The sequence below is a fragment of the Rutidosis leptorrhynchoides genome, chromosome 3, assembly GCF_046630445.1.
Source record: "Rutidosis leptorrhynchoides isolate AG116_Rl617_1_P2 chromosome 3, CSIRO_AGI_Rlap_v1, whole genome shotgun sequence".
Taxonomy (NCBI): domain Eukaryota; kingdom Viridiplantae; phylum Streptophyta; class Magnoliopsida; order Asterales; family Asteraceae; genus Rutidosis; species Rutidosis leptorrhynchoides.
This window is the reverse complement of record NC_092335.1, coordinates 403,853,732-403,925,820: the sequence shown is the minus strand read 5'-3', so window position 1 is coordinate 403,925,820 and position 72,089 is coordinate 403,853,732. Positions and strand designations below refer to the sequence as shown.

The 72,089-nt window shown below is 35.5% G+C and overlaps 1 protein-coding gene across 1 annotated transcript; it reads right to left on the bottom strand.

Annotated features, from left to right (window-relative positions):
- Positions 1 to 39,050: 39,050 nt before the first annotated feature.
- LOC139901372 (subtilisin-like protease SBT3.18) lies at positions 39,051 to 67,704 on the bottom strand. Its single transcript, XM_071884093.1, is given in 14 exon segments — positions 39,051 to 39,372; positions 39,374 to 39,602; positions 39,692 to 39,881; positions 44,627 to 44,747; positions 44,835 to 44,912; positions 44,914 to 45,075; positions 50,631 to 50,698; positions 50,950 to 51,059; positions 51,062 to 51,613; positions 51,952 to 52,080; positions 52,570 to 52,667; positions 52,815 to 52,905; positions 53,049 to 53,102; positions 67,509 to 67,704. Coding segments are annotated over 14 exon segments (2,400 nt in total).
- Between the last annotated feature and the right edge of the window lie 4,385 nt (positions 67,705 to 72,089).

Here is a 72,089-nt window from a genome sequence, read left to right as displayed (position 1 = left end):
ATCTTTTGCGCTATATATATAGATATTCTATGTAATTAGAATACCACCCGATAGCCGAAAAATCATTTCATATCGAAAAATTCTTTATTCAATCGAACGAAATGGAATTCGTCATTAGTTCAAGTCCCTCGAATTCCGATATGGAATCCCACTCAAGCTCCGAAAGCAGTGTGACCGGAATGGATCAACCAATTAGCCATCATCTATTCTGGATGAATTGGGGATAGGTTCGTAGCCTCCTCAATAATTGGAGACAAGAAGAAGGTGATCCCTTCCATCCACCACATTGCCTTCTTGGCGATGAACCTGAAGCACTTACCGGCGAACCGGTCCGAAACACCATTTTCTCTCTCATTTTCAGAGTATCTCGTCACGATTATATACAACATCAAATTCTAGATTTTATTTATCCGTTCGTCCGAACCGACAATCACCCCGGTGTAATAGAAGAAGTCAACGAGCTTCGCGCTCGAGTAGTGGCTTTAGAGAATATGGTGCAAGGATTACAAACACCAACAAATAACGAAGTATTAATTCATAATTTCAATTTTATTGAATAAATACTCCGTAAAAGTTATGTAATTTCTAAAGTCTTTAGGGATTATTCAGTTCTAGTTTCAACCGTAAATCAAATGAGTTTAATTTAATATTAACTCATTAAATCTATGTTACATCTGAAGAAAATATGCACATATATATTTTCATAAAGACTGTAATAAAATTCTGTTGTACAAAATATTAATTGTGAATTTTTTTTTAACGGGTAGGTAATACCCGAGAGATATATAAATTCACAATTAATATATTACATTTTTCGAATCTGATTAAGCAAATCATCAACTATACTCCCAAAATCTCACAACAATATACATTCTTGTATAGAAATCAAAGCAACCATTCTCACCCAAATTTGATTACGCATTCTGATTTTGACAAATCAAAATCCAAGTCATGATTTAATAGAAGACATCACTCTTAGATTCCTACATCTTTCAAAGCTATACTTTGACTTCAAAACCGTGTTAGAACATCATATGTATATTAACGATTACAAACTGTATTCAAACTCTCCGAAGTTTTCGAAGACACTTCAAACAATGAACAATCGAGATGATGATCCAACCATATATTACCCACATTTATGTACCTAAAAAGCTCTCAAAGCCAAAGTCATAGTTCGACGTGTATCCGTGTCAGACCCTTTGGCATTTATTAGCTAAAATGACTTTTCAATTCCTTTTCAAAGTAGACAGTTTTGTCACAGCTCCAGCAAGTCAACTTCGACTTTTCAGTCGGACTAGTCTTATTATAACCTCGATAGATACGTTGCCCTTTCGTCATCGTTACTGGGGACCTTTCATATCTCGCCACCTTAGCAATAAACTTACCAACAACTTCAATTATCTTTGACTTTTCGAAAAATCATTATATTTATTGAAATCACATCATTTACTCATTCGCATCTTGTAACGAGAATTGTCATACGAATCATCGAAAAACAGTAACCAGTATTTTGAAATCTCGCAGCATGTCTACGCCAACAGTTATATGTGTACGTAAAACGTCTATCTCCTGGACTTACATACTTTGAATGTGAAGTTCTGAAAAATATTTTGAACTGCAAACTAGTTCTTGAAATGCTGACGAAGCATCAAAAACTGTAAATGATCTTAACAGTAAAAAGTTTGATGACAAAGAATAGTAAGGTGGAAAAGCTGAGAAAAAGAGAAGGTTTGGAACTGGAAAACGGATTGAACAGACTATGAAGGAGGCTGTGGACAAATCACAAAGACTAAATCTGCCTTCAAAGACTCCAAATGATTCAGTGCCTGCTAAAGTCATTAACGAATACCTTACTCTTTATTCTAAACCTTTACAGACAAATCTTCATCATCATCCGTCAATATTAGAAATTCTAAGATATTATCATATCTTTCATTATAAATATCCGCGATATTTCTGAAGATATTTTCACAACTAATCTTATCTGAAGTCATTTATCTCTTTGCGCTATCAGTGTTACATCATATAAGAAACTATTAGTTTCTATATTCTATAAACTTTTGAGTTTAAATTATGAATGTTTTGAAGTAGTGTTGGGAACTGAAGCATGAGTTAGTATAATATAATGATACTTGATCAACATGATTATATTACAGAAAGTCATGCTGAGTTTCTAATGGGACATGACAATTCACAGACCATGCCGTCATCATGTTCCATGTTACACGACTCTTGTATTCTATTTAATCTCTAAAAATATCAAGAATATATTTTCTTGATGATTCGGTCTTTTCAGGGTATTCTGGTAAATTAACAAATCAAGATTGTACCATTACCATTTCCTTCTTAGAACATTAACTATGTTCATTCTGAAATTCATATCTACGAATACTGGACCATTACAAACGTTGCTTAATCGCAAGAAGAAGAAACAAAAGGACAAAACTCCAAAATAGAAATTGGAGTATAAATCGCAGCAAATAGAAGGGAGCATTAACTGTGGATGTCAATGATTATAGAAGACAAAAGCAGGGGCTTTGAAATATAAGGGAAGATATAAAACCCAACAACCACCCAAAAATTATAAACCGTATATATCTATGCATATAGAAATATAAAGACACGGAAGAACTAAAAACACTATAAAACCGAGAGTATAGTAGAAGTAAATAGATTCTTCTGGAGGCAGATGAAAAAGAAGAACGACAGATATGAAAGTGAGGAGTATATCGAGAATCAGTACTGGATGAAGCATATTGACAAATACTTTAAAATATGAGTTGAGGGAGAAAGAATAGAAGGTGTGAGTTGTAAAGAAACGAAGGAGGTGGATTTATAGTGAAATACCCGACAGAGAAATCAAGATGGATTATCGTATTAATTCGAAGAGAATCATAATCTCCTTAATCACCGAAGCATCAAATCCAACATAGATTACAAAGATTTTCTTTAAATTCAGAGATCAATTGTGATGACGTCAAAAGATATGACGAATCACTATAATCTTATTTCCTTCATTTACGATAACTTCCCTCATACGCTTTGAGTAATCGAATTATTTTATCCATACTTCTTAGACATGATAAAACTTCATAATCGTCATAATAACATTCTCATTGTTAGCCATAACGACCTCTATCAAATTTCGGGGACGAAATTTCTTTAACGGGTAGGTACTGTGACGACCCGGAAATTTCCGACTAAATTTAAACTTTATCTTTATATTATTCTGACACGATAAGCAATGTTTGTTAAGTTAAATCTCAAGGATTTTAAACTATGTTTATACATTCATTTAAACTTCGACCAAATTCTAATGATTCACGAACCATTAAATGAACATATATGAATATGTATGTATATGTGTATATGTTATAAATTGAAAATGTCAACAAAGTATTTAAAAGTATAATGCTTTATATGAACGTATTTGTTTCAATATGATTATCGACGAAATTAAAAAAAATATATATTAAATGATTGAATTATCAGAAACATTGAATTATGATTACAAGTCTCTGTTGAGAGGTCCACTATGATTTGAGAAATCTATTCCTCTTAACGATATTCGGAATAATTTGTAAAACTATTTATAAATAAAAATAAAAAGTGTCATTTATGAAAGTTAGACAAAAGCTAGTGGAGAATTGGTTTCCAAAATATTCTATTAATCTATTTTCAAACGTACAAAAACGTTTTCAGTTTAAAAAGAACTTTATTATTAAAACGTATATAACTTTTATAAATATCTAGAATCACTTTTGACAACTCATTACTTAACCAGTATAATAAATATAACGATATTTATATTTTATTTCATTAAATATATATATAACGATTTAAATTAATATTATATATATTTATACGCGTATTATACATACATAGTTTTTATACATTTACTATACTTTAACTTTACCTTTACTTTACTTTTACTTTACTTTAACTTTAATAATTCACTTTAATAATTCATACTTTAATAATTCACTTTAATAATTCATACTTTAATAATTCACTTTAATAATTCATACTTTAATAATTTACTTTAATAATTCATACTTTAATAATTCACTTTAATAATTCATAATTTAATAATTCACTTTAATAATATAAAAAATCTATTATAAATAGAATTCAATAGGTTTCATTATTTCATAGAAACTTGAAAATATATTTCTCTAAACTCTCTCAATCGATTTACATATATATATATATATATATATATATTTGCTCTGTATTATTTCAAGATATTATTAGTATACATAAAATATTACGACGGAGTGATGTCCGAGTGATTTCAAAATAGTTTTTTGAATGAGTCGAAGCTAAGGAAATTATGGGTTATAGCTATGGAGGTGATGGGTATGGTTCATGGGTATGCTCGTGAGATCAATCTAGTGTTTATCATCTCCGTTGGGTCTACGTACTTTCCTACAATATTGAATCTCAATATTGATACGTGAGCACTCATAACTTAACTTTTATATATCAATAGTGTATCCCTGACTAGTGCTCGAGTATATAGGATTATTCATGCTTGTACATTCGATATTGTCCTTAGATAGGTTTGTTGAATCCTGAATTAGATACATATGCTACTAAGATAGGGTATATGATATGCATGTCATTGGAAAGCTAGCGAAAAATTAAGAACTTTTCATTTAGATATCGAATGGTTTCGATGAACGGATTTGAAGTTATAGTCAACTGAATTTTAGTATTATTGTTAAAATGATTATTATTACTATCATCGTTATTATTTTAATAGAAATATCATTGTTATTATAAAATATCATTATTACTATTATGTTAGTATTATCATTTTATCATAATAACATTTTTAGTAAATATAAATATTGTTATTTTTTTATAGAATAATAATAATTATTATTACAAAATAATACAACTTTTACTTATTATTATTATGATCAATATTATTTTATCAAATAAATAGGGGATACAAAGATATTTTTCACCACGCGTAATATAATTACATTAATAATACTTACCACTATAATTTTAAGATATTAAGTGAACTTTATAAATTTTACTACTTAAGATATATAAAAGTATATTTTATCATATATAAACGTTAATATAAATTTTTATTAATAAATGACTTTTATTATTATAAAATCTAATAAATATATTTAAATATATAAAACGACTATAGTTAAGTTATATAATAAACACGTATAAATTTTAGAAGTCATTTTGGGTCAAGTTGACTTTTGTTGACTTTTGCATATTAGTCTCGAGCATTAGGATTGTGGTACACTATGACTTGACCAAAAATTGTTAGACAAATATTGACCAACATATAAATATATATAATTAATATAGGTTCGTGAATCCGAGGCCAACCTTGCACTTGTTAAATGACGTTATATGTATTTTTACTACGAAATACAGTATGGTGAGTTTCATTTGCTCCCTTTTATATATATTTTTGGGACTGAGAATACATGCGCTGTTTTTTATAAATGTTTTACGAAACAGGCACAAGTACTAAAACTAATTCTACGTGGGTTTAAACCAGAAATATACCCTTAGCTTGGTAACATTAAACTACTTGTCTATGTACGGTAGGCGCGAATCCTAAAGATAGATCTATTGGGCCTGACAAACCCCATCCTGACTATGGGATGCTTTAGTACTTCGAGGTTATTTTAAACACACCTGATCTGGTGTACTTCAGAGGGTAAAACATGAACGTTAAGGCTTGTTACCGGGTACCTACAATTTATAGAATACTCTTATACACTTGCGAGTGTACATATATTTATAAACAGAAATCTTGTGGTCTATTAATATATTGAAATGATTGTTATGATAAACCTATGAACTCACCAACCTTTTGGTTGACACTTTAAAGCATGTTTATTCTCAGGTATTAAAGAAATCTTCCGCTGTGCATTAGCTCATTTTAAGGATATTACTTGGAGTCATTCATGGCGTATTTTGAAAGACGTTGCATTTGAGTCATTGAGTTCATCAAGATTATTATTATGTCAATTATAGTTGGATGTATTATGAAATGGTGTGCATGCCATCAACTTTCATTGTAAAGAAAGTTTGTCTTTTAAAAACGAATGCAATGTTTGTAAAATGTATCATATAGAGGTCAAAATACCTCGTGATGTAATCAACTATTGTGAATCGTTTATAATGTATATGAACGGGTCCTTTCAGAATACATGCGCATTTTACGTTTTACATACTAGGCACGAGTACTTAAACTTTATATATGTTTGGGTTATACAACGGCATAAACTTTCCCCTTAGCTCGGTAACGTTTAGTCATTGGTCTTTGAGCCGGTGAACGTAAATCTTAGATATGGATCCATAGGGTTTGACATCCCCACTCGGGCTAGTAGCGCTAGCATTTAACGGGTGTTTAATACTTCGTAAACTTACGCACTCACCAAGTGTACTTTTAGGGGGTGTTATTTACGTTAAGTTAGTTACCAAGTGCCCACGGTTACACATACACTTTTCATAGTGTTTTGAAACACTGAAATCTCGTGGCCTACCTTACATTACTATTATACTTAAACTATAACTCACCAACATTCGTGTTGACATTTTTAAGCATGTTTTTCTCAGGTGCTTAAGGTTTGATTGCTTTCGCTGTAGTTGCCATGCTTTGTAGACTCCCGCTGCGCTTATTAGAGATGTCTTCGCATGAAACATTTAATTTGCATTCAAACTATGTTACTTTTGAACAATGAATTTGTAATGAACTATGGGTCACGTACTATTATTATTTCCTTCTATTCGTAGAAGCACGCTATCGGTTGTAAAACTTTTAATGTTGGTTAGGAAATCACTCCGTTTTATGAATGCAAACTTATTTTAAAACAGCATATAGTGTTTGACCTTGTAATGATCCTGTTGTTGATGATCTATACACGTTAATTTTGTATGGGGCGTCACATACCGTGCCCATTTGATATCCTTTTTTGATAAGATAACTAGATAAACATCCATACCAAGCATGCGGGGCTTGATGTAGTCCATAAAGGGCTCTCCGTAAACGGTAAACTTTGTCAGGATGAAGATGATCTTCAAAAGCCGGTGGTTGATTGACATATACTCTTTCATTTAGCTTTCCATAAAGAAATGCGCTCTTGACATCCATCTGATAAACTTTAAATTTCATGAATGAAACGAATGCCAAGAAAATACGAATTGCTTCCAATCTAGCAACAGGAGCAAAAACTTCATCATAGTCGAATTCTGGATCTGGCTGATAACCCTTTGCTACTAACCTAGCTTTGTTACGAATAACATTGCCATCTTCATCATACTTATTCTTCCAAACCCATTTAAGATCAACGACTTTAACACCATTCGGCTTCGTTACCAACTTCCAAATGTCTCTCCGATGAAATTGTCGGATCTCTTCTTGCATGGCCAATACCCAATCAACATGCTTCAAAGCTTCTTTCATTGTCTTAGGCTCAATCTTGGAAATATGACATCCATACTTGAAGAATGCAGCAGCGGCTGTCATATGAGTATCAACTTGGCCATCGAACTGAACTTGTCTTCTTGTTCGAACACATGCATTAGGATCGCCAATAATATTTTCTCTAGGATGAGCAGCTGTAGTTCTGGAAACTGGGTGTGTAGGAATAGGTATATTATGATGTAGATTTGTAGTGTCACCCATATCTTCAGGATTTTCTGAACTTTCACTTGAAATATCAGATCCGCAGGTATCGTAAATGGGATCTTGATCAGATTCTTGAAGTGGTTCAACAACAGATGGAGTAGGATCAGGAGATTGAATAGGTGCAAACACTTCTGGCGCAATCTGTAAATCAAACAGCATTTGTAATTCCACTTCATTCTCCACATGATCCGGAGCAAGATTGAATGAGTCAATCAGCTCATCATAGTTGTAAATCCAAGGATGGCTCTTTGGAGTAGCTTTCTGTTGATTTCTCTGAACATCAACTTCAGACCATTCTTTCACACATCTGGTTTCGTTGTTAAAGACTCGCTTGTTAAGAGAACTATACCCTTAAAATACGCCGGTAACTACTTTAGCATCAAACTTACTTCCTGGTTTTCTCTTCAAGATGGTACAAGGTGCACCAAATGGTTCTAGATGCTTCAGTGTAGGTTTTCTCCCATGTAGCAGTTCATAACAAGTCTTACCTAAACGCTTAACTGTAAGAACCCTATTCATTGTGTAACATGCATTTACAACAGCTTCTCCTCAAAAATGAACAGGTAGTGATGAGTCAGCTAGCATGGTTCTAGCAGTCTCAATCAAAACCCTATTCTTTCTTTCTACAACACCATTCATTTGAGGAGCATATGCAGAACTGAACTGCATATTGATACCCTTTTCGATACAGAAACCTGCAAGATAATGATTTTTAAATTCTGTGCCATTGTCACAACGAATCTTTCTCACTTTTAGATTAAAACCTGTTTCTAATCTATTGATTAGCACCTTCAAGTTCTCAAAAGTCTCAGACTTTTCTTTCAAGAACATAACCCATGAAAATCTTGAATAATCATCAGTTACAACCAGACAGTACTTACTTCCATCAATGCTTTCAAAACGGATTGGACCGAAAAGATCCATATGCAACAGTTCAAGTGGAGCAGATATTGGATTGTACTTAACCAGCGTATGTGCTTTTTTGCTCTGTTTATCCTTCTTACACGGAACACATGTTCCTGGAATTTGAAAAGATCGAAGATCTACACCTTCCACAAGATTATTGTGAATAAGATGATTCATTTTTTGAAAACTTAAATGACCCATGCGTTTGTGCCATATGATAGACTCTTGTTCAGTTGCCTTAGAAACAAAGGCATGATGATATTCAGTAGTTGAAGTAGCAACATTCATATCCAGCATGTATAAATCAGCTTGTCTTGGAGCCTTCATTAAAATCATATCAGGTGGAATCACAAATTCTGGTTTCAGAATGTAGCTGTATTCATCATCAAAGGCTACTTTGAAGGATTTTTCACAGATCTGAAAAACCGATAACAAATTATTTGCAAGCTCTTGACAATAATTCACTTTATCGAAGCTGACTTTCTCATTCCTTAACAAACCCTGAGCGGTAATGTGACCACCTTTATCTCCAGTAAAAGCAACATAACCTCCCTTAATAGGATGAACATTTGAAAGAAGAGATAGATGTCCAGTCATATGTCTCGAAGTGCCGCTATCTACTATCTAGGTGTTATTTTCAGGTACCCTGGTTCCCTGCATATCACATTAAAATAATTAATTGATAATGGAAACCCACGCCCGAACGGCAGTAGGTTGTCCATTAACACCCATAGCTTGAAATTTCATCCATTTTCCATTTGAGTTAGGAGGAATCTCATCATTTGAAACCATAAACTTAGTAAATTTGGAAGAAGATGTGTCACGCTTTTGGTGCCTGACATTCCTCTCTGAATCTGAGTGATTCATCCGTGGTCTGATTCATGAAAAATATTTTCTACGACTTGCTTTTTGTGAGGGTGACCTCATCTTTGGTTCAAAAGGTTTTTCTTGATCACAAGACCCGGTTATATTTGCCTCAAAACTTCTTTTTGGAATTTTACCTTTCACAGGTGAAACAGATCTATTGAAATTCTTTCTTTTAGAATTCCCATGAACAACATTTGTCTTAAACCTCTTATCACGACTTTCATTACTTACAGGTGAATTTGTTCTATGAACATAAGATGATCTAAAATTATCATGTTTTAAGTCAATCTTATGTCTAGGGGAACGAACTCTTCTAGGAGAATAAGCAGCAATGTGTCCAAAAACAGCACAATTAAAACATTGACGAAACTCCCTATGTCCTCTAAATTGATACACGTTATTAGAGTTTGAAGATGAAGGGTCTTGTGTTCTTACGAACACAGGAGAATCATTTGATTTTTCTCTTGGAACGGGCTTAGGGGTAACTGGAGGAACATGTCTGTTAGCAAATCTAGTATTTTTTAAAATTTTAACAGTACCTTTTGGTGTTATCACCCTTCTTCTCTTAGAATTATCTCCTAGACCAGTTTTCTTATCTTCTTCGTGATCTAAAGCACCTTCAGCAGTATCATCAGAAGTTGTATTCTTAGTTGAGCTACACTTCTTATTCTTTTCAACATAATCTTCATAACTAGGAGGAATACAGTCTTCTGGTCGACCGCAACTACATTTGCGTTAACAAATTTGTTTTGAAAAGGTGAAGATGCAGACTTATATCTAATACCCTTACCCTTGGTGTCATTAATTTCCACCATTAATGCATTCCATTGTGACGCACTTGCCCAACATTTCATTTTAATTGAAATAGCTTCTAAATCAGCTTTAACGCATTCATTTTCTTTCTTAATTCATTGATTGTGTCAACACGTTTAATTAAAGCTTGATTTATGTCAAAGTTATAACATTTAAGATTGTGAAGTTGCTTTTTATAAACTTTGATCTGCTCTTTCAGCTCGTTTTCAACCTTAGTGGTCACAAGGTTTGCTTGATATTTATCTCGCATCTCCGCATAAGACTTGGCTAAATTATCTATTGTTACTTTAGATTCAGCACATTTAACACATTCATTTGGTATATCAGTAGATGGATCAGAAGATACCTGTTGAGCACTATTTGATGAAGAAGTCTCAGCCATAAATGCAAAGTAATTTGTCTTCTTCCCATCATTGAACTCATATTCTGATTCTGATGAATCTGTAAGAAACTCTGATGTATCTACATTGTTGGTTAAGATTCAACTCATAATATTCAAAAGTTAATCACCTTGTTTTGATGATGACACACAAGAACCTAGTAGTTAATCATATGTAGGACGACATGAGTTCATAAGCCTAAACTATCTCTAGCAAAAGACCAATACATAAGTAATTATCTTGGTAAAAATGCTACACGGCTGTACTACGGTCGACCGTGAAACCAACCGTGTGTGTCCTGTATCAACGAGTTCAAGTTTTTATAAAACTGTAAATCTACGGTTGACTTCACGGACGACCGCAGACCGACCGCAGTTTTCTCTGTTACCAAATTCATCCACTTTAAGATAAACCACTTTGAGGCATCTATAATTTATGAAACCTTTTTAAACACACTTATAATAGTTGCCCTTTTTGATCTCAAAAGAGTTTTGAACCAAAAGATGTTAATTTTTACTAATCACATCTAATGACATCTTAATGACACTTTAAGCTTGATTTAGGCTAAAAAACTCAAGTGACATATCCTTTTGTCCAATTGCATAGTGTCATTTAAACATACTAATAATGGTCATTAAAAGTCCCAATTAAAGAGTTGCTCTCCCATTAGTTCTATGTATCATTATTTGTATGAGAATGTAATTAGTTCAAGTCTAGTCAAGTTGTAACAAGAATCATTATGTTCAAACTAGACTCAAACTAGTTCATTTAAGTTGTAACAATGTTCTAAAAGGCCAGAAACTCCCATAAGCTAAATGACAAGTGATCAAGAAAGGTTGATGAAGATTTTAGAAGATAATGGTTTGTCAAGAGACAAAAATTTGCAATTACCTCTTTTAGTAATCAATGACAAATGGTCAAAGATTAAAGGCTTTCTTCTTTAATGGACATGTCAACTTCTAAGCTTATGTCCAAAACATAAATGGTAGTGAGGATAATTTCAGAAGTAATTGGCCTTTAGTTGCAGCTATTCAACAAGGGAAAATGACAATTTTCAAAGGACAAAAACGGCCATAAGAATCAGATGTCAGAGGAACACGGTCGAACCATGGTCGACTATACAGTGAGCCGTATGTCTTCCAGGCAGATTTCTCTTTCCTATAAAAGCCAAGCCTTGAAGCATTTGAAGACTCACCTCTTGCACTCATATTTTCTCATACTTGCTGATATCATTCTTATAACTAATTTGTAATCTTTTGGAGTGATTCTAGCAAGAGTACTTGTAAGCTTAAAGTTGTAAGTTTACTTGTAAACTATCTTCTTAAAGGGATCTAGAGGATAGTTATGTTTTTCACTAGGATAGTTCATTAGGATCTTGTGGTAAGAGCTATAGGTGTTTGTGAAGTCTTCAAAGGGACGTAAGAGTTCACAAGGTGTGGCTTATCGAAGTACTAGTGTTGTATCCGGACACTTCACCGAGTTTGGAGTATCATAGTGAAGAAATATCTCAATTCGTAGAATTGAGGAGTGGATTAAGGAAGATTAGTTAACATCTTCCCGAACCACTATAAATCGTTGTGTTTGTTCTCTCTTCCCTTATCTTTTATTTACAATTTAACATATATTTGTATTGCTAGCATTATTAGAGAACAAACATTTCAAATCACACTATATCAGGTTCAAGTTTAACAAAATGCTAAAGAAAATTTTCAAAAATCGACTAAGTAACTATTCACCCCCCTCTAGTTACTTACAATTGGTATCAGAGCGGTTTCTCTAAACGTTTTGTCAAAAATTACTAAATCGAAATAACGACTAATTTTTGCAAATCTTAGAATTTAAGATCATGGAACAATAATTTGAGAACTTGAACTATATTGAAGGATGTTCCATGCAAAGGCCTCCACTTCTTGAAAGTGAAGGATTTTGCTATTGGAAGCATCGATTTGAAATGTATGTCCATTCCAAAGATATAGACTATTGGAACATTATTACTAAAGGTGATCATGCTCCATTTAAGCTTAGTGATGATAAGAAAACTAAAATATATATACCCGAAGAAGAATGGACTAAGGAACATAAGATAGTAGTAGGCAAAAACTATCAGGCTAAAATGACCATTTTTAATGCATTGCCTAGGAAAAAATATGAGAGAGTTTTTATGATGGGTAGTGCTAAGGAAATTTGGGATAGTATCATGGTTACTCATCATGGAAACCCACAAGTCATAGAAAATAAAGTAGAATTGCTTATAACTAAATATGAACAATTTGCTATTGAAGATTATGAAAAAATAGATAGTGCCTACACTAGATTTAACAATATTTGTTCAAGTTTGAAAGCTCTAGGTACAATCTACACGAATAAGCAATATGTTCGTAAGTTCGTAAGGGCTCTACCATCAAGATGGAGACCAAAGGTGACGACAATTGACTAATCAAGAAATGCGGAAAAGCTAACTCTAGATGAACTCATTGGAAATCTCAAAGTACATGAGGTCATCCTAGATAAAGTTGATGAGTTAGAAAAGGCCAAGAGAGAAAAGAACAAGTCAATCGCTCTAAAGGCTAAGATTCATGATGAATATGACATTGATGATGACGATGATGATATTCTCAATGATGATGAGCAACTCGCATTTATTGTTCGCTCATTTAAGAAATTCTATCGAAGGCCGGGAAACCAAGTTCGCTCTCCGATGGAACAAATGAAGACGCCATTCGATCCCAAGAAAAAGTTTAAATGTTTTGGGTGTGGTGATCCAAATCACTTAATAAGTGAATGTCCTAAAAGAAAGAATGAAAAGGCCTTTCTTGGAGGTGCATGGGATGATGAAGAAAACGACACTCAAGAAGAAGGAAAGGAAATGTGTCTCATGGCAATTGACATACCAAGTGATGAAGACAAAGGATCACAAGTCGGACAAACCGACAATGAGGTACTTCGAAATTCCTTTGAGTTTAGTATTGACAACTTTGCTAAATTGTGTATCTTGAGTAGTAAAGTAAGTGACAAAAACACAAGTCTAAAGGAAGAAAATAACTTGCTTAGGTTAGAAATCTTACAACTTAAAGAAAGAATATCTAACTCACAAGAATGTCTTACATGTGATGACTTAAAACATGAAAACTATTCCTTGAACAAAACTAACAAACTACTTGAAAATAAAATTAAGTTTTCAAAATATGACGGAAGTAGTAAAGTGTTAGAACATTTTAAGTGTTCAAAAATCAACAAATGACAAACAAGGGCTATGATACAAGGAAAATACTTTTGAAACAAAATCATCCACGCATAAGCCAATAGTGTTTGTTAGACCTCAAGTAGTAGAAAAACCAAAACCAAAGGCCTTCATAACTAATCAAGTTAAGACAAGAGGAAAAGAAATCAAATCATTTGTAAAAAATTCTTTAAGAAAAATTATTAATCAAAACTCTAAAAGAAATAGAGTCGAAACTAAAAAGAACAACAAAATTAAAATTATTAAGAAATGGGTTAGAGTAGGAGTCTTTAATGCTAATCATCCCGGACCCAACAAACATTGGGTACCAAAGTTATTGATTAATCAAATATAGGTTTGTCTCAATGGTGTTGTACAAAATGGAGAATGGATAATTGATAGCGGATGTACAACACACATGACGGGCAACAAAGAATTCTTCACAAAGTATTCGGAGCATAATGGAGGTGATGTATGTAACACCCCAGCTTAACATGACCACAATATTATCCACTTTGCCCGCAGGCGCACGGCTTTTTCTTGGCGACCACACACGAGAAGCACTTTCCCAGGAGGTCACCCATCCCGGTAGTGCTCTCGCCCGAGCACGCTTAACCACAACGTACTCGCACTTCTACTCAGTATGTGATCCCAAAATGCATTGTGTCATTTAAGCGTGAGTATTACCTTATAATCCCATGGTCACTCATGTTCGTGGGCGATGTGGGATTTGCCTAGGGTGTTACATTCACCTGAAATGTCCCGTTCTTATTGATTAAAAACGTTCCATATTAATTGATTTCGTTGCGAGGTTTTGACCTCTATATGAGACGTTTTTCAAAGACTGCATTCATTTTAAAACAAACCATAACCTTTATTTCATCAATAAAGGTTTAAAAAGTTTTACGTAGATTATCAAATAATGATAATCTAAAATATCCTGTTTACACACGACCATTACATAATGGTTTACAATACAAATATGTTACAACAAAATAAGTTTCTTGAATGCAGTTTTTACACAATATCATACAAGCATGGACTCCAAATCTCGTCCTTATTTAAGTATGCGACAGCGGAAGCTCTTAATAATCACCTGAGAATAAACATGCTTAAAACGTCAACAAAAATGTTGGTGAGTTATAGGTTTAACCTATATATATCAAATCATAATAATAGAACACAAGATTTCATATTTCAATACACATCCCATACATAGAGATAAAAATCATTCATATGGTGAACACCTGGTAACCGACATTAACAAGATGCATATATAAGAATATCCCCATCATTCCGGGACACCCTTCGGATATGATATAAATTTCGAAGTACTAAAGCATCCGGTACTTTGGATGGGGTTTGTTAGGCCCAATAGATCTATCTTTAGGATTCGCGTCAATTAGGGTGTCTGTTCCCTAATTCTTAGATTACCAGACTTAATAAAAAGGGGCATATTCGATTTCGATAATTCAACCATAGAATGTAGTTTCACGTACTTGTGTCTATTTTGTAAATCATTTATAAAACCTGCATGTATTCTCATCCCAAAAATATTAGATTTTAAAAGTGGGACTATAACTCACTTTCACAGATTTTTACTTCGTCGGGAAGTAAGACTTGACCACTGGTTGATTCACGAACCTATAACAATATATACATATATATCAAAGTATGTTCAAAATATATTTACAACACTTTTAATATATTTTGATGTTTTAAGTTTATTAAGTCAGCTGTCCTCGTTAGTAACCTACAACTAGTTGTCCACAGTTAGATGTACAGAAATAAATCGATAAATATTATCTTGAATCAATCCACGACCCAGTGTATACGTATCTCAGTATTGATCACAACTCAAACTATATATATTTTGGAATCAACCTCAACCCTGTATAGCTAACTCCAACATTCACATATAGAGTGTCTATGGTTGTTCCGAAATATATATAGATGTGTCGACATGATAGGTCGAAACATTGTATACGTGTCTATGGTATCTCAAGATTACATAATATACAATACAAGTTGATTAAGTTATGGTTGGAATAGATTTGTTACCAATTTTCACGTAGCTAAAATGAGAAAAATTATCCAATCTTGTTTTACCCATAACTTCTTCATTTTAAATCCGTTTTGAGTGAATCAAATTGCTATGGTTTCATATTAAACTCTATTTTATGAATCTAAATAGAAAAAGTATAGTTTTATAGTCAGAAAAATAAGTTACAAGTCATTTTTGTAAAGGTAGTCATTTCAGTCGAAAGAACGACGTCTAGATGACCATTTTAGAAAACATACTTCCACTTTGAGTTTAACCATAATTTTTGGATATAGTTTCATGTTCATAATAAAAATAATTTTCTCAGAATAACAACTTTTAAATCAAAGTTTATCATAGTTTTTAATTAACTAACCCAAAACAGCCCGCGGTGTTACTACGACGGCGTAAATCCGGTTTTACGGTGTTTTTCGTGTTTCCAGGTTTTAAATCATTAAGTTAGCATATCATATAGATATAGAACATGTGTTTAGTTGATTTTAAAAGTCAAGTTAGAAGGATTAACTTTTGTTTACGAACAAGTTTAGAATTAACTAAACTATGTTCTAGTGATTACAAGTTTAAACCTTCGAATAAGATAGCTTTATATGTATGAATCGAATGATGTTATGAACATCATTACTACCTTAAGTTCCTTGGATAAACCTACTGGAAAAGAGAAAAATGGATCTAGCTTCAACGGATCCTTGGATGGCTCGAAGTTCTTGAAGCAGAATCATGACACGAAAACAAGTTCAAGTAAGATCATCACTTGAAATAAGATTGTTATAGTTATAGAAATTGAACCAAAGTTTGAATATGATTATTACCTTGTATTAAAATGATAACCTACTGTAAGAAACAAAGATTTCTTGAGGTTGGATGATCACCTTACAAGATTGGAAGTGAGCTAGCAAACTTGAAAGTATTCTTGATTTGGTGAGACGATCAACTATTACCCAAATAGTATCAAAACCACTTGCAGTCCTTGGCAATTTAGTGATGAAATCCATGGTAATGTTTTTCCATTTCCATTCCGGGATTTCGGGTTGTTGAAGTAGACCTGATGGTTTCTGATGCTCAGCTTTGACCTTAGAACACGTCAAACATTCTCCTACGTATTTAGCAACATCGGCTTTCATACCCGGCCACCAAAAATGTTTCTTGAGATCCTTGTACATCTTCCCCGTTCCAGGATGTATTGAGTATCTGGTTTTATGAGCTTCTCTAAGTACCATTTCTCTCATATCTCCAAATTTTGGTACCCAAATCCTTTCAGCCCTATACCGGGTTCCGTCTTCCCGAATATTAAGATGCTTCTCCGATCCTTTGGGTATTTCATCCTTTAAATTTCCCTCTTTTAAAACTCCTTGTTGCGCCTCCTTTATTTGAGTAGTAAGGTTATTATGAATCATTATATTCATAGATTTTACTCGAATGGGTTCTCTGTCCTTCCTGCTCAAGGCATCGGCTACCACATTTGCCTTCCCCGGGTGGTAACGAATCTCAAAGTCGTAATCATTCAATAATTCAATCCACCTACGCTGCCTCATATTCAGTTGTTTCTGATTAAATATGTGTTGAAGACTTTTGTGGTCGGTATATATAATACTTTTGACCCCATATAAGTAGTGCCTCCAAGTCTTTAATGCAAAAACAACCGCGCCTAATTCCAAATCATGCGTCGTATAATTTTGTTCGTGAATCTTCAATTGTCTAGACGCATAAGCAATCACCTTCGTTCGTTGCATTAATACACAACCGAGACCTTGCTTTGATGCGTCACAATAAATCACAAAATCATCATTCCCTTCAGGCAATGACAATATAGGTGCCGTAGTTAGCTTTTTCTTCAATAACTGAAACGCTTTCTCTTGTTCATCATTCCATTCAAATTTCTTCCCTTTATGCGTTAATGCAGTCAAGGGTTTTGCTATTCTGGAAAAGTCTTGGATGAACCTTCTGTAGTAACCAGCTAGTGCTAAAAACTGGCGTATGTGTTTCGGAGTTTTCGGGGTTTCCCACTTTTCAACAGTTTCTATCTTTGCCGGATCCACCTTAATACCTTCTTTGTTCACTATGTGACCGAGGAATTGAACTTCTTCCAACCAAAATGCACACTTTGAAAACTTAGCGTACAATTCTTCCTTCCTCATTACTTCTAACACCTTTCTCAAATGTTCACCGTGTTCTTGGTCATTCTTTGAGTAAATAAGTATGTCATCAATGAAAACAATGACAAACTTGTCAAGGTATGGTCCACACACTCGGTTCATAAGGTCCATGAACACAGCTGGTGCATTAGTTAAACCAAACGGCATGACCATAAACTCGTAATGACCGTAACGTGTTCTGAAAGCAGTCTTTGGAATATCATCTTCTTTCACCCGCATTTGATGATACCCGGAACGTAAGTCAATCTTTGAATAAACAGACGAGCCTTGTAGTTGATCAAATAAGTCGTTGATTCTCGGTATTGGGTAGCGGTTCTTGATGGTAAGTTTGTTCAACTCTCGGTAGTCGATACACAACCTGAATGTACCATCTTTCTTCTTGACAAACAAAACAGGAGCTCCCCACGGTGATGTGCTTGGTCGAATGAAACCACGCTCTAAAAGTTCTTGTAATTGGCTTTGCAGTTCTTTCATCTCGCTGGATGCGAGTCTGTAAGGAGCACGAGCTATTGGTGCAGCTCCTGGTACAAGATCTATTTGAAATTCAACGGATCGATGTGGGGGTAATCCCGGTAATTCTTTCGGAAATACATCGGGAAATTCTTTTGCAATGGGAACATCATTGATGCTCTTTTCTTCAGTTTGTACTTTCTCGACGTGTGCTACAACAGCATAGCAACCTTTTCTTATTAGTTTTTGTGCCTTCAAATTACTAATAATATGTAGCTTCGTGTTGCCCTTTTCTCCGTACACCATTAAGGGTTTTCCTTTTTCTCGTATAATGCGAATTGCATTTTTGTAACAAACGATCTCTGCTTTCACTTCTTTCAACCAGTCCATACCGATTATCACATCAAAACTCCCTAACTCTACTGGTATCAAATCAATCTTAAATGTTTCGCTAACCAGTTTAATTTCTCGATTCCGACATATATTATCTGCTGAAATTAATTTACCATTTGCTAATTCGAGTAAAAATTTACTATCCAAAGGCGTCAATGGACAACTTAATTTAGCACAAAAATCTCTACTCATATAGCTTCTATCCGCACCCGAATCAAATAAAACGTAAGCAGATTTATTGTCAATAAGAAACGTACCCGTAACAAGCTCCGGGTCTTCCTGTGCCTCTGCCGCATTAATATTGAAAACTCTTCCGCGGCCTTGTCCATTCGCGTTCTCCTGGTTAGGGCAATTTCTAATAATGTGGCCCGGTTTTCCACATTTATAACAAACTACATTGGCATAACTTGCACCGACACTACTTGCTCCGCCATTACTCGTTCCGACACCATTTGTTCCTTTCGTTCTATTAACCCCTGGTCCGTAGACCTCACACTTCGCCGCGCTATGACCATTTCTTTTACACTTGTTGCAAAATTTGGTGCAGAACCCCGAGTGATACTTTTCATACCTTTGGCATAGCTGCTTCTGATTGTTGTTGTTGTTGCGGTTATTATTGTTGTTGGGATGATTATTGTAGTTGCTGTTGCTGCTGTTGTTGTTGTTGTTGTTGTTGTTGGGCCGTTTGTTGTAGTTGCGATTGATGTTACGATTGTTGGGATAATTGTTGCGATTATTGTTGTAATTTCTGTTGTTGTTGTGTTGGTGATTCTTATCACCGTTTTCCTCCCACTTTCTTTTAACTTGCTTCACATTGGCCTCTTCAGCAGTCTGTTCTTTAATTCTTTCTTCAATCTGGTTTACTAGTTTATGAGCCATTCTACATGCCTGTTGTATGGAGGCGGGCTCGTGTGAACTTATATCTTCTTGGATTCTTTCCGGTAATCCTTTCACAAACGCGTCGATCTTCTCTTCCTCATCTTCGAATGCTCCCGGACACAATAGGCACAATTCTGTGAATCGTCTTTCGTACGTGGTAATATCAAATCCTTGGGTTCGTAACCCTCTAAGTTCTGTCTTGAGCTTATTGACCTCGGTTCTGGGACGGTACTTCTCGTTCATCAAGTGCTTGAATGCTGACCACGGTAGTGCGTACGCATCATCTTGTCCCACTTGCTCTAGATAGGTATTCCACCATGTTAACGCAGAACCTGTGAAGGTATGCGTAGCGTACTTCACTTTGTCCTCTTCAGTACACTTACTTATAGCAAACACCGATTCGACCTTCTCGGTCCACCGTTTCAATCCAATCGGTCCTTCGGTTCCATCAAATTCCAAAGGTTTGCAGGCAGTGAATTCTTTGTAGGTGCATCCTACATGATTTCCTGTACTGCCAGATCCAAGGTTATTGTTGGTATGTAGCGCAGCCTGTACTGCGGCTATGTTTGAAGCTAGAAAAGTACGGAATTCCTCTTCATTCATATTCACGGTGTGTCGAGTAGTCGGTGCCATTTCCTTCAAAATAGTCAAATGGAACAAGTTAATTATACAGAATATTAAGAGTAGTTAATAGTATTTCGTAGCATAATATGAACTCATTTATAAAAGCTTTTTCTTCATATTAGCGTTTTATAAGTTTAAATTCGGGTAGTACCTACCCGTTAAGTTCATACTTAGTAGCTAATATACAATTCAACTACTACAATTCTATATGAAAAACTGATTGTAATAATATTTCGCGTTCAAACTTTTATACAATATTTTACAAACTTACAATACCGCTTATTTTACATAAAGCATGAAATATAGCACACAATAACTTTGATACAAGATAGTTGTGAAGATAATTCTAGCTAGTACACAAGTCGTTCAGCAAAGGCAATAAAGACACGTAATTCATACGTCCAGAAACAAGTCATGCATTCTGGTTTTACTAGGACTACTTCCCATCCTTGGTCTTGAAGAACATAACCGTTATGGCCGTTGATAAGACAGCGTGTTGTAACGTCATCAAAGGGACGAGGGTTACGTAATGACCAACAGTCTCGTAATAACCTAAAAACCTCATTTCTTACCCCAATTACCGACTCCGTCACTTGTGGGAACGTTTTGTTTAATAGTTGTAGCCCGATGTTCTTGTTCTCACTTTGGTGAGAAGCGAACATTACTAACCCGTAAGCATAACATGCTTCTTTATGTTGCATGTTAGCCGCTTTTTCTAAATCACGAAGTCCTATATTCGGATATACTGAGTCAAAATAATTTCTTAACCCGTTGCGTAAAATAGCATTTGGGTTCCCCGCAATATATGCGTCAAAGTAAACACATCGTAACTTATGGATTTCCCAATGTGATATTCCCCATCTTCTGAACAAAAGCCTTTTATAAACCAAGGCATTCTTGGAACGTTCTTCGAATGTCTTACAAACTGATCTCGCCTTAAATAGTTGTGCCGAGGAATTCTGACCGACTCTAGACAAGATTTCATCAATCATGTCTCCGGGTAGGTCTCTTAAAATACTGGGTTGTCTATCCATTTTGTGTTTTTATACTGTAAAATAGACAAGAGTTAGATTCATAAAAAAAATACTTATTAATACAAGCAATTTTTACATATATCATAAAGCATAAGCACACTATATTACATATATTACACCACACGAATATAACTATCTTATTCCGACTCGCTCGTTTCTTCTTGTTCGGTTTTGGTTCGTTTTGCCAAGTTTCTAGGGATATATGATGTTCCCCTAATACGAGCCGTCGTTATCCACAATGGTTTAGAAAAACCTGGTGGTTTAGAGGTTCCCGGGTCATTGTTACAACTTAAGGACTTCGGGGGTTGACGATACATATAAAGTTCATCGGGGTTGGAATTAGATTTCTCTATTTTTATGGCCTTTCCCTTATTATTTTCTTTTGCCTTTTTAAATTCAGTTGGGGTAATTTCTATAACATCATCGGAATTCTCGTCGGAATCCGATTCATCGGAGAATTGGTAATCCTCCCAATATTTTGCTTCCTTGGCGGAAACACCATTGACCATAATTAACCTTAGTCGGTTGGTTGAGGATTCTCTTTTACTTAACCGTTTTATTATTTCCCCCACCGGTTCTATTTCTTCTTCCGGTTCCGATTCTTCTTCCGGTTCCGATTCTTCTTCCGGTTCCGACTCTTCTTCCGGTTCCTCTTCGGGAACTTGTAAATCAGTCCACGAATCATTCCAATTTACATTTGACTCTTCATTATTATTAGGTGAGTCAATGGGACTTGTTCTAGAGGTAGACATCTATCACATAATATCAAACACGATAAGAGATTAATATATCACATAATATTCATATGTTAAAAATATATAGTTTCCAACAAAAATGTTAAGCAATCATTTTTAAAGAAAACACGGTCGAAGTCCAGACTCACTAATGCATCCTAACAAACTCGATAAGACACACTAATGCAAATTTTCTGGTTCTCTAAGACCAACGCTCGGATACCAACTGAAATGTCCCGTTCTTATTGATTAAAAACGTTCCATATTAATTGATTTCGTTGCGAGGTTTTGACCTCTATATGAGACGTTTTTCAAAGACTGCATTCATTTTAAAACAAACCATAACCTTTATTTCATCAATAAAGGTTTAAAAAGTTTTACGTAGATTATCAAATAATGATAATCTAAAATATCCTGTTTACACACGACCATTACATAATGGTTTACAATACAAATATGTTACAACAAAATAAGTTTCTTGAATGCAGTTTTTACACAATATCATACAAGCATGGACTCCAAATCTCGTCCTTATTTAAGTATGCGACAGCGGAAGCTCTTAATAATCACCTGAGAATAAACATGCTTAAAACGTCAACAAAAATGTTGGTGAGTTATAGGTTTAACCTATATATATCAAATCATAATAATAGAACACAAGATTTCATATTTCAATACACATCCCATACATAGAGATAAAAATCATTCATATGGTGAACACCTGGTAACCGACATTAACAAGATGCATATATAAGAATATCCCCATCATTCCGGGACACCCTTCGGATATGATATAAATTTCGAAGTACTAAAGCATCCGGTACTTTGGATGGGGTTTGTTAGGCCCAATAGATCTATCTTTAGGATTCGCGTCAATTAGGGTGTCTGTTCCCTAATTCTTAGATTACCAGACTTAATAAAAAGGGGCATATTCGATTTCGATAATTCAACCATAGAATGTAGTTTCACGTACTTGTGTCTATTTTGTAAATCATTTATAAAACCTGCATGTATTCTCATCCCAAAAATATTAGATTTTAAAAGTGGGACTATAACTCACTTTCACAGATTTTTACTTCGTCGGGAAGTAAGACTTGGCCACTGGTTGATTCACGAACCTATAACAATATATACATATATATCAAAGTATGTTCAAAATATATTTACAACACTTTTAATATATTTTGATGTTTTAAGTTTATTAAGTCAGCTGTCCTCGTTAGTAACCTACAACTAGTTGTCCACAGTTAGATGTACAGAAATAAATCGATAAATATTATCTTGAATCAATCCACGACCCAGTGTATACGTATCTCAGTATTGATCACAACTCAAACTATATATATTTTGGAATCAACCTCAACCCTGTATAGCTAACTCCAACATTCACATATAGAGTGTCTATGGTTGTTCCGAAATATATATAGATGTGTCGACATGATAGGTCGAAACATTGTATACGTGTCTATGGTATCTCAAGATTACATAATATACAATACAAGTTGATTAAGTTATGGTTGGAATAGATTTGTTACCAATTTTCACGTAGCTAAAATGAGAAAAATTATCCAATCTTGTTTTACCCATAACTTCTTCATTTTAAATCCGTTTTGAGTGAATCAAATTGCTATGGTTTCATATTGAACTCTATTTTATGAATCTAAACAGAAAAAGTATAGGTTTATAGTCGGAAAAATAAGTTACAAGTCATTTTTGTAAAGGTAGTCATTGCAGTCGAAAGAACGACGTCTAGATGACCATTTTAGAAAACATACTTCCACTTTGAGTTTAACCATAATTTTTGGATATAGTTTCATGTTCATAATAAAAATCATTTTCTCAGAATAACAACTTTTAAATCAAAGTTTATCATAGTTTTTAATTAACTAACCCAAAACAGCCCGCGGTGTTACTACGACGGCGTAAATCCGGTTTTACGGTGTTTTTCGTGTTTCCAGGTTTTAAATCATTAAGTTAGCATATCATATAGATATAGAACATGTGTTTAGTTGATTTTAAAAGTCAAGTTAGAAGGATTAACTTTTGTTTGCGAACAAGTTTAGAATTAACTAAACTATGTTCTAGTGATTACAAGTTTAAACCTTCGAATAAGATAGCTTTATATGTATGAATCGAATGATATTATGAACATCATTACTACCTTAAGTTCCTTGGATAAACCTACTGGAAAAGAGAAAAATGGATCTAGCTTCAACGGATCCTTGGATGGCTCGAAGTTCTTGAAGCAGAATCATGACACGAAAACAAGTTCAAGTAAGATCATCACTTGAAATAAGATTGTTATAGTTATAGAAATTGAACCAAAGTTTGAATATGATTATTACCTTGTATTAGAATGATAACCTACTGTAAGAAACAAAGATTTCTTGAGGTTGGATGATCAACTTACAAGATTGGAAGTGAGCTAGCAAACTTGAAAGTATTCTTGATTTTATGTAATTAGAACTTGTAGAATATATGAAGAACACTTAGAACTTGAAGATAGAACTTTAGAGAGATCAATTAGATGAAGAAAATTGAAGAATGAAAGTGTTTGTAGGTGTTTTTGGTCGTTGGTGTATGGATTAGATATAAAGGATATGTAATTTTGTTTTCATGTAAATAAGTCATGAATGATTACTCATATTTTTGTAATTTTATGAGATATTTCATGCTAGTTGCCAAATGATGGTTCCCACATGTGTTAGGTGACTCACATGGGCTGCTAAGATCTGATCATTGGAGTGTATATACCAATAGTACATACATCTAAAAGCTGTGTATTGTACGAGTACGAATACGGGTGCATACGAGTAGAATTGTTGATGAAACTGAACGAGGATGTAATTGTAAGCATTTTTGTTAAGTAGAAGTATTTTGATAAGTGTATTGAAGTCTTTCAAAAGTTTATAAATACATATTAAAACACTACATGTATATACATTTTAACTGAGTCGTTAAGTCATCGTTAGTCGTTACATGTAAGTGTTGTTTTGAAACCTTTAGGTTAACGATCTTGTTAAATGTTGTTAACCCAATGTTTATAATATCAAATGAGATTTTAAATTATTATATTATCATGATATTATCATGTATGAATATCTCTTAATATGATATATATACATTAAATGTCTTTACAACGATAATCGTTACATATATGTCTCGTTTAAAAATCATTAAGTTAGTAGTCTTGTTTTTACATATGTAGTTCATTGTTAATATAATTAATGATATGTTTACTTATCATAGTATCATGTTAACTATATATATATCCATATATATGTCATCATATAGTTTTTACAAGTTTTAACGTTCGTGAATCACCGGTCAACTTGGGTGGTCAATTGTCTATATGAAACATATTTCAATTAATCAAGTCTTAACAAGTTTGATTGCTTAACATGTTGGAAACATTTAATCATGTAAATATCAATCTCAATTAATATATATAAACATGGAAAAGTTCGGGTCACTACATCACCCCCCCTTAGGGACTCATCGTCCTCGATGAGGTTTGCCCCACCACCCCCAACGGCACATGAGTGGCTCTGATACCATTCTGTAACACCCCAGCTTAACATGACAACAATATTGTCCGCTTTTCCCGCAGGCGCACAGCTTTTTCTTGGCGACCACACACGAGAAGCACTTTCCCAGGAGGTCACCCATCCCGGTAGTGCTCTCGCCCGAGCACGCTTAACCACAACGTACTCGCACTTCTACTCAGCCTGTGATCCCAAAACGCGTTGTGTCATTTAAGCGTGAGTATTACCTTATAATCCCATGATCACTCATGTTCGTGGGCGATGTTGGATTTGCCTAGGGTGTTACAATGTAATCTTTGGTGGTGATGTGAAAGGAAAAATCGTTGGTAAAGGTAACATTACTAATCAAAAGATTACACTTGATAATGTGTTACACATTAAAAACTTAAGTTTTAACTTGCTAAGTGTAGGAAGAATATGTGACAAAGGATATAACATGACATTTACTAAAAATTCATCACACATAATAAAAGATGGTAAAAGTGTCATAAATGGAATTAGGAAGAAAGGTCTTTATACATGCAAATTTGATGACTTTAAGCATGTAGATATTTGTCTCACATCTATACATGATACTACTACTTTGTGGCATAGGAGACTAGGGCATGCTAACATGAAACTAATTCATAACATATCCTCAAAGGACATAGTTAGAGACTTGCCTAAATTAAAATATGAAAGCCATTTTTGTGATGCATGCAAAGTAGGAAAACAAGTTCATGCAAGTCATAAACCTAAGAATTTCATTTCTTCTAAAAGATGTCTAGAACTTTTGCACATAGACTTATTTGGGCCATCGGCCGTTCAAAGTTATGGAGGAAATTTTTATACTTTAGTAATAGTAGATGACTTTTCAAGATATACATGGACACTATTTCTAAAGCATAAAAATGAAGCATGTGAAAGATTTATAATTTTTGCTACTAAGAAACAAAATTTGCTTGGTTGTACTATAGTAACAATAAGAACGGATCATGGTAGAGAATTTGATAATGATGCTCAATTTGGAGTCTTTTGTGATTTAAATGGTATTACTCATAACTTCTCAGCTCCTCGCACACCTCAATCCAATGGGGTTGTTGAAAGGAAAAACCAAACTCTTCAAGAAATGAGTCGAACTATGTTAAATGAACAATCAATACCTCAAAAGTTTTGGAGTGAAGCCGTTGCCACCTCCACCTACATTCAAAATAGAGTCTTAATTAGGCCATCAATGGATAAAACACCTTATGAAATTTTAAATGATAGAAAACCAACCGTAAGTCATCTTAGAGTATTCGGGTGTAAATGTTTTATCCTAAACAAAAAGGAATATCTTACAAAGTTTGAGCCTAAAGCTTACGAAGGAGTATTCTTAGGATATTCATTAGAAAGTAAGGCATATAGGGTTCTAAATAAATATACAAATGTCATAGAAGAATCCCTAGATGTCACATTTGATGAAACTCCTCCACCACCTAAGACTAAACCTTTAAAGGATGATGATGTGATCGAACAAGATGCTATAGAAATAATGCCAACTCAAATCGAGTTCAATGACACCAATGAGGACGGATCTCAGTTGAAACCAAGTAAGGATAACTTAGCATCCTCAATAGATATTAAACATATAAAGGATCATCCCATAGACCAAGTCATAGGAGACATCAACACTAGAACCACTAGCTCACAAACATTTAACCTAATTTCCAACTATGCTTTTATCTCACAAATAGAACCCAAAAATATTAAGGAAGCCCTATTAGATGAAAGTTGGATAGAAGCTATGCAAGAGGAATTAAATCAATTCCAAAGGAGTGATGTATGGGATTTGGTTCCTTTACCGAGTGAGAGCAACATCATAGGTACAAAATGGGTCTATAAAAATAAACTAAATGAGGATGGCAAAGTAGTTAGAAACAAAGCTAGACTAGTTGCACAAGTATATAGCCAACAAGAGGGAATTGATTATGATGAAACATTTGCTCCCGTCGCTAGGCTATAGTCAATAAGAATAATTCTTGCATATGCATGTGCTAATAATTTCAAACTTTATCAAATGGACGTCAAAATTTCCTTTTTAAATGGTGTCATAAATGAAGAAGTTCATGTATCACAACCTCTGGGGTTTGAAGATTTCGAAAAACCTTATCATGTTTATAAACTTAAAAAGGCTCTCTATGGACTTAAACAAGCCCCTAGAGCATGGTATGAAAGACTTAGAACATTCTTAATAAATAATGGGTTTGAAATGGGAAAAATTGATAATACACTCTTTATCAAAAGGCATGAAAAGGATTTAGTCATAATTCAAATATATGTTGATGATTTTTTTTTTTTTAAAGGCAAGCTTGCATCAGCGTATCATTTATTTCAACGACACTCATCATTTGCACACACACACGCGCTTTCGGGCAGGAAACCCGAACCACACTCTGAGGATCCGACCCTTAAACCATCCCGAGGGGCGGGCGGGCCGAACCTTAGTCCCGGAGCGGGTCGGTAAAACCTTCCATTTGGGCCACCTTCAAGGAATATATTTCAATTCCTAGAGCGGGTGACGAGGTTCGAACCCGAGACCTCTAGCCCTGCGAGTACACAAGTGTAACCGCGGTACCGCTGGACCGAAGATCCGTTGGTAATATATGTTGATGATATTGTATTTGGATCTACTAACGAATCTCTTAGCAATGAGTTTTCTAAGTTAATGCATGATGAGTTTGAAATGAGCATGATGGGTGAACTCAAGTTCTTTCTTGAACTACAAATCAAGCAACTAGAAGATGGAACATTCATCAATTAACAAAAATACGTTCATGAAATGATCAAGAAATTCAGAATGGAGAACTCAAAAGCAATGGCGACTCTGATGGCAACAAATGTGAAACTTACTTTAGAAGGAGAAGGAGAACCATTCGATAGTACTAAATATAGGGGAATGATTGGATCCCTTCTTTATTTAACGGCAAGTCAACCCGACATCATGTTTAGTGTGTGCTTATGTGCAAGATTTCAAGAAAATCCAAAGACGTCGCACGTAGAGGCCGTTAAAAGAATCTTTAGATACTTAAAGGGAAAAATGCATGTTGGGTTATGGTATCCGAAGTTTACCGGGATTGATATTATGTGCTTTGCGGATTCCGATCATGGTGGATCAATGATTGATAGAAAAAGCACAAGTGGAGTATACGCGTTCGTGGGGCTTTGCTTAACGTCATGGTTCTCAAAGAAGCAAACGTCGGTTGCATTGTCTACCACCGAATCCGAATATGTAGCCATGGGAAGAGCATGCACACAAGTGTTATGGATGAAGCAAACTTTCCTCGATTACGGTATCATCTCAACTGAAATTCCCATATGTTGTGATAACAAAAGTGCTATAGACCTATCGAAAAATCAAATATTACACTCTAGGACTAAACACATAGACATTAGGCACCATTTCCTTCATGACCACGTCCAAAATGGTAATATTGTGATAGATAAGGTAGAATATGCGGAAAATATAGCTGACATATTCACTAAGCCCCTTAAAAATGAAACCTTTAACTTACTTAGAAATGGGTTGGGAATGATGGAACACACTCCTTAAAATTCTATCCTGATCACGCACGGTCGATCGTGTGAAGAGCCTCCTGATGTCTGACGAAATTCTTTGTCCTCTATGCTTTTCTTTTAATATCCAAACAACCTTTCCACCAACCATATCTCCTCTTTAAACCCCAACCACTAAATTTTCAGATTTACTTTTGTCCTACTTTCAAGTACTTTTCAAAAAGTGGTCCATACTCTTTCAATTCTCTTTAAGGTAAGCATCCAAAATCTTACTTTCAATTTTACTAAATTGATTATATTTTTGATCTTTCCAAACTAATAGGAACACTTGTTGATTGCATGATTTTCTTAAAATATATGAGTAAAATTGTTCTAAAAAGTTTTTTTTAATGAGTCACAATAGTGATTTCTTGCATAAAAAAAACTCATATATGCTTTAAATTTTTGAACTCACTCATACACACACATATGTTTGAACAAACCATTATGATACTTGTCAATCTCATGACTAGTATCTACTCTTGACAAACATATAGCAAAATGATGAAACTTGTCTAAATTTTCAAAAGAAAAATAATACAATTTAATTTCAAATTCTTAGTTTTCAAAATGAGTCTAGACAAGGACTAATCTACACATGTTTAGCATATAGATTTTCAAACTTAACAATTTGATTATTTTGCTAAATTTGTGGTTTTTCTAGGAAATGACCAACACGAGAAATCAACGTATCACGAACAATAGGCAACACATGGAGACTAGAACACTTCATGAGGAACGTGTTGTTCATCATACCGAATTTCCCGAATTAACTCAACTTTTCACCCATAATAATTGCTTCTCGTTTCTTGAGCTTGATGAAACCATTTATCCAACATTAATTAGGGAATTCTATGCTAATCTTGATGTTTCAAATCCCAACCAAGTTGCGTTTTGACTTTTCGATACACCTTACACTTGGTCTTTTGAACAATTCGCAACCGTCATGGCCATTCCTTCAAATGGGCGTTCCTTCTATACTCCTTCAACCAATCTAAGATCACTCAACCCTACATTTCCGCTGCAACCCATCTTAGATCTTATCACTACTCCGGGAGTACAACGAAACTTCAACCGACGGCTTCGCATTCAAGATAATGAAATCCGCCATGATCTTCAACTTATTCTTAATGTCATTCGGAACAATGTTTATTGTCGGGAACCCACCGCTACTCACATCTCCGGAACCGAAGTCGTTATCATGTGGTCACTTCTCACTCATGAACCCATAAATCTCGCCTATCTCACTACTCAAATAATGGGTTATCTTCGAGAACTAGGAACTCATCCACTTCCGTACTTAAACCATCTTAATCGACTTTTCCGATTTGTTGGTGCCATTAACTCCTCTCAAATTCCTCAACCCGTGTCCACTATTCCGCTAACATATTTGGTAGCTCATTCGGTGATTATTCTCTCTTCCAACAATGAAAGCTCAACAATCTCCGATGCGTTTAGCACCAACGGCATTTATCCTTAAAAATAATTAATGTTGGTTAAGAATTATTTATAAGGGTGGGTAGATACAAAATTTCTCCTAGGATTAAAACTTGTTATGTATTGATTATTGTAATGCACTTTCTATGCTTATCATGTTTGTTACTTTTTATGTCTACTATTGGTTTGAGGGGGAGCCATTTTATTAATAGGAACAATTGATAAGTGTGTACGATTTAAGGAAGATCATTACTCTAGGGCGCGCTTAGTTTCATGTGGGACTAACCTTTTTGCTTTGACAAAAGGGGGACAAAGTGTATGGTAAGTGATGTTAACACTTATGTCGACCTACATAGTTAACACTTACTCATGTGTTTGTCATCAACAAAAAGGGGGAGAATGTTGGTTAAGATTCAACTCATAATATTCAAAAGTTAATCACCTTGTTTTGATGATAACACACAAGAACCTAGTAGTTAATCATATGTAGGACGACATGAGTTCATAAGCCTAAACTATCTCTAGCAAAAGACCAACACATAAGTAATTATCTTGGTAAAAATGCTACACGGCTGTACTAAGGTCGATCGTGAAACCAACCGTGTGTGTCATGTATCAACGAGTTCAAGTTTTTCTAAAACTGTAAATCTACGGATGACTTCACGGATGACCGCAGCCCGATAGCAGTTTTCTCTGTTACCAAATTCATCCACTTTAAGATAAACCACTTTGAGGCATCTATAATTTATGAAACCTTTTTAAACACACTTATAATAGTTGCCCTTTTTTATCTCAAAAGAGTTTTGAACCAAAAGATGTTAATTTTTACTAATCACACCTAATGACATCTTAATGACATTTTAAGCTTGATTTAGGCTAAAACACTCAAGTGACGTATCCTTTTGTCCAAATGCATAGTGTCATTTAAACATACTAATAATGGTCATTAAAAGTCCCAATTAAAGAGTTGCTCTCCCATTAGTTCTATGTATCATTATTTGTATGAGAATGTAATTAGTTCAAGTCTAGTCAAGTTGTAACAAGAATCATTATGTTCAAACTAGACTCAAACTAGTTCATTTAAGTTGTAACAATGTTCTAAAAGGCAAGAAACTCCCATAAGCTAAATGACAAGTGATCAAGAAAGGTTGATGAAGATTTTGAAAGATAATGGTTTGTCAAGAGACAAAAATCTGCAATTACCTCTTTTGGTAATCAATGACAAATGGTCAAAGATTAAAGGTTTTCGTCTTTAATGGACATGTCAACTTCTAAGCTTATGTCCAAAACATAAAGGGTAATGAGGATAATTTCAGAAGTAATTGGCCTTTAGTTGCAGCTATTCAACAAGGGAAAATGACAATTTTAAAAGGACAAAAACGACCATAAGAATCAGATGTCAGAGGAACACGGTCAAACCACGGTCGAACCACGGTCGAACGTACAGTGAGCCGTATGTCTTCCAGGCAAATTTCTCTTTCCAATAAAAGCCAAGCCTTGAAGCATTTGAAGACTCACCTCTTTCATTCATATTTTCTCATACTTACTGATATCATTCTTATAATTAATTTGTAATCTTTTGGAGTGATTCTAGCAAGAGTACTTGTAAGCTTAAAGTTGTAAGTTTACTTGTAAACTATCTTCTTTAAGGGATCTAGAGGATAGTTGTGTTTTTCACTAGGATAGTTCATTAGGATCTTGTGGTAAGAGCTATAGGTGTTTGTGAAGTTTTCAAAGGGACATAAGAGTTCACAAGGTGCGGCTTATCGAAGTACTAGTGTTGTATCTGGACACTCCACTGAGTTTGGAGTATCATAGTGAAGAAAAATCTCAATTCGTAGAATTGAGGAGTGGATTAAGGAAGATTAGTTAACATCTTCCCGAACCACTATAAATCGTTGTGTTTGTTCTCTCTTCCCTTATCTTTTATTTACAATTTAACATATATTTGTATTGCTAGCATTATTAGAGAACAAACATTTCAAATCACACTATATCAAGTTCAAGTTCAACAAAACGCTAAAGAAAATTTTGAAAAATCGACTAAGTAACTATTCACCCCCCTCTAGTTACTTTCAAACATCTTTTCTCAAATGGATCTGTTCAAGTCTGTCCCAAATATCTTTAGCTCTTGTTAACCCAGAAACTTTCTCAAGATCACTTTTTGATAAGCACTTCTTTAGTAAATCTACTGCTTACTTGTTCAGTGCTTCAAAATCATTGATCTACTCCCGTATGATCCGCTTTATCTTCGACCTATGAATCTCACTTCTTGTCTGATTCATCATCTTCTGAATTTGTACTCTCAAGATCTGAACCTTCATCCATTAGAACTAACATCTCCAGCTCTATGGCAATCATCCTACCCCATTCATCTAGTTCTTTATCAGGATCAAAGGATGTTTCTTCTCTTTGATCAGCTTCAAGACTGTCTTCAAACACTGAGGTATCACCATATCTATCCTTCCAGCTGCTGAAGTAGTAGTTCTTTGACGATGTTGGTGAAACCCTTCCAGATTCTGGTGTACGAGGAACTGAATCACGTGCCTTCTTGAATTTTTCTTTAACTTGTTTCTGAATCTTCTCTTTCCGAATAGTTCGAGACAATTCTTTAGCTTTTTCAGCATGAACAGTTAACTTCTCAATTATACTTTGATCAGAAACACAGTTTGTTTCAACTTCAGTGATCTTCGCCATGTTGACTTTAGGTTGTTGCTCATTCACATTCAATTTGATTGACCAATCATCATCGTCTCCATGAATGACAACTAGAGCTTTGTTAGGACCTTCATTAGTTTCTACATCATTTCCTTTGTCAGTGATGTAGATCTCTCGCTTTGTTGATTGACTTTGGGAACTAACACGATTATAGTTCTGCTTCCTAAAAGGATTATGATTACCCTGCTTCTTTTGTTTTGTACACTGTCTTGAAAAATGACCTAACTCTCCACAGTTGTAAAAAGTAACAGTATTCATATCAAAACCCAATTTTGTATCCTTAGTCAGACTGATTAGTTTCCCAGTTCTTTCTTCATAATCTCTAGCTCTTCTAACAAGATTTGCCATACCCCACATTATATCCATCTTTTCTGCTTCATCCTTATCAAGTTATTGATAGTCTTCTGTTGTTAGATGAATATTATCCATATGACCATCAAGATAATTATCATAAGAATTCACAAGATTTGACAATAGAGCTATGTCTTCATTAATCTTCTCCTTTCCCACTTTTCTTATGTTCTCAATCTTGAGTGCAGATAAAACTTCTGTAGCAGATGGTGTAGATGACTCTGTTGTATTTGAAGTAGGTTGTGATTGAGTGTTGAGTGAACATGGTGAAACTTATGATGGATAGGAAGGTTGTTGTGTACTTGGAGTTGTAACATTCAAACCATACATGTTTTGATTGTTTGTTGCAAAAGCAGTCTGAAACGGAGCATGAGCAGATTTAGTAGGTGTATATCCCATTGGATAATACATTTTGGTGTATTGAATTTGCTTAGACTTTTTCATCTTGTTCAATAGCTCTAATTCCTCTTCTTGAAGTCTTGCAATAAACGAGTTCACTGGAGCAGTAGCTAGTTCTCCACTAGTTTTCATAGTCAGGACAAAACCATTCCATTCCAATGGAAGTGCTCCAGCTAAACATACCACTTTATCTTTCTCTTCAATCGTTACATCATGCTTATGCAATTCAGCTAGCAAATGACGATATCTTTCAACCAAATCTGTAATAGATTCTCGAACTTTCCAGTGAAAGCGATCAAACTCAGCCTTCAACTCTAAACCCTTTCGAGCTCTGTAAGCTGTATTTCCTTCATTGAATGTACGAAGTGCTTCTCAAATCTTTAACGAATTATCATGACAGAGAAACTGATGAAAAATCGGACCATCAAGAGCACTTGTCAAGTTACAGTACATCTTCTTCTCAAAGTTATACTCATCACGTTCTTTCGAAGGCATATTATGTAGAGTATATAACTCATTTGTAACAGGTGAACGTGGCCATTGAAATTCTGATTCAATATACTTCCACAGTTTCGTATCTTGACCATCGGACCAAATTTTAAATCTAGACTTTCATGTAGAGTAGTTATCCATATTCATCAATCTTGGACATTTTGTACCACTCCCAGATTCACTTTCAGCAAGGAGTAATCGTTGAGTCATACTTGTGATACTCTGAACTAACGGTGCAGTCAACGCATAGTCGTTTGAATTATACATCTTAATATTTTTACCAAACAGGTAAACCGTGCGGTTTAGTACTCAGTCGTACGAGTCACAAAACGATCTACCTCAAACGTACGTGTGACACACTCAGACGTACGTATGACTTTAACAACCAAAATAACCAACACAAAACCTCAAACGTGCGAGTAATGATCAACCGTGTGATCAGTCGTACGTGTCAACAGTCAATCGTGTGATCACTCGTGTGATCAGACTAGTCACTTAACCTAAACTAGCTTATGCTAAACCGTGCGGACGAGTTCACGAGTGAGCTTCAACCGCGCGAGTGAGTATTCATCAGCTGACCCACTCGTGTGAAGTGCTGTTTACCCTAAATCACTCTAAAACCCTAGAAAATGATGTTAAACAACAATTTCTTTGTCCACAAGCTAGATTAGCACTAACTAACATAAACACACTCTTTAATCACTATTACAAATGTAAAGATGATAACTTTTTGATCTAAAACCCTCTAAACTCTAAAACCCAAAATAATAAGCTCTAAATCACCAAAAATCACTAGGATGATGTTGAAATCTCAACCAAGGCTCTGATACCAATGAATAAACATGACTAGGAACTTTGAAATCAACAGATTCAACTCACACAATGGCGGAAAAATGAATCAAACCCTCTAGTGAATATGAAAATGCTTTTTGGGATTGATTTAGTCAAACCACAACAATGATTGTGTGATTAGATCAACACCTAGAGCTATTATTCACCTTTTGCAAGGATTTAGGCTTGAAGCAAGGAGGGAGAATCGGACAGGTTACCAGATCTGAGTGATTGTGTGTAATGAGAGGCTTAACCTAAAATGAAGAACATAAACACAATATATACCCCTGCTGATGAGTCAACCGCACGAGTCATGTCTCACTCGTACGAGTGGACAGACTCAACCATACGAGTGATCACTCACTCGTTTATGTGTACACAAATTAGGTTTGTGACTCAGTTCAGCACACTCGTGCGTATGAGCTTGTCATCCGTACGAGTGAGGCTTCACTCGTATGTCTGACTGAGTCTGAGATAGTCAAACTTCCATATCGTGTTCCTGCAGTACCTGTAAACGCATGTAAACACAGATAGGATAACAACGAGCGATCATGGTAACCCACAAACTGAAGTACTGACCAAAAACGTACCATAGATGTCTAGGGACTTAAGCAAAATGCACTAACAAGAACCTACTCTCTGATACTATGAGCAAATATACACAAATTTAAGCCTTTATTCACATAAGGTAAATCCTCTAATCACAAGAGGCAAAAGAACTTTACGAATCGGTATCACAATTAAAACGATTGTGCAAACAAAGGTTCACATAGTAAATCACTAATACTAACAAGTTCAACAATGAACTTGTTATCCAACATAATTACAGAAATTGAATGAAAACCCTAGATCAAAAAGAATATATATATATATATATATATATATATATATATATATATATATATATATATATATATATATATATATATATATATATATATATAACCATCGGGGGGAAGCGGGGGGAAGCAAAAAAAAAATTCGTTTTTTTTGAAAATTTTTTTCCCGGCATCAAGATCACACGAAAATATGAACATTTAGAAGAGACACTTCGTGATGAATGTTATTATTTAGGCGGGAAAACGATCGACAAAAATAACATTCAAGATAATATTGTTCGTGAAGAATATGAACGTTTTTTTTCATGTTTAGTGAAGTAAAATTTAGCCCGATTTAGAGTTTAGGGTTTAGGGTTTAGGGTTTGGTGTTTTGGGTTTATTCCATAAACCCAAAACACCAAACCCTAAACCCTAAACCCTAAACTCTAAACCGTTCGTGTTAAAAACTCAATCTAAATCTTAAATCTAAACCCTAATCCCAAAATTTCTAAACCCTAATATCTAAACCCTATAAACCCTAATATCTAAACCCTAATATCTAAACTCCAATAGCTAAAACCTCAAAATACGCTCGAAAAACACGATAATTGTTATATATTACTTCTTCGAGCGTTTTTCCGCTAAAATAAAAACATTTATCACAAAGTGTCTCTACTAAATGTTCATATTTTTATCTCATCTATAATGTTCGTGAACAAAGTTTTTTCAAAAAACGAAGAAAAAAAAAGTTTTTGCTTCCCCCCGAATAGTTACTTCCCTCTTGATCCTACCACTATATATATATATATATATATATATATATATATATATATATATATATATATATATATATATATATATATATATATATATATATATATATATATATATATATATATAAGTTAAACTTGCATCCAGGCCCCTCAAGTCTTCATTTCAGCTTCAGCACTCATGTTCCATGATTTATGCTTTGGCCACAAAACTTCACTATGATAAAATGACTCCAAGGTCCCTATAGTTCTTAACCCATAGATAAGAACAAATAAAACTAAATATAAAACATATTTCGATTGTTAACTTTGAATATAATTCAACAGGTATCAACATCAACATTTCCTTTTAGTTGCCCGACGCTGCTATGCTATGCTCACCATTCTAGAAGAGTAGTTCTTTCACTGGCTAGCGGGGCTAATTTTTAGTGTCCATGTAGGTTTAAGACTCATGTAGTGAGCTTTATTTTCATGTTGCGAGATTTTTGGCCAAGTAACAGTGTCACTTCTTGGTGAGTTCTATTTGCATTGATATCATCAGCAGTTGCTCCAATTTTCCTTCAAAATACTCTTTTGTTTTCTTATTGCGACTCTTATTCATCTTAAAATTGGAAACAAATTACAGGCATATTAAGTATAAAAACGTTATCAAATTAAATTATGAATACAAATGTATGAACGATCTTGCGAGGGGAAAATCATGTAATAACACAATATCAACATCTTAACATGTACATGAGTCATGGGATACACTGCATGTTAGCTTGCAGAGCTCATGTAACAGTTTGAAGCATATTTGTTTCTTTAATGATCATTAGTTGGCCACTGCAATGCGCTGGAGCAGTTACCCTTGTTACTAGGCATAGACTTAATCTCGAAGTGCTTGATCTATGTGTCTTTGATCTTATTTGAAAACATCCTCTTCTCATTCATAAGCTGACACTTGTTAATAATAAATTAATAACTAAATTAACAGGATTCAGGGCCAGTGACCCAACATTTTTATAAGAACTTAACACTATAATATAAACCAAGTTACATAAAAGGTTAGATTATGGATTTTAAAGTTTTCGAAGAGTCTTGTGGTGTCATGCACATGGAATATCCGTGGACATTTCTATCAATGTCTCCATTTTTGTATTTTTCTTTGTATTGCAAACATAAAAGTCAATAGGTTAAAACTAGCTTAACTGGTAGTAGTCTGTCTTTCTTGACGAGAGGTCAGGAGTTCAACTCCGTTGGGGTGCAAGCTAATGAGAGCTTACCGGGTGATAGATCCGTCAATGTGTTATCTTACAAAATAGAGAATCGGTCCGGGAAGAACATTTTGAAAGAGACGGTCAATGGTAAGTTGAAAAGGGCGTGGTCTAGAGGTTGATTTCTCTTTATTCGTTTGGCTTGGTTCATGTTTTTATCGTGTAGTGTTCAACATAGTTTTGGTTAGTTTGTTTTAAGGTTGATCGGGTTCTTAGGGGAGACTCGTTTTTAGATAGTTTTCGTTTAGTTGGTGCTTTTTAGGTGCGAGCATCCCCATTCTCCCCGTTCATTTGTATTACCTGTTGAGGGCGTTTTCCTTTGGAAAACGACCTCGTTTCTATACGAGTTTTCGTTATTTTTGCCTGGAAAAAAAAATTCACCCAGGATGCCTTTCTTTTAGTGCGCGGGCAGCCGGGATGGGGGTTTTACCGGCCATGCCTCGGATTGGTCCGAGTTTCCTTCAGAGCAGTAGTTGGGGGCGGATTATGCAACTACGAGAGATAACGCGTGGATGATTTAGTTCCACTGGGGGATCCCAAACTGATGTCTAAAAAAAAACAACCAACAGGTTAGAATGATTGACACATGATAGAAGACTAAATGCATTGAAGTATTTTTACTAACCTTTTTATTGCAAGGGAAGGGAACTTCAAATAATTAAGAAGTTTAGAATTGATGTATGTTGGTAGCAATATTAACACAAACAACCAGTGGAGTCCTAACGGTATGAAACCCATCAGACCAAACAATCTCACCATAATCATATCTACCTTGTGACACCTTTTTCGGTGTTAAAGTCACATAATACGAAACTTCATCATCCGTCAAGTAAGATGAAAAAAACAAAATTCTTGGCCAAACTGTAACTTCCACCCCATTAGGACTAACAACGGTACCTATGTATATGGCTGTTTTCTTGTAACTCACGTTTTGAACAGTTCTTTTAATGGTAACGGTTGACTGGAGACTCGAAACTGTGATGGATGGGACAGGTTATGTTTGTTTCAAAAGGGAGGACGACGATTCTTTTGATTTGATCGTTTGTGTAGCCGCTGTTGCAAAGGAAGAGAATGTAGTCATCAGGTTTCATGTCGTAAACCAGACCAGGATCGATAGCTTTTGTAGGGTTAAGGTGACCAGCTCCTATGTCAAATGGAGTTGACTTTTCATTTGTCCCTGCAGATAATATGGTGTCGTGGTTTGTGTCACGGTTGTAGGCTGTATGTTGACATACAAATACAAACTTTCATTAAAACATAAACTAGAATTGTATTGTATTATGTTATTGAATCGGATCGAATTAGCACCTGTTGTGATTAGAGCTGATCTAATGGCTGCTGGGGACCAATGAGGATGCAGTGATTTGATAAGAGCGACAACACCGGATACGTGAGGGCATGACATCGATGTTCCTGATTGAAAATTCGACGTTGAAGTTGGAGATACTCCAGGTAACCATGCTGCTAGTATGCTGATTCCAGGACCACTTATATCTGGCTGCTTAATTTTTAATGAATTTTAGGGTTATTATGCATTTTGCACCAAAATATGATGCAGAATCGGGCAACAATTTTGGGTTTGCATGGATGGGGCCTCGGAATTATTTGACTGAAAGATTGGGTAAATTTGGGTCCGAACAAATGAATCAAGTTAGTGGGTTGCAAAATAATTTTATTGGGCCACATGAGGATCAAGTAGGGATAGGATAGTAGACGTGTTGGCTAAGGAAACAAGAGAAGTCGGCTAGATCGGAGTTAAAATTCAAGAGCTAAATTCAACAAGGATTTTGATATTTTAAATTTTTATTTTCATGTTTATCTACTCCATATTTATTTATCTATTCCGTATTATTTTATTTAGTATTTATATCCATGTATTAGCTTTGCAAAACTCACTTTTTGATTGATATTGTCTACGTGAAATAAAAGAAAGCCTTGTGGTTTTTTTTTGTCTATCAACCGAGAAGGTTGTTGTTTCTACTAAACCGTGAAGGTTAGCACATCCAGGTTCAAACCGAGAAGGTTGAACTATCTATCCATTCTTTATTTTAGCCATCGATCCTTCATTCCGCATTATGTGGTATCAGATTCCAGGCATGGCTAACTACATCTACCGAGGTGACTATAGCAGATACGCCGAACGAGGCAGTTATATTGATCCAAGAGATGCTGAAATCGAGCGTTTGCGACGAAGAATAGTAAAATTAGAACGGGGCCGACATCATAAATATGATGAACGCTATGCTTCGTATCAAACAGAGAACCGGTGGGAAAGTATGAATCCATTCGCCGATGCGCCGAGCGGATTCAAACAAGACCTTCATGATGATCCCTTCCAGACCAATGGTATGAAGGTTGAACAACTTTTTAATCTGGAATACGTTCCGGAACCTATTGTAGATGAAGATTCCGAACCCATCTATGATACGGATGGTGAGGATGAAGAGCCCATCTATGATATAGATAGTGAAAAGGACGTGGAAGTGAAGACAGAAAACATGGGTGTCTTGGTTGGGCCATATTTTCGTAGCGAGATGGCAATTGACAATCATGCAAATTTTCTGAATTTTGAAGATGATGATGTTAATTTGAGAAACGAGTTACAAAACATTTGTGTAATTCTTGAGGATCGGATGGATGTTTCATCCATTGATGTTGTAGACTCAAGGACGAGTCTTTTCGAAGAAGGGGAGGATGATGCAGAATCGGGCAACAATTTTGGGTTTGCATGGATGGGGCCTCGGAATTATTTGACTGAAAGATTGGGTAAATTTGGGTCCGAACAAATGAATCAAGTTAGTGGGTTGCAAAATAATTTTATTGGGCCACATGAGGATCAAGTAGGGATAGGATAGTAGACGTGTTGGCTAAGGAAACAAGAGAAGTCGGCTAGATCGGAGTTAAAATTCAAGAGCTAAATTCAACAAGGATTTTGATATTTTAAATTTTTATTTTCATGCTTATCTACTATATATTTATTTATCTATTCCGTATTATTTTATTTAGTATTTATATCCATGTATTAGCTTTGCAAAACTCAGTTTTTGAACCAACGAGCTTCTAGCTCAGTGGTACCCGATGCCTTTGATACCTGGGCCCACAGTGGGGGAAGCTTTGACACAAGGAAGGCGCAAGTTCGATTCTCAGTCTGGGCGCTCCGCATGGAATTATTTCTCCTCCGGGGGGAATTTGTGAAGTGTTTTCGGGGGTCTAGCTAGCTGGGGTAAAAATTGCTCTTGCCGCCACTGTGGGTACTGGGAGGAGGTACTTTTCCGGCACAGGTCTCTTTCGGGGTGGGATTGGTGGGTGCTACGGCACACAGGGTTAGCGTGTCCCTGCCATATATACACGTTTTGACACAAAACTCAGTTTTTGATTGATATTGTCTACGTGAAATAAAAGAAAGCCTTGTGGTTTTTTTTTTGTCTATCAACCGAGAAGGTTGTTGTTTCTGCTAAACCGTGAAGGTTAGCACATCCAGGTTCAAACCGAGAAGGTTGAACTATCTATCCATTCTTTATTTTAGCCATCGATCCTTCATTCCGCATTATGCAAATAGTGTATTGACGGATCGTGGCTAAACAATAAACAAGAACGATAGGGTAGCCAAATAGTGTATTGACGGATCGTGGCTAAACAATAAACAAGAACGATAGGGTAGCCAACCTTCTCGGTATGACCGGATAGATATAAACCTTCTCGGTTTATAGTGCACAAAGCTAACCTTCTCGGTTTAGCAGGGAAAAAACCTTCACGGTTTTTAACAAGAGGCTACAGCCTTTTTTTATTATCAAATCAAACTCAAAAAACTGATCCCAAATAAAATCCTACGTGACCTTTTAAAGGCCAAAACAAAGATATGGATAAGACCAAAATAAAACAAATTAATATCTAGCTAGCTAACAATAAAATAAGATAAGCATGAAAATAACATAAAAGTAGGAGTAGACTTTTAAACTCCTGTTGTTTCCATGAATACGTCAACGGTCAATCTGGCTCCTTAATCCTTTTTTTGACAATCGCCAGATTCATTAAAACATAGGCAACCCATACCAAAATAATTGGGCTTCTTGGGCCCACAAAAAATCCAGCCCTATCTTCAAGCATAACTGCATCATCATCCCCTTCTTCGAGAAGACTCGTCCTCGAGTCTAAATCGTCCCTACTACCACCAACAAATGATGACAAATTAACAAAACTAGAAGTGATCAAACCAAGGTGATGACCCGGGAGTTCTGGATATGTATCACCTTTAATTTTTCCTATCACATTAAAAGGATCATCAGTTGTCTCGACTTCACTGTAACAAGTGATTGACGACATCAAATGCGCCAAAGTATTATTCATCTGGTCTCATTCTGCCTCCTCTTCTTCACAATAAGTATCATAAATGGGTGTTGTATATTCCTCCACAAAAGTTTCGAGAATATACTCCATATTAAAAACTTGATCAACCGAATCGATAGTGTCATCGGATTGAGCCTTTCTTGAAATTTCAAGATTTTCAAGCTTCATCTCTATACAACGCAAGAGATTTTGCATGTTTTCAAACTCTTGAATCTTGCGATTCAATCTCTCAAACTCAACTTGTTTAGCCATGCCTGAAATCTGATACCAAATAATGTATTGACGGATCGTGGCTAAACAATAAACAAGAACGATAGGGTAGCCAAATAGTGTATTGACGGATCGTGGCTAAACAATAAACAAGAACGATAGGGTAGCCAACCTTCTCGGTATGACCGGATAGATATAAACCTTCTCGGTTTATAGTGCACAAAGCTAACCTTCTCGGTTTAGCAGGGAAAAAACCTTCACGGTTTTTAACAAGAGACTACAGCCTTTTTTTATTATCAAATCAAACTCAAAAAACTGATCCCAAATAAAATCCTACGTGACCTTTTAAAGGCCAAAACAAAGATATGGATAAGACCAAAATAAAACAAATTAATATCTAGCTAGCTAACAATAAAATAAGATAAGCATGAAAATAACATAAAAGTAGGAGTAGACTTTTAAACTCCTGTTGTTTCCATGAATACGTCAACTGTCAATCTGGCTCCTTAATCCTTTTTTTGACAATCGGCATATTCATTAAAACATAGGCAACCCATACCAAAATAATTGGGCTTCTTGGGCCCACAAAAAATCCAGCCCTATCTTCAAGCATAACTGCATCAAAATATATATATATATATATATAGTGGTAGTATCAAGAGGGAAGTAACCAATCGGGGGGAACGGGGGGAAGCAGATTTTTTTTTTTTTTTTGTTTTTTGAAAAAACTTTGTTCACGAACATTATAGATTGGATGAAAATATAAACATTTAATAAAGACACTTTGTGATAAATGTTTTTATTTTAGCGGGAAAACGCTCAAAGAAGTAATATATAACAATTATCGTGTTTTTCGAGCGTATGTTGAGGTTTTAGATATTAGGGTTTAGATATTAGGGTTTAGAAATTTAGGGTATAGGGTTTAGATTTAGGATTTAGATTGAGTTTTTAACACGAACGGTTTAGAGTTTAGGGTTTAGGGTTTGGTGTTTGGGGTTCCCAAAACACCAAACCCTAAACCCTAAACTCTAAATCGGGCTAAATTTTACTTCACAAAACATGAAGAAAAAAAAAGTTAACATTCTTCACGTACAATATTATCTTGAATGTTATTTTTGTCGACCGTTTTCCCGCCAAAATAATAACATTCATCACGAAGTGTCTTTTTTAAATGTTCATATTTTCCTGTGATCTTGATGCCTGGAAAAAAAAATCCAAAAAAACGAAAAAAAAAAAAAAAAAAATTTTGCTTCCCCCCTTCCCTCGATTGGTTACTTCCCCATTGCTCCTGCCCCTATATATATATATATATATATATATATATATATATATATATATATATATATATATATATATATATATATATATATATATATATATATATATATATATATATGACGTTTTGCCCAACAAAATTGCTTATAAATGGTGACCGAGAAATATCATACCGCGATCTTAATTTTTTTCTCAGTCACGACCCATACGCAAGTTGCTTGCAATATGTGTTTCTCGGTACCCATTTGCAAGTCGCTTACGTGGTCAAAAATGTAAATTTTTTTTTTTTTTGTCAAACATCATAAAGTTTTTTTTTTGAGCAAATTGGTTAATAACCCTTAATTTTATTATTAGTTGTTTTCTTTTTTTTCATTGATTTTTACTGTATTATAATATCAAAAAGTGAAGTACCTTGAGAATATCAGGTGAAATGGAGCTTGGTCCTCTTGATGAAAATTCTGCAACAACAGGTGCTGGTGATTGTTTGATAACCGTCTTACTTGGAAATATATGGATCTTTGTCAGGTTCATCCTTTATTTTTCAAGAAACCAGTTTCTGTTATTATATACAGTAGTTGCTGATTTAAGCGGTTGCACTTATATATGTAGTCTTTCTTACATTGCTTGAAAGATATGATGGTTAATTTGAGTGCCTTGAATCATGTCAATACGAACGGTAGGGATTACATCCACATCAGCATACTGAACGAGTAGGGGAGTCTACAAAGATCAAGGCTGATGCGTTTGCTACTAAAGCGGCTACTTCCGCCTCTTCAATCTGCACTGGTCCTAGAGTTGAGAAGCACAGGATAACTGTTCCCACCGCACTATTGTTTCTCCATCTATCCATTCTGCATATCCTGTTATCAAAAAGTTTAGGGACCATCTGCGCAAATTAGGGTAAACCACAGGGACTACCCTCGTAATTTTTTTTTTTTAGGTAAAGGGTATACACCCGGTAAATTATATATATCAAAAAATATTACATGAGAAACGGTTGATGCAAACAAAGCACACAACCAGCAAGCCAAAAAAAAACTAGCCAATCAAACAAGGAAGACAAAAGCAAAAACTATATTTTCCACTTCATCTTCACCTCCAACACATGTTGTGAATTTTTGAACCTCAAAGACATTAACTTCAGTCTCACTGTGTTGTAAATGTCTTTATAAACTTGCTCTGCTTTGCGTTTTGTTCGGTTGAACAAACACCGATTTCGTTCTTGCCATATGTAGTAGATGGTAGCGGCAAATAATAGTTTAGAGACTACGACTCTAGCCACCCGCGTATGAGAAATCGGACTGATCTTATGTATAACCTCTTTCCAGTTATCCCCTAGAGATCGTAAGGGCATCAAACCTTGAACCTGATTCCACACTTGCTTAGAATACGTACATTCAAAGAATAAATGATTGTGGGAGTCTTGTTGGTTACCACACAACGAGCATGACAAATTAACATTCTGATTAGCGCATATATCCCATACTCTAATCTTATCTTGAGTTTTCAGCTTTTCACCCACCATTAACCAAACAATAAAAGCATGACGCGGTATGCATTGTGAGAACCACACTACCGAATGCCATATTACTTTTGTTGCACGTGGTCTGAATGTTTCCCATGCTTCCTTAGTCGAGAAATCAACCAAATTTCCATCAGATTGTCGCCAACACATAACATCAGACTTTGATAAATCAGGAGGCCTAACATTCATGAGCATTGGAAATTTATCGATCCATGGATCCGGCCATTGCCATCCAGCATTAGAGATCAAATCTGCCACCTTTGTGTCGTCCGAATAGCCAGCGCTAGTAACGTATCTATGAGTAATATGCTCACTAAGTGGCCCATAATCAGTCCATGTATCATGCCACGCTGAAGTTACATTTCCATCACCAACTTTATGGATGATAAACGGCCTTACTATACTTCTCATTTGCAGCATCTTACGCCACCCATAACTTGCTGAACTAGAAGCGTCTACCTTCCAAAAATTATGTTTATTAAGTCTATAAGTATGGATCCATTTTACCCACATAGATTGTTTATGATTTAATAAACACCATATATGATAAGACATTAAAGCCAAGTTCCATGCTTTTAGACTTTTGATTCCAAGACCACCCTCTTCTTTAGGAAGACAAACATTCTTCCAACTAACCTTAGCCTTTCCTCTCTTCAAATCTCCTTTGCACCAAAGAAATCCACGTACTGATTTCTCAATATCATGGATAATAGCATCAGGAAGTACAAAAACAGATGACCAGTAAACCTGCATAGGGGATAGAACCGAGTTTATCAGCTGAAGTCTACCCGCATATGACAAAAACTTGTTTTTCCAATCTTGAATTTTAATTTTAATCCGGTCAACCAAGCTTTTACAATCTTTGTAGTAGAGACGGGACGAGATCAAAGGCACACCCAAGTAACGTACCGGTAACACTCCTTCCTCAAACGACATTAAGGATAGAATCACATTCTTTAAGCTTATAGAGACATTGGAGAAAAAAGCCGTACTTTTTGGAAGGCTAGGCGTCAAGCCCGAGCATGCTTTAAATTCGGCCAAAGCATCAGATAAAGGCTTAACAGATCCAACACTCGCATGGGCAAAAAGAAAGAGATCATCTGCAAAGCAAATGTTCACAATTTCTTGCGCCTCACATTTGGGATGGTATTTAAAATCATCAGAATGTAGAACATTTCTTTTGATCATTAATGTTAAACATTCCATGACCAAGGTGAATAAGTATGGGGACAGAGGATCCCCTTGCCTCAAGCCTCTTTTTCCCTTAAAATAGCCATGGAGCTCCCCATTTATATTAATAGAGAAAGAGGTTGTGGAAACACATTTCATTATCCATTTAATCATGGTACGATGGAAACCAAAGTATAATAAAATGTTTTCCAAAAACTTCCAATCAACGGTGTCATACGCCTTTTGAATGTCAACTTTAAAAGCGCATCGAGGGGTACCTCTATCCAAGTGGTAGTTCTTCATAATCTCTTGAGTAACCAAGATGTTATCTGAAATACGTCTCCCGGGAATGAAGGCTGACTGGTTATCACTGACAATACTATCCAGACTTCCTTTAATTCTAGCTGTAATTATTTTGCTAATACATTTGTATATGACATTGCAGCAGGATATGGGCCGATAGTCGTTAACTTTGCAAGGTGTTTCAACCTTCGGAATTAGAGCAAGGATGGTATGGTTGATCTCAGTCAACAACTGACTGTTATTGAAAAAATCAATCACAGCCTTACATACATCCGGACCAACAATCTCCCACGCTTTCTTAAAGAAAACCGAAGTGTACCCATCCGGTCCCGGAGCTTTGTCTTCCCCAATTTCGAAAATAGCAGCTTTGACTTCATTATCAGTAACCGGACATATCATGTCTAAAGCTTGGATCGGAGATAATTTCTTCAAAAATAGATTATTGGGGTCGGAAATCCTCTCACATGGATGTGAAGATCCTAAGAATTCCATATAATGGTTAACAAAGATATCTGAGACCATTGGCCCTTCAATAACCGAACCCTGAGAATCCATAATGGCATTAATTCTACTTTTATTCGCCTTGCCTTTAATGATTTTATGGAAGTACTTCGTGTTACAATCTCCCGCTTTTAACCATTCCACCTTAGATTTCTGCTTTAAGAATCGCTCTTCGTCCCATATGGCATCGTTAAATTCTTTGAGCTTAACAGCCTCTGCTTCGCGAAGATATTCCGAAGTAGGATTTTTATCAAGGTCCAACTGAAGTTGGTCTAGCTCAGATCTCAATTTACAAACATTAGCATGAAGGTTGCCTTTGTTCCACATGATTTTACGAATAGGCTTTTTTAAATCTCTGAGTCGCTTCACCACCCTATACATAGTGTGCCCTTCAATTTGTTTTTTCCAGCCATCCGAAACACAGTCAATAAACCCCTCCTTATCCGCAATGTAGTTGCTGAAACGAAACATTTGTGGCTTTGCAGGCGCTGAATGCGGAATTTTGAGCACCGATGGGCTATGGTCTGATATTCTGTACGGTTGAAAGATTGCATATGCATTAATATATTTAGAAAGAAAAACATCATTAACCAATACCCGGTCAATTTTCCTCAGAATACCATCATTCGTCTTTGGTTTTTGATTCCATGTGAATTGTAATCCCATGCTATTTATGTCAACCATTTGACTGTTATCAAGGCATTCTTTAAAGTCACGCATTGCTACGGTCATATTAGACCCACCTGTAGTTGACTCATCCAAATTCAAAGCAACATTAAAGTCCCCAAGGATCACCCATGGATTACCGCCCACAAAGCCATGATGCATTTCAATATCATTCCACAAAAATCTTCTTTGTATGTAGCTGTTAGAAGCATATACAAAAGACGTAAAGAACTGGCTACCATCGCTATTAACACGAATCTGACAATGTATCACCTGGTTTGTGATTGCTAACACCATCACGTGAACAAGCAACGGGTTCCACCCCAATATAATACGGGTACCTGACACACATAAACTACTATTGGACGTCCAGTCCCAAGCAGGAAACACATTATTACATATAGAGCTCAAATTAGATAACGAAACATGAGACTCTAACACCGCACAAACACATAAATTGTTACTAGTAATAACCTCACGAACCTCTTTTTGTTTAGGGATGACGTTCAAACCCCTAATGTTCCATGAAGCTATACTAATCATGGGAACCGTTTTTAACGGGAGTGCTTGCCCCCTCAGTCATGTTAATCGAGTCGACCTCAATATCACTATCCTCGTCAATAAGCTGACCATTATGAGTTTTCAACCCATCACCATCATCTTCATCATTTAAATCATTCAAGGCAGTAAATGGGTTCTCATCAGTTGTTGTGTTCTTTAATCCACTTGTTCCTGCCACTTTATTAGCCACACCTTCACCATTGGTATTATTCATTTTACGTCGGTATACAAACTTTGCTTTTGGTTTGACAACCAAAAAACCATCTCCTGTTTTCTGCTTTCCACCCACAGTGCTCTTGGATTGTTTAGTCACCTTCTGATATCCTCCATCGACAGTCTTATTCGCTTCAGGGACCGGGATACTTTTTGGACATTGTGCATCACGATGACCAAAAATTTTACAGTTATCACACCGCGGTGGTTTCCATTCGTATTCCACTTTCACTATGCTAATAGTTTTGGTGTCTCCCTTAGGATTAGGGATCGCTATCTTTAAGCTTTCTTTTGGATCAGACTCAGCTGTAACTTCAAGCATGGCACGTGCATAATTAGGTCTACCCCAAGCATCCTGACACATAGAACTTGTATACGAATCTAACATTATTGGAATACCGACCTTAGAAGCAATAGAACTTAATCCATCTTCCGTAAATCCTGCGAGAGGTATGTCATGTAGCTTCACCCACACTGGAACACGCTTAAGATCCTCTTTCATTAGAGTAATTTCAGGCGACCATTTATTTAGAATTATTGGAATTGTTCGAATAATCCATGGTCCGTTTTCAAGAACTCCATTCATACCCGTTTCCGTTGTGAATTTAAAGAAGAAGAATCCTTTCGCATTCATCATAACCTTTTCGATCCCATACTTCTTCCAAACGTTCATTACATAATTATGGACCACCGGGTATGCCACTCGTTTTCCCAGAAAATAGCCATAGATAGTATGACGATATCTTTCTTGCGTTTCCAAAACAGACGACAGTGGAATTTCCACGTCTATATCGTCCTCTAGAGACTTCTGTGTTTCCATAAACCTGAAATTTACTTTCTTTTGAGGCTGCAACGTGTTTAAGGCATTCAGGTATGGAGACACATTATGTGTGGCCTCTTTCCCATCATCCTTAGGGCTAGTTATTGTGTTTTCATTCAGTTTAATTTGGCCAACCAAGCTAGACCTACAATCATTATTTTTCGCAAGGGATGGAACCAATTCTGGAAACTCATAGTCCTCCAATGGTGGTGTAATATTAGTGTTTGGAATTGGAACTTCACTAACACTAACCTGGTCTACATCTCTATCATCATGTTCATCCAGCGTAACCGGTAAGCCAGTTAGAGGATCAAGCTTTTGGCGTTGCCCAGACTTCAATTCTTTGTTTACTGATCTGTTCGAATCATCACTATCGCTAATCTCTTCATCTCCTCCAATAGCCCTACTGCGTAAAACTCTAGTTGCAGTTTGGGTCTGTTTTTTCTTTTTTCCTCCGGAATTTTTGCCCATGATACTTCACGAGTGCAATTCAGAAGCCAAATAGATGGATAAAGCAATTGAAACGGTGAAAAATTGACGGAAAATTGCTAATTTATGGCCGGAGTAACCATAAACCCTAGTCGCATTTAGTCGTCCCCTCGTAATTATGTCAAAAAAATTATGTGTATGTCTAAAGAGATAGATAGAGATTGTACCCTCCCCGGAAATAAGTGGAAGCTCCAACCAGATTGGCTTCTATATGTTTACTATTAAAGCTTTCTCCCTGCATACATTAATGATTTTTGCTCAACAGAATTCATGGACTTTGTTGAAAATTTAAATAAATATATAAATAAATAAAAGGTTCTGCTAACGACAGCTAAGGGTTGTCATTAACGCGTTTTAAACAATTGTACATAGCGTTTACTTATTAATTTAGTGGTGGTAGTTACATAAATGTACAACTGTTTAAAGCGCGTTAATGACTATCTTTAGGGTTGTCGTTAGCAAAATACAATAAAACAAACTAGTTACCGTGAAAGAGTGAGTATCATCCAGTAATATGTGTGTTGGAAAATTTCGATCAATAGAGGAAACAGCCCCACACGTACTCCAAGGTGCAACATTTTGGACTAGAGACGGATCGGTCCATTATTTCCTACTGAGAAAATGACGCTAATACCCTTCTGCATAGCGTGAAATGACCCGATATCCGAAATCCTACTATAAAAAGGAAGTAACGAGGCTGATATTTCATTAACTCGATCACCAATTGCTTCATCGAAAGCCGCTAATATATCAGCTTCATTACACTTTCCATCCTCCCAACACACTTTATAAACCGCTAATCGCGCTCTAGGCGCACCTCCTCTAGCAGCCCCTTCTCCTAACCCAAAAAAGCTTGCGGTCTTCACTATGGACCCCACTGCTGTTGAGGCCGTGTGGGTCCCATGGCCATTAGCGTCACGCGATGATCGATATTCTGAGGTTCTGTTTGTATCCAGTGGGCCGTATTGTTGCTCGTATCCTGTGAGGTAATAACGGGCCCCAATCACCTTTAGGTTGCAATCTGTTTGAGGATTGAAATTTTGTCCACTGACACAAACTCCTCTCCAAGTTGTTGGAATTGGATGCATGTTAGGCTCTTCTTGGTAACTCTTATATTCTGGCCATATGCCTACCAATGGATCTTCGGTCCAGCGGTACCGCGGTTACACTTGTGTACTCGCAGGGCTAGAGGTCTCGGGTTCGAACCTCGTCACCCGCTCTAGGAATTGATATATATTCCTTGAAGGTGGCCCAAAGGGAAGGTTTTACCGACCCGCTCCGGGACTAAGGTCCGGCCCGCCTGCCCCTCGGGATGGTTTAAGGGTCGGATCCTCAGAGTGTGGTTCGGGTTTCCTGCCCGAAAGCGCGTGTGTGTGCAAATGATGACTAGGCTTCGGTCCGGACTGATGCAAGCTTGCCTTTCAAAAAAAAAAAAAAAAAAACATAAGTATATTTCTTAATGTTATTGTGAATTCGTATGGTCTTCTCCGTAATTCAATTGCAGTGGAGTTGGTTGATCAGGAGTTGGGTGTAAGTTGAGACCCGTGAAATCCCAGCTTCTTGTTGTGTGCAACTGCAACGTCCTACTTGTGAACACCGATATCACTCTCTCCATTCCTGATCGAATACGTTTTATCTTGCATTAGTTAAATAAAATACAACTAATTTGTGGTTCAGGTAGCCAACATAATTAACTTGTTTGACTCATAAATAACCATATTATATCGCTTTGTTGAAGTCAATCTTCAACCTTGTCAATGGTATCTGTTTGAAGGTGCCATGTTACAAATTAAGAAAAAGTTATCAAGGTCAATGTTACTGTCACGCGAGTTATCATGATCATCATTTTTGACCCGTACGTTAAACTGGGGATTTTTATGGTTCCTTTTGAAACTTAATTAATGGTTATTTCTAGGAAAAAGACCACCTGGATCAAAGTTTTTACACTTTCTGTGAAAATAGTCCCAAATTATTAATTAATCATTGGTACATTTGACAAAATAAATTCTGCTTTGCCTGTCCCCTTTATCTAAGGTAACAGGTAATGCAATGTTTGGCTTTTTAAGAAAAGAAAAAAAAAAAAAAAAAAAAAACTGTTTCACATACTGGCTATGGTTGCTGCTTGAGTTGAAGTAAGTTTTGCAGAAAAGCCCGAGAAACTATGTCTGTAGCTATAAAGCATGGATCGCTCCGTGTCTTCTTGGCTATTAGGAATACATACATAGTAATTAGTAAGATATAAATAATTAAATACATAATAAACATGATCATAGTGGTGATTTTTTTGTTAAATGCATTTGTGATTTTAGATGACTACATTAGCAGAGATAACAAAGGTTTGGAAGAGTGACCTTGAAAAGACAGTGGAAAGGAGGCTAATATGGTAATTTGAAATAAGCATAGGATCTTGAATTTCATTGAGTCCTAAGTATACAATGTAAAGTATACAATGTAAACCTGCAAGTGTAAAACAATAACAAACCCAATATTAAATCAAGATGACCCAGATATGTGAGAATCGATGGGGCTAAAACATGAAAAAGTTATAAGCACTTTTCGAATTAAAGTTACATCTGAAGTGGAAGTGGAAGTGGATGCAGAGTGAATAATAATAAAATAAAGTGATAAAAGGACCACCCCTGAAAAGGAATGATAAGCATTAGTCATCGTTCCGGATATGGGAAAACTATAACACCTGTCAACCTTAAATATTGTAGTGATCGCAAAAAAGTCAAAAGGCTACATACATCTGCGTAAAAATACTCTCCTTCTCGGGTAGTCTGAACAAGGAAAACCTTATCCATTTACCCGTTTAATGGCTAAAGAAATGATTGCTGACAGTTTTAACAAACAGTTAAACTAACGTATATAAACGTAATTATAGTGCTTGTTTATGGATGACCGTTCTATGGTACAAAGATATTTTGTTAGCTTGTTAATTATTATGTTAGCAACAGAATCATTTCCTGACCAAAAGGTGTGTAACATTAGTGTTGCTTAGCCTTTCAGGATTATTGACATGCAGCTTGAGGAACACACAGATTTGGTAAAAATTAAAGACTAAATGATTGATTAGTAGGTATCTGATATATATGCAAATATATCATAGCAAGTATTCTTGTTCCTGCATGCATCATAGATTTAATTGGATTCATATACATAAGTAGTATAGTTTTTCTACTTTAAAACTTACTTGGACTAATAGACAGTCAACATGGTTCATAATGTAATTCTTAAAAACTAAAGAGACTGCACACACTAATGAATTCTATGGCTGAGTTTACTCAGAATAACAGAAGTTTTTTTTAATCATGTTGTCTACTTGTATCGATTTATGTTTGTTTCAGGACTCATAAGAAGAAGAGTTAAGTTCCAACGACCATTGTTGTACTAACTAATAGTAAAAGTTACTGAGAGCCAAAAAGTTAAGATATGGAAGTGAAAGGATAAAAGTAATGATCTGTAAAATTCAGTGAGTAGTAGTACCATGAGTCTATACTCTTGTTTTTTTCTTTTTTTCTTTTTTTTTTTTTTGGACAGCGATTGGGATCACCCGAGGGGAACTAAACCACCCGTTGCGATCATCTCCCGTTTCGACTATGCCGATGCAGCGATAATAACCCCACCCCCATCGCTGCCCGTGAAGAAACCTTGAAACCGACCCACGGGCGATAATAAACTTTTCATTTATTACAATTATTTGAATTGAATTAGGGAGAGTACTTTTACCCGTGTGTACGTGGTTTAACCTGCTTATCCCATATGCCGCTATTGAGTTTTGAACATGAGCATATTGTGAGAATATTAACCTATAATCAGTGAGATATCTTGTTATTAGATTATATGATCATAATCATTAATACTTACATATATCTTTTCAATATCCATCCACTAGGCAACATAGTATGGAAGCATTGATCCAGAAACATTATTACCGTATATGATATTTTATCAAGAAGACAAACAATCAAAAAGCTACACAAGTTTAGGCCCATGAATGACCCAGTGGGCAATTAATATCGTAATTGTAAGAACTTCTAGCTACAACAGAAATGCTCCTCTTATGGCCCATTACTAAAGACAAAATTACACTCATAGTTCATGTAGTTTGCATCAAATTGCTAGGATAGTAAAAAAAAAAAATTGGTGTGGATAATCCCTGTGATTTGCACACATTGCACGAATGGTCTAAATCAATAACTTCTTTAAATTTTTCGTTAAAATTTGACATATGTGATGGTGATTTCTTCATTTAACCTATATTCTTTCTTTTTCTTACTCCATATCTTCATCTATCTATCAAAATAATAAACCACTACTCTTATAATCCTGTCACAAAATCTTTCTAATAATAAAAAAAAAAACTTACACAAAATTCTTCAAACTAAAGTTCAAATTATGATTTCAACAAAAACAATTCACCATCATCAAAACAAAAGATAGCTACGTGAAGCACGAATTGGTTTTTTTAAATTGTGAACTTTCATTTATTCAAATTGATGATTTGCTCTCTTCATAAAAAAAAATGTGAACTTCATCTGTTTTGGACCAACCAAATTCACCAAGTCCCGACTTATGATCGCTTGCCGTCAAACTCAAGTATTAAAATCATTACAATATCAATTTACGTAACAACTTAAAGTCTTCAAACTCTTTAACTGAATAATAATGTACCTGAATGAGTGAAGGACGATTTAGGCCGATGTCAGAGATAATTTATCGTTGGCAAAGAAGGTGCCGTTGTTAGTTCCGACCTTTCAACGGCGGTGCTAATTTGACATCGGAGACGGTGGTGGAATCAAGACGTGAGGTTGAGAATCGAGACGTTTGTGTATATACTGGTTTGATTGTATCTGCGACCTTTTCCGTTGGTGATTAAATATGAATATGAGATGATTAAACTGAAAGTGAAAAAGATGAAATAATATAATATAATTAATAATAAATTAAATAAAAAATAGCAGATAAATAAAAGGACAGAGATACCCTAAGACATATGACAATTTAACGGAATAAATTAACGGTCGTTAGTGATTTGAACACTTCATATAATGTGTGCAAACCACAAAACTATCCTCGACAACAAAATTTGTTTAACTATTCTATCAATTTAATACAAATTACAGTTGTTTCTTACTAAAAATATGTCATTTAATCATTAGTTAAAGCTACTAATTTCAGTTTTGTTCAAATGTATGATATACACTTCAAAAATATCATTGTAGGTCATAAATTTAAAAATGTGTGCTAATGTTACCTAATAAACCGGTAAAGTAATTCAGTGTCATTTTTTGAACTAAAAAAAATAAACAGTCTCTGTAGTTTGCTCGTTTTGTATGTGCAATCTCTGAGGCTAACGAACGTAAAAAGTCCATTAACACTTAATAGAATTTTCTTAACGGTCATTAAGGTGAGGGACCAATTGCGTAATTTATTATACTTGAGTGACCAACAAAGTCGGAAAAAAAACATAAGTGGTAAATGTGATGTATGGGACGAACGTAACGGACCAACCGCGTAATATTTTTAAAAAATACTTCATTTATTGTAAGATCCTGTTTACCCAGATGGCTGGGACGCCGTCCAAAATGGTGGGACGCCGTCCTAGTGTGAAGGGCTGGACGCCGTCCAGATGAACTGGCGGGTCTGCTGCCTTGTTTTTAGATATTACAAGGGGTATTTTGATATTTTCACTTAATGGACGAATTTAAGGGTATTAGATCAGTTTGGTGGGTGACTTAACTCCACTTTCATCTACCATTACCCTTCCACTTCAATTCTAGAGTGAGAGAAAGTTCTAGAGTGAGAGAGCTCAAATCAAGGAAGAAGAAGGTCTAATCGGGGCTTAGTGCGAGTTCTAAAGTTGTTCATCTAGTCCCTAGCTACATTTTGATTGCAGTGGTAAGTATTAACCTTGATTTCCTTGTTTTAATTGTGTAAGGGTTAGGGTTTGGGTTAGTAATAAACATAAAAACCCAATTGTTAATGTTTTGGGGGTTTGTGGGTAAGTTTGGGTCATGAGGACTCAAAGATGACTAACCTAGGGTTTGAAATGTCAAATTGTGTATATGGATCTTAAATGTTAGTAAATCACTAGCACACTTAGTGATTAAAGTGAATGGGTGTATATGGGTATGATAGTGACCCAAATGAGTGTGTTAACCTTGAAATGGGTCAAATGAGTCTTTGATGACCTAAGTGGGTTAATGGGTGCGAAAGTGAGATAACTTTGTGTTAAAAGGTGTATTAAGACCATAATCGAATTGTTAGTAAGGGTTTGACGAAATTCCGACCTAGTGTTAGAATGAATGATGCAAATGGGTCACGTTTGTAAAATGTCCCGTTCTTATTGATTAAAAACGTTCCATATTAATTGATTTCGTTGCGAGGTTTTGACCTCTATATGAGACGTTTTTCAAAGACTGCATTCATTTTAAAACAAACCATAACCTTTATTTCATCAATAAAGGTTTAAAAAGCTTTACGTAGATTATCAAATAATGATAATCTAAAATATCCTGTTTACACACGACCATTACATAATGGTTTACAATACAAATATGTTACAACAAAATAAGTTTCTTGAATGCAGTTTTTACACAATATCATACAAGCATGGACTCCAAATCTCGTCCTTATTTAAGTATGCGACAGCGGAAGCTCTTAATAATCACCTGAGAATAAACATGCTTAAAATGTCAACAAAAATGTTGGTGAGTTATAGGTTTAACCTATATATATCAAATCGTAACAATAGACCACAAGATTTCATATTTCAATACACATCCCATACATAGAGATAAAAATCATTCATATGGTGAACACCTGGTAACCGACATTAAGAAGATGCATATATAAGAATATCCCCATCATTCCGGGACACCCTTCGGATATGATATAAATTTCAAAGTACTAAAGCATCCGGTACTTTGGATGGGGTTTGTTAGGCCCAATAGATCTATCTTTAGGATTCGCGTCAATTAGGGTGTCTGTTCCCTAATTCTTAGATTACCAGACTTAATAAAAAGGGGCATATTCGATTTCGATAATTCAACCATAGAATGTAGTTTCACGTACTTGTGTCTATTTTGTAAATCATTTATAAAACCTGCATGTATTCTCATCCCAAAAATATTAGATTTTAAAAGTGGGACTATAACTCACTTTCACAGATTTTTACTTCGTCGGGAAGTAAGACTTGGCCACTGGTTGATTCACGAACCTATAACAATATATACATATATATCAAAGTATGTTCAAAATATATTTACAACACTTTTAATATATTTTGATGTTTTAAGTTTATTAAGTCAGCTGTCCTCGTTAGTAACCTACAACTAGTTGTCCACAGTTAGATATACAGAAATAAATCGATAAATATTATCTTGAATCAATCCACGACCCAGTGTATACGTATCTCAGTATTGATCACAACTCAAACTATACATATTTTGGAATCAACCTCAACCCTGTATAGCTAACTCCAACATTCACATATAGAGTGTCTATGGTTGTTCCGAAATATATATAGATGTGTCGACATGATAGGTCGAAACATTGTATACGTGTCTATGGTATCTCAAGATTACATAATATACAATACAAGTTGATTAGGTTATGGTTGGAATAGATTTGTTACCAATTTTCACGTAGCTAAAATGATAAAAATTATCCAATCTTGTTTTACCCATAACTTCTTCATTTTAAATCCGTTTTGAGTGAATCAAATTGCTATGGTTTCATATTGAACTCTATTTTATGAATCTAAACAGAAAAAGTATAGGTTTATAGTCAGAAAAATAAGTTACAAGTCGTTTTTGTAAAGGTAGTCATTTCAGTCGAAAGAACGACGTCTAGATGACCATTTTAGAAAACATACTTCCACTTTGAGTTTAACCATAATTTTTGGATATAGTTTCATGTTCATAATAAAAATCATTTTCTCAGAATAACAACTTTTAAATCAAAGTTTATCATAGTTTTTAATTAACTAACCCAAAACAGCCCGCGGTGTTACTACGACGGCGTAAATCCGGTTTTACGGTGTTTTTCGTGTTTCCAGGTTTTAAATCATTAAGTTAGCATATCATATAGATATATAACATGTGTTTAGTTAATTTTAAAAGTCAAGTTAGAAGGATTAACTTTTGTTTGCGAACAAGTTTAGAATTAACTAAACTATGTTCTAGTGATTACGAGTTTAAACCTTCGAATAAGATAGTTTTATATATATGAATCGAATGATGTTATGAACATCATTACTACCTCAAGTTTAGTAGGTAAACCTACTGGAAGTGACAAGAAATGATCTAGCTTCAAAGGATCTTGGATGGCTTGAAAGTTCTTGAAGTAGGATCATGACACAAAAACAAGTTCAAGTAAGATTTTTACTCGAATTAAGATAGTTTATAGTTATAGAAATTGAATCAAAGTTTGAATATGAATATTACCTTGAATAAGAAAGATAACCTACTGTATATAACAAAGGTTTCTTGATCTTAGATGATTACTTGGAGTGGATTAGAAAGCTTGGAAGTAAATTAGTAAACTTGAAGGGATTTTTGAAGTGTTCTTGAAGTGTTCTTCCTATGATGATTATAGCTTGATTCTTGAAGTGATTTTTGATGAAGATGATGATTAACTACTGGAAAAATACGTTCATAATAGTGTGTGTGTGTGTTGAGAGAGAATTAGAAAGAGAATTGGAAGTGAAATGGAGTGAATGATGAGTGGTAATTGGTGAGTGGTGAGTGGGGTTAAAAGGAGTTCTAGTTAGTTGACTAGCTCATGGTAGAAGTTAAAATTGATTAGTCATACATGACATAATCAAGAGTGGAATCCCATGCTAGTTCCTATTGGTATATACCCATAGTAAGTACGTTTTGAAGCTGTGTATAATACGGGTAAGAATACGACTAGAATTCTTGATGAAAGAAAAGAATGGGAAAGTAACTGTAACCATTTTCGTTAAGTATGAGTGTTTTGATATATGTCTTGAAGTCTTCCAAAAGTATTTTAATACATCTAAATACACTACATGTATATACATTTTAACTGAGTCGTTAAGTCATCGTTAGTCGTTACATGTAAGTGTTGTTTTGAAACCTTTAAGTTAACGATCTCAATTAAATGTTGTTAACCCATTGTTTATTATATCTAATGAGATGTTAAATTATTATATTATCATGATATTATGATATATTAATATATCTTAATATGATATATATACATTTAAATGTCGTTACAACGATAATCGTTACATATATGTCTCGTTTCGAAATCCTTAAGTTAGTAGTCTTGTTTATATGTATATATCTCATTGTTAATATACTTATGGAGATGCTTACTTATCATAATCTCATGTTAACCATATGTATATCCATATATATATCGTCATGTCGTTTTTACAAGTTTTAACGTTCGTGAATCGCCGGTCAACTTGGGTGGTCAATTGTCTATATGAAACATATTTCAATTAATCAAGTCTTAACAAGTTTGATTGCTTAACATGTTGAAAACATTTAATCATGTAAATATCAATCTCAATTAATATATATAAACATGGAAAAGTTCAGGTCACTACAGTTTGCACTATGGGCCAAATGGCACTTGTATGGCGAATAAGTTGGTTGACCAACTTGAATGAATAATTGATATATATACTTAATGTATTAGGTACTTTGCTTTGAAGCGTACGGAAGTGTTTAATCATCACCGACGTGTAAGGTGAGTGGAATAATTATGCGTGTACGTATATAATGCATTTATTTGTGTAGCGTGGAATGTGGAATTGTCGCGGTGTTCAAGACACCACATTCTACGTAACGAGTGGAATTGTCGCGGTGTTCAAGACACCACTCGTTGATTTGATTGACATGTGGAATAGTCGCGGTGTTTAAGACAACACATCGTCATGGGAGTGGAATTGTCGCGGTGTTCAAGATACCACTCATTTGGTTTGATTGACATGTGGAATTGTCGCGGTGTTCAAGACACCACATTGTCATGGGGGTGAAATTGTCGCGGTGTTCAAGACATCACCCGGGGAATTAGTGATTGCGCGTCGTATGTACACTAATGGATGTTATGAACTCCGATGGTCTCTAGCGAGTACCATTCCCTTGTACGATTGGTTAACCATGGTTGTGTGAATTTTGTATTAGCATATTTAATTGTGAACTACATGCTTTTGTTGTCGCTAGCCTATTATGAATTGCGGATATTGGTTTATACATAATGTTTGCATAGTTGTCGAATCGCTAGCTTTTATGTGGTATTGTGTAAGTGATTGCAAGTAAGTAGGTTATATATGTATATATGTATAATTATTGCATTCACTAAGCTCTAGCTTACCCTCTCGTTGTTTACCTTTTTAGGCTCCGGCGTGGACAAGGGCAAAGGTATTCATTTGGATTAGTAGTGGCTCTCGGGGGGTTTAGCTTTTTGGAATTTCGGCCAAGATTTGGGTAGTTTAACCCCAAACACCATGCTCTAGTATCGTTTGAAAATTAAACCTGTACGGTCGAAACTTGTATTTTTGAACGAAACTCGTAAAACGGTCGATGTGGGCCCAACGTTGTAAAACTTGATTTTATTGTGGAAATCTCTTAGTTTAACTTATATCGACATGTTGTGAAAAGGTCTTCGTTTAAAAGTGTCGGGAAGCGGGTTTTCCGCTCACGTAAGTTGGACACGGGGATCAGAAAGTTACAGTTCATTTGGACGCCGTCCAGATCTTCTGGACGCCGTCCAAGGCTTCTTTGCTGGACGCCGTCCAGATGTCTGGACGCCGTCCAGATGTATTTCTTCAGAAAAAAAAATTTAGCGTGTTTTTAGTATAACGAAGTCGGGTCGTTACATTTATTATGTCAAAACTTTATATATGTTGATAATGACGCATAAACAAGTTCATAGTCTACAATAATATTTTTTGGATGTATAGCATACATTAGAACGAAAATGAAAGTGTATGACATATTCGTAGTTTTAATCCTTTAATCATCTAAGATGTAAGATTTTTTTGGTTCGCAGAGGAAACTCTCTAGCGACAATCTTATTGAGTCCCCACTAGCGAGTAAAACCCCTGAGTGGTGAGCTCCCCAGAGCGGTGAGACCCGTAACCGAGTGAATTGCACACAATGGCGCCCCCTCTAGTCAAGAACACAATTAATTCAATTTTGGGCGTTACCAAGAATTGAACCAGAATCTCTTACTTCATTGGAAACTCGGTGGCCACTTGAGATATGTCAAGTGGTTATCTAACATGTAAGATATTAAACAATAAATTAACTAAAACTGTATATTGTAGTAAGCTACAAAAAGTGTTTAATTTGAATCTTATGTTTGTTACCTGGACTAAAATCTACCAAAAAGAGCACTGAATGTTGTCTGCTACTTTATATTGTAAATGGAAACCACTTACTTGGAGTATATTATCTTGTCCAAGGATTTTTTAATCATATCTATGACTATATCTATATGTATGGTATAATTAATTGGTTAATACAGTTTTTTAATTAAATTGGTGTGTCATAAGGTACTTAATCGTTGTCATGATTACGCAAGATTTATTAGCTTACTTAATCTCAACTACAAAACAAGATAACCCACCATGCTGAAATTTGCATAAATTACCACAAATTTTCATTACTCTTAATGATGGTTAATTATCTTTTATCTTGTCATTATTAATAAAAATTGGTAATTGGTAATATCTTTGTGGAAGAAGATAAGACGGTGGTTAAAGCACTTTCATTATGTTCACATTGCATTTAGGAAGTTACGGATGCCTTAAGGTACACTTCAAATGAACAAATTTGATGATAGCATGTACCCTTTCAATGTAGATCATTATCATTGTTATTTTTGCACTATCTAAGAATATGATGACATTAGGGACCAAATTAGTGCTTGTTCTTCTCATATACTATAAACTAATATCTAACACTTTAAAAGAATTGATCAAAATAAAATCAAAATTATTGTCCCATAGTGTGACACCGCCTTTTTTTTTTTTTTTTAAATACGTATACGTGGCGGAAGCATTTAATAATTGATTTCCATTTACACGAACCAGTGTCACGTGACAACATACAAAATACATGTTTTAAATGAACGAGACGTAATTACATTCGATTTATAAAAAAACACAGTTCATATGATAAAAGACTCCATCAGAGTTAAACACTGTCAAACATAACATTGGCATGCCCGTCTTCTCCCATGAGCAATATCTACAAAGCTACAACCTGCAGGGAGGAGATGGAGGGGAATTAACACGAAGCTAAGTGAGTACGACTAACTACAGGCCATAGCATACAGAAGTGTTATACTACTCATGTCACATAGTCTAACACACAACCATCACCCAGTAGTGCAGTCTACAGAGACTCCGGCGGTTCGGCCAAACCATTAACCACCAGTTGATCGGGCTGGGGTTTACCGGAAGTTCCTCCTACATACCGTGCTGCATAAATCATCCACACGCGACGAACGCGTCATTCAAACATATACCACACGGATGCAAATAGGCTACCACATGAGGAACCCAACCCGCAGGTTGATCTCTCCTATCGAATTAGGCGACCACAAGATAGGGATGTACTGGGTTTCAACAGACAAGCATCAACCAACATGCAGTCATCACAAGGTACTAACTAATCACAACAATAAGTATATCTAACAAGCATGGCAATCATAATATAACATGCTACTCTATACTATATTCTCCAGTTAGTCCCACTCACCGATTACCAGCTAAACTCAGTAGTCTAATGTCATTGAGTCTTCTCCTCGTCTGTATCACCTGAGAACAATACTCACAAGTTAGTAAATCTTATCCCAATTACTAACAATACGACAATATTATCAATTTATACTATAAACTAGGTCATATCAACAAATACCAACACTTAAGCAATCTGACCTGTCAACCGTACGAGTGACACTCATCCGCACGTCTGAGAAACCTCAACCGTGCGGTTGACACCTCACTCGTACGTTTGGTCCTTGGCCAAATATCTAATTACACAGCAGTAGATCCATACGGTTGACCACACGAGTGAGATATGACTCGTACGAGTCACATCTCAACCGTACCATCCAACTAGCAAATATAATAGTTCAAGTAACCACTCACTCGTGCGGTTCACCATGCGGTTGACCGCCTCAACCGTACGAGTGAAAGCTCACTCGTGCGAGTGAAGGCTCACTTGTGCGAGTGATAAGAAACATCAATAGCAACATGTAAAGATATTTTCCAACATATATTCATCATATATTCATTCATTCATAAGCCTATATCAAGAATTCAACCCATAATAACAGATTAACGCATGCACACTAGACACACACGCTAATACCTATATTTCTGACCCAAATACATTTTGATATAGCTTCTAAAAAGTTTACCATTGGAAAGTATTTTTCATCATGATTCCAACAATACTTGATTCATCAAAAACGGAGTTACGGTTTGAAAGTTATGGCCAAAATAAGTTTCCACAAATCTGACCCTGTGCTCACACGTGTGACTGAGGCCTCACTCGTACGAGTGAGTCCTCACACGTGTGGTTGACCCTCAAAAGTGTGGTCACTCATACGAGTGACCTGTCAAAAGTGTGGGTGCTGATGAACACCTACAGCTCGCTGTTTTTCGCGTTTTTGACCCAAAAACTCGATTTTTGCAAGTTCTAACACCAAAATCACTTCAAATACATCATATAAACTATATAGCAATTATTTCTAACATCAATTAAGCATATCTAACACATTAAAGTAAGAATCAAACCCAAATTCACACTTTTTAACTCAAGAATATAAAAACCCAATTTCTAACAATCAAAGTATGGATTCAACAAGACAAACCTGAGATGATGCTCACAATGATGCTAGATATCAGTTTCTAAAGTCTCTTAATCCAATTTCAAGTTTAGATCAATTAGGGTTTCAAGAGGAGAAAGAGTTAGGTACGGGATGTTTTTAGAAGATTCAAGAAAATGAGATAAATGAGCTGGTTCTTGCTTTTATATTTAGGTTAAATACAATACCCCATCACACACGGGTATTTACCAGTTATCTGATATCTTTCGTACATCATTTGGCAACCTAAACGAAGTCCAAATTAAATAAACAAAACTGTTCTGTGACCCTTGTCACAAACTGGTCCTAACCACATCATCAAATAATAATAAATATTAACTTAAAATTAAAATATATATTTAATCAACACGAACTTAAGGGTAAATTAGTCCATTTCAACTAGGCCCGATTCAAGGATGTTACAAATCTACCCCCTTAAGGAGATTTCGTCCTCGGAATTTGGTTTGTCATAGCCGTTGATGGTTATAGTAACAAATATCAACACAATCGGTCTCACTGGGAGCTTCATCAAACACATGTTAAGATCACAAGCTTTACCAAGGTTCCTTCATATCTCAACTAACAACCCATTATCCAATTTAGTCATTTGAAAAACTCAGCATCACGAAGTCAAATATTAACTTTCCCGTTACGACTACCAACAAACGTCCAAGTTTCATTATAAATTGTTCCACTAGTTCCAATTACACAACACAACACTGAGGTACTTCATCTTGCACTAGTCTAAGGAATCACTCTTACCGTTTGCAGACGAAATTAAGTACTGACAATCTGTCGATATCATAACTGAACAAGTCATATTCCATTCAAGTTCTAAGCTAAAAGGAGATCGATCAATTAATCCATCGCCCGTTACAATCTAAATTTCTCTTAAATACAAAATAACTCATCAAAGACAACACTGACCCGTCATCGATCTAATGGACTTCCACAATGAGTCATATCAAGGTTCTTTTCACCCTTTAAATCCTCAAAATATAGGTAACTGTCTATCTTTAGCACACCAAATTACACCAAAAATCTGGTTTCTATGGTTTTCCACGAAATGTTCCACGTTAAAATTGACATTTCTAACTAAAATACGCAGATACTGATGGTAATCCACTTTTTAATCCGTCAAATCAAACCAATCTGTCAAATTTCGAGATTATCCATAAGATAACTTCATCGTATTTTCAAATTCAACTCATTGAATGTCACTAATATGTTGTCATCGTATCACATGAAAATACAGGCTCATTCACTTTCCACATTTACTTTATCGCAACGTCAATACTGATTTACAGAAATTACCCAAATCTGTACTTAAATACCCATTACCAACCCGATATTCATGAAATTTTATAAGAATCCTCACAACCATGTCGTTATATATCTGATAGTTCATCGACTAAAATATGTCTCTGATCATCTAGTCAACAATAAGAAGTATTATGAACTCAATTACCAACTCAATTTCAATCACATCATTAATAATTTCTAATAGCGGATATCCACTAATACAATTATGACACAATTACCACTACAATAGTTCCATCAAATAACATAGACACACAAATCGGACACCACACACACTACTTCAGAAAGGTCATCACTTGGTTAAAACTCCATCAAGATTCGCAATTTAACAACGTTTAACCAATAATGGACCAACATCTAAATCCAGATCAACGATCATTACTTATTCTAAAAGTCAACTTCTGGTCAAAATCCTCTAAAAATCGCAATAGACCGGCATTAAAAAGAAATTCCACTAATAAACATCAGTCATGATCCATCGAGTTTCTTTCTTTAAGGAGATTTCATATATACATAACCAAACTATAGTTTACAATCCATCGAAACCATTTTCATACCAACCATCAATTATCATCTTATTCGTCACTTGCTACGTCTCCTCTGACTCCCGAAACTACTGTATGATTTACCACGATGTATTTTTGTTGGCCAGACATAATACATCATCCTAAATCATAATTTCATTTTGAGTATTTCAGAGCAAGACCCTAATCGAGTCCGTCAATCCATCACAGTATGTTCCTCTGGTCACCAGTAGTTATAATCCACTAATACAGATTTATTCCAAACATAATGTTTCTAAATGAATCATCTGATTACAACTATCCTGATATACTAACACGTCTGTCGCAGTTACACTGTTCAAATTTACCCAACTGATCCCCATTGATAAAACCACTGATAAATCCCAAATTAGTATTATCCAAGTTTTATATAGTCACAACTGTTAACTGACGAGGTCCCACTACTGTTTGAAATAGTCATTATCAAACCATACCAATTTACTCTAAGGAGATACTAGTCACAATACCCTCAAACATGGCATTATCAAACTATATCACATCGTCCTTAGTTGACACTTCTCACAATTCCCCAATCTTAGTATAACACTCGCCCGAGCCTTAAGGTCAACACACACCCAAAACTCAGTAATCGGTCAGGTCAAAGTCCGTCGGTGTATTTTCAAGAGACCAATTCAAGAAAGTAGCCCACATTAAACTTCTAAGGACCACACAAAAGGTCAGGTCAAACTCAATGAGGAAGATAGTTCTTTAGGGTAACCCTGCGGGTCCTACACAACGAGTCCAGTCATATGATGATACTACTAGGCCAGTCACACCTACTAGTTCAGTCACGGTCTACAAACATACAGATGATGCATCACACAATCACAAACTAAGGCTCAAGTCTATGGTCAAGGAATTAGGGAACTACTACCTAATCAGTCCCTACGGGTCACTACATGTGTCCCGCCAGTCAACAGTCAACGGTAAAGAAAAAGACTTCACACAAGTCTCAATTAACACAACCAAAATTACGCATAGCAGTATCTGAACAATACTTGACTAACAGGCCAATCACAATCAATATTATTAACCAATATCTAAAGCATGGTGCTTTAACAAGTCTAACACGTTGCATGCAATACAAATAGCAAATCTTAACTAGCATGGCAAGCATGTTACAGTAATTAAGCTGCTATGCATCAACTAAACAGGAAACTATACTAAGGCCGTCTAAAATAGTTTCCACCACAACATCAACAACAGATATAAAGCACACATGTCCACAAATGGTAACTTACAGCTTACACCAACAAATTACCAACTGTAATAAAAAATTACAAAATGTAATAAAACAGGTACCGGTAATCAAGTTGTCATATGTATCTCTAGCTTCTGTCAACATCTGATATGCTCTAACTGTATCATCAGTGGGGTTCCTTCTCTCCTGTCCGGCCACAAGAACAGAAGATGACCCAGCTGATAAAGTCTGTGCCCCGGACCCCGCCCCAGAACTCAATCTCTGATTTGCCGAACACTGTAACGCTTTGTGTCCCATAAGTTGATAGATCCTCTATATATATATATATATATATATATATATATATATATATATATATATATATATATATATATATATATATATATATATATATATATATATATATATATATATATATATATATATATATATATATATATATATATATATATATTATCTCTGCAAGAATCCAACTTCGCCTCCTGATTTATCATACCACATCCCACATTTAACATCGCAAGAAGGAATCATATCCCGAAGTAGTACAACATGTACCTGTCACTCCTTATCTTTTACAAAGAACCCATATCGTTTCATCTTAATCCTTATACTTGATTAAATCCAATAAACTTCCTAATTCACTGATCGATTTAACCTGGAATACCCAATAGGTCAAGTACACCAACTCCGTCCAACAGAATCCTTTTCTTTATTATTATCATTGTTTTATTGCTTTTACTACTGGCAACGAACGCTTCTGTATCAGATAATAGTACGGTTGTCGAACTGTTGTCGAGGTTGTATCATCAGTAACTAAAATATTATTCACCATGATTACATCTAAGCAGAAAATGGTACACCCACTTGACACTGACTAGGTCGCCTAATCTAAAGGTACAATATCTGAGTACACTTAAACTTACTTCACTTACATATATTATATGCACTTAACTTTCGGTAACCATCATTACATCTTTGACATCTATCCCCGAGGTTCTTTACCTGATATACATCTGTACTCTGCAGCTCTGACTATTCTGAGGGCGTTGGGGGCCACATCAATACCATCATTTTCAACCATACCTGTACTGCACAACATCTCACACCAAGGCTTAGTATAACACAGGTTAGTACTAACAACTAATGCATAACCTGTCCTAATACTCACTTAACCCATCCCCAGCATGTTATGTTTGACATGACTCTACTAAGTTTGGAAACATGGCATTTAAATCACAATGCACAAGCTGCCAAATTAAGCTCTGATACCAACTTGTGACACCGCTTTTTTTTAAATACGTATACGTGGCGGAAGCATTTAATAATTGATTACCATTTACACGAATCAGTGTCACGTGACAACATACAAAATACATGTTTTAAATGGATGAGACGTAATTACATTCGATTTATAAAAAAACACAGTTCATATGATAAAAGACTCCATCAGAGTTAAACACTGTCAAACGTAACATTGGCATGCCCGTCTTCTCCCATGAGCAATATCTACAAAGCTACAACCTGCAGGGAGGAGATGGAGGGGAATTAGCACGAAGCTAAGTGAGTACGACTAACTACAGGCCATAGCATACAGAAGTGTTATACTACTCATGTCACATAGTCTAACACACAACCATCACCCAGTAGTGCAGTCTACAGAGACTCCGGCGGTTCGGCCAAACCATTAACCACCAGTTGATCGGGCTGGGGTTTACCGGAAGTTCCTCCTACATACCGTGCTGCATAAATCATCCACACGCGACGAACGCGTCATTCAAACATATACCACACGGATGCAAATAGGCTACCACATGAGGAACCCAACCCGCAGGTTGATCTCTCCTATCGAATTAGGCTACCACAAGATAGGGATGCACTGGGTTTCAGTAGACAAGCATCAACCAACATGCAGTCATCACAAGGTACTAACTAATCACAACAATAAGTATATCTAACAAGCATGGCAATCATAATATAACATGCTACTCTATACTATATTCTCCAGTTAGTCCCACTCACCGATTACCAGCTAAACTCAGTAGTCTAATGTCACTGAGTCTTCTCCTTGTCTGTATCACCTGAGAACAATATTCACAAGTTAGTAAATCATATCCCAATTACTAACAATACGACAATATTATCAATTTATACTATAAACTAGGTCATATCAACAAATACCAACACTTAAGAAATCTGACCTGTCAACCGTACGAGTGACACTCATCCGCACGTCTGAGAAACCTCAACCGTGCGGTTGACACCTCACTCGTACGTTTGGTCCTTGGCCAAATATCTAATTACACAATAGTAGATCCATACGGTTGACCACACGAGTGACATATGACTCGTACGAGTCACATCTCAACTGTACGATCCAACTAGCAAATATAACAGTTCAAGTAACCACTCACTCGTGCGGTTCACCATGCGGTTGACCGCCTCAACCGTACGAGTGAAAGCTCACTCGTGCGAGTGAAGGCTCACTTGAGCGAGTGATAAGAAATATCAATAGCAATATGTAAAGATATTTTTCAACATATATTCATCATATATTCATTCATTCATAAGCCTATATCAAGAATTCAACCCATAATAACAGATTAACGCATGCACACTAGACACACACGCTAATACCTATATTTCCGACCCAAATACATTTTGATATTGCTTCTAAAGAGTTAACCATTGGAAAGGATTTTTCATTACGATTCCAACGATACTTGATTCATCAAAAACGGAGTTACGGTTTGAAAGTTATGGCCAAAACAAGTTTCCACAAATCTGACCCTGTGCTCACACGTGTGGTTGACCCTCAAAAGTGTGGTCACTCGTACGAGTGACCTGTCAAATGTGTGGGTGCTGATGAACACCTACAGCTCGCTGTTTCACACGTTTTTGACCCCAAAACTCGATTTTTGCAAGTTCTAACACCAAAACCACTTCAAATACATCATATAAACTATATTGCAATTATTTCTAACATCAATTAAGCATATCTAACACATTAAAGCAAGAATCAAACCCAAATTCACAATTTTTAACTAAAGAATATAAAAACCCAATTTCTAACAATCAAAGCATGGATTCAACAAGACAAACCTGAGATGATGCTCACAATGATGCTAGATATCAGTTTCTAAAGTCTCTTAATCCAATTTCAAGTTTAGATCAATTAGGGTTTCAAGAGGAGAAAGAGTTAGGTACGGGATGTTTTTAGAAGATTCAAGAAAATGAGATAAATGAGCTGGTTCTTGCTTTTATATTTAGGTTAAATACAATACTCCATCACACACGGGTATTTATCAGTTATCTGATATCTTTCGTACATCATTTGGCAACCCAAACGAAGTCCAAATTAAATAAACAAAACTGTTCTGTGACCCTTGTCACAAACTGGTCCTAACCACATCATCAAATAATAATAAATATTAACTTAAAATTAAAATATATATTTAATCAACACGAACTTAAGGGTAAATTAGTCCATTTCAACTAGGCCCGATTCAATGATGTCACACATAGGTATGTCATGTCGTACGATAAATTGCCAAAATATACTAATACTAAATGGTATAAATTGTGTCCGCCCTACGCAAGAGGTTGAGTATAACAGGATAGATGATAAAAGTGTGCTCGCTTTGACCAGTTACATAAATATTGTTATCTTTTTCACAGCTGCATTATGATAACTGATCCATATTCACATGTTCTATTTCATTTATTACGACAATTTAAAATTATAACACTAAACTCGGGTACTGAAAATGATGTGCAATATATACACATTAGTATTAGTATGCCACTTATCTACCACCTACCAGCTTGCATATTATCATCTTCCTCTAAAATACTATATGGCCATATAAAGATTTTACACATTTTTTTTGTAAGTAATTTTTTCTCATACTCTTTGAATGTAATTTGCCTTTATAAAACTTTAGGTTTTATAGAACTACTACAATAAATTCTGGCATAGGGCATTTACTGTGTTGGAAACTCCCTCTATCACCAATTAGTTTCAACAAATAATTCAATCTTAACAATTTTTAAGAGAAATGGGCAAAATGTCCTATTTTTTAAAATCTTTAACATATGTCGTTAAAAAATCAAATTGCAAAAAATGACCCCTGACGACGCATCACGCATGATGCGTGCAAACCCATGTGTGATGCGTGTTTTCAATATATTCAGCAAGACAACCCTTTTTGCTCGTAAACACGCATCAGAAATCACGCAACACGCACCGTGCGTGCTGTTTTTAGGAATTCTAGGTGAGCCCTAACGAGAACTTGATAACTCTAGTTATCAATCCATCGTGCAACAAACAAATAATCACCAACACAAATAAAGATAAGAACAAGAAACGTAAAGAACAAGGAATTAACGTGGTTATGTCCAATCGTTTAATTCAAACGAATTGGTTTACTCCACGGCCAAACAGAGAGGATTTTATTATAATTTTCGTAGGTACAATTTAGGGTTACATAAGGGTCCTTAAATAGGCATAAAATAACAAGGAAACGACTTAAAGAGCATGAAAACGCGTTTTTCCTCGTCAGGCTCTCGGATAGGCTTAAGCCGCGTCATGGCTGGAGGAGCCACGCCGTGGCTTAAGGCATGATTTCAGAACAACTTTTTTACAAATTTCGAACCTAATTCATGTGTTGAGCCATGACGCGCCT